The sequence below is a fragment of the Colossoma macropomum genome, unplaced genomic scaffold (assembly GCF_904425465.1).
Source record: "Colossoma macropomum unplaced genomic scaffold, Colossoma_macropomum, whole genome shotgun sequence".
NCBI lineage: Eukaryota > Metazoa > Chordata > Actinopteri > Characiformes > Serrasalmidae > Colossoma > Colossoma macropomum.
The window spans coordinates 31,557,607-31,629,695 of NW_023494791.1; the positions used below are offsets into that span (position 1 = coordinate 31,557,607).

At 39.6% G+C, this 72,089-nt stretch overlaps 2 protein-coding genes and 1 long non-coding RNA gene across 4 annotated transcripts; 2 read left to right on the forward strand and 1 right to left on the reverse strand.

Annotated features, from left to right (window-relative positions):
* Positions 1-2,855: 2,855 nt before the first annotated feature.
* ccdc149b (coiled-coil domain containing 149b) lies at positions 2,856-20,596 on the reverse strand. Of its 2 annotated transcripts, XM_036574853.1 has the most exons (13): positions 20,055-20,596; positions 18,028-18,189; positions 17,641-17,679; positions 17,362-17,469; positions 16,493-16,609; positions 15,492-15,664; positions 14,108-14,180; positions 13,690-13,774; positions 12,976-13,123; positions 9,056-9,132; positions 6,259-6,291; positions 5,900-5,980; positions 2,856-5,138 (listed from the first exon to the last, which is right to left on the reverse strand). In XM_036574853.1, exons 1-13 carry the CDS (start codon positions 20,103-20,105, stop codon positions 4,540-4,542), a joined length of 1,746 nt encoding a protein of 581 aa, XP_036430746.1. In that variant the 5' UTR covers positions 20,106-20,596; the 3' UTR covers positions 2,856-4,539. The 2 variants fall into 2 exon arrangements, with proteins under 2 accessions (XP_036430746.1, XP_036430747.1); XM_036574854.1 differs by lacking the exon at positions 6,259-6,291.
* LOC118810800 lies at positions 20,408-36,314 on the forward strand. The gene is made up of 5 exons (XR_005007446.1): positions 20,408-20,453; positions 20,607-20,714; positions 28,170-28,203; positions 28,475-28,600; positions 35,089-36,314. It is a non-coding gene; the product is annotated as an uncharacterized LOC118810800 (long non-coding RNA).
* Positions 36,315-44,413: 8,099 nt separating this feature from the next.
* lgi2b (leucine-rich repeat LGI family, member 2b) lies at positions 44,414-59,396 on the forward strand. The gene is made up of 8 exons (XM_036574855.1): positions 44,414-44,678; positions 45,030-45,101; positions 45,979-46,050; positions 54,625-54,696; positions 56,520-56,591; positions 56,787-56,956; positions 57,301-57,465; positions 58,314-59,396. The coding sequence occupies exons 1-8, from the start codon at positions 44,503-44,505 to the stop codon at positions 59,129-59,131; spliced, it is 1,617 nt and encodes a 538-aa protein (XP_036430748.1). The 5' UTR covers positions 44,414-44,502; the 3' UTR covers positions 59,132-59,396.
* Positions 59,397-72,089: the final 12,693 nt, after the last annotated feature.

Below are 72,089 nucleotides of genomic sequence, written 5' to 3' on the forward strand. Positions count from 1 at the left end.
GACAGTTTGTGTCTATGGGCATTTATGGCTTAGCAAAGTCACATTGCCAGAAAGGAAAGCACACAGCAAGCAATTTCATTTTAAATTTTCAAATAGATGACATTGCCAATACTAGTGTAGATTGATTCATATAGGACATTGCAAAAAAATGAATGTATGAAAGATGGAAGATAGAAGGACGATTAGGAAAGAAAGTGAAGAGTAGGGATCCACATCTTTTCCTTGCTGTTGGAATGCAGAGTTTGCTTGGCAACCTTGATCATACATGCATTTTGAAAAAAGTGGATCTGACCAGTTTGCTCAGCCAGCATTTCACTTTTTTTTTTAACAGTTTCATAACAGCGGCAGTTTTTATCACAGTCTTTTACATTTTCACGTTTTATTACTTTTATGAACGTTTATTTATAAGTGACGGAACATATTTGAATTCAGTGATTCATTAAAAATCTTCCACATTTCCACACAAATAGTTCCATTGGTATTCTCGTTTTCTGATTTGCTGTGTGGGTTAGAGATGATTGTAATAGCTTGGACGTTCTAACAGAACTTTATTCTGCATTCGCACAAGGCTTTGTAAACAATGCCTAACGAAGGTTGACTAGTTGAGCTTTACTTAGATGTGTATTTGTCAAAACTGTTTATATGATTCGAACTTTCTTATACAAAACACGCAACCACACTTCGCACCTCAGCTTATATTTTTATTATTTAACAATCCATATTATTCTTTGTGCAGTGTGTTGTCTTCAGTTCTGTCTACACTTGCTGTGTACATAGAGGTAAATATATGATGATTCTTATTATTAATATTAGTGTTATTATTGTCCTCCTTGTTATTATTTGAATGCATATTCTTTTTGGTATGGAAAGCTTTCCCTCCCCCCATTTCAAACTTCTTGTAAATATTTGTGTATAATATATGCATATATATAAGTATTACAGCAGGAAAAAAGAATCACATAACACATTGTATATACAATGCTTTGTTTTGTGTTTTTTTTAAGTGGTCTGACATGATAATAAAGTTTCATTTGTTTTTCTGTAGTTTTATTCCAGTAACATTGGTGGAAATTGTATACCAATCATATCCACTAGAAGGCACTTTTTAAAAAGTGGGACAAAGTCTTACCAATAGGCTGTGCAACTCATTCATGTTTAACTTTTAATTTACAATAATAAGGAAACAATGCCACAGAATTTATTCTGCTTGGTATAGTAACATCTTGGAAGAATATCTAATAGTGCTTATTTATTTTATGTATTACATGTATTTTTATACACCTATTCACAATCAAGTTTGGATTTTATTGGTCTGTGTTTACTACACATTTTCTATAAAAACATTAGGCATATATACATATGCATGTATACATTATATGGACCAAAGTGTTGGGACACATACACATTACACCTACAGCTTTTATGACATCCCATTCTAAATCCATAGGCATTAATATAGAGTTGGTCCCCACTTTGAACCTATAACAACTTCCATTCTACTGGGAAGTGTTCTACAAGATTTTTGAGTGTGTCTGTGGGAATTTTTGCCCCTTCATCCAGAAGTACATTTGTAAGGTCAGACACCTATGCTGGATGAGAGGGCCTGGCCTGCAATCTTCGTTCTAGTTCATACCAAAGGTGTTTGATGGGGTTGATGTCAGGGCTCTGTGCAGGCCAGTCAAGTTCTTCCACACCAAACTCACCCAACCATGTCTTTATGGATCTTTGTGCACTGGGGCACAGTCATGCTGGAAGACACCTATTGCTGGTGAAGTGTTTCTTTTTACCATAAATTAGTGTAATGCTTTCCAATAGGTCGAACAGCTTGGTCCCTTATTTACTGAAGTACAATGGCCAGTAGTTTCAGGGCAAGAATGTACAACCACATTTCCAAAAAAGTTGGGACGCTGTGCAAAATGTAAATAAAACAAAATGCAATGGCGTGAAGATAATTTAAACTCTATATTTCATTGAAAATAGTAAAAAGACAACATATCAAAAGTTGAAACTGGGAGATTTTATTGTTTATTGAAAAATATTTGCCCATTTTGAATTTGATGCCAACAACACGTTTCAAAAAAGATGGGCCAGGGGCAACAAAAGGCTGGTAAAGTTGTGTAATGCTAAAAAAAACACCTGGTGGTTGATTGACAACAGGTCAGTAATATGATTGGGTACAAAAAAGCATCCCGGAGAGTCTTTCAGAAGTAAAGATGGGAAGGGATTCACCACTCTGTGAAAGACTGCACAGGCAAATAGTGCAATAATTTAAGAATAATGTTTCTCAACATAAAATAGTAAAGAACTTTTGCTTTTCATCATCTATGGTACACAATAACATTAAAAGATTAACAGACTCCAGAGAAATCTCTGTATGCAGTGGACAGGGCCAAAAACCAGTATTGGCTGTGCATTATGGAGGTGCATTAGTGCACATGGCATGGGTGACTTACACATCTGTGAAGGGACCATTAATGCTGAACGATAATATATAGCATTGCTCCATATTATAAGAGTCTGGGTGCTAAACTGGCCTGCCTGCAGTCCAGACCTGTCACCCACCGAAAACATTTGCCACATTATGAAATGAAACATACAACAAATGAGCCCCTGAACTGTTGAGCAGCTGAAATCCTATATCAAACAAGAATGGGAAAACATTTCACTTTCAAAACTACAGCAATTGAACTCCTCAGTTCCCAAATGCTTACAGAGTATTGTTAAAAGAAGAGGTGATGAAACACAGTGGTAAACATGCCCCCCGTCCCAACTTTTTTGGAACGTGTTGTTAGCATCAAATTAAAAAAAAACTATAACATTTCTCAGTTTCAACATTTGATGTCCTTGTAGTATTTTCCTTTAAAAATAGGGTTTACATTATTTGCATATCATTGCATTCTATTTTTAATTTACATTTTGCACAGCATCCCAACTTTTGTGGAAATGGGGTTGTACAATAACCTTGTAACACCAAACAACGGTTATATTCACAGTCTCAGGCAAATGATCGAACAAGACAAACAAAAACAGACTTGCTGTGCTTGACTACTCACATGGCAAAACATGAACAGAAGACACATAGCTTATTGAAATGAAAAAGGTAAAGAAAATATAGAGTTGAGTTTAAGAGCCATTATGTCTGACTTTCAAATTGTAATAATTTTTTAAATTTCTCTTTTTAACACATTCATTAAATCTGTTGTGTTTATTGCTGGAATCATCATGGTTTCATGCCTAATTTATGTTTATCTGCAATCAGCCTGTCTAGCATAGTGATTTATTCTTAAGGTTGTTTGATATTCAGCATAACACTAATCTTCCTAACATTTGAGCCTTGTTAAAGGGCCTGCACACCCCTTTTCAACATCATGTTTAAAAGGTCTGACATTACACACTAAAGTAGTTGCACATTGTTTTAAATTTTGACTTTTTTCTTAAGTCTATGGTTGGTTTAATTTGAAAAGATTTTTAAGATTTTTAAGCCCAAACTTAAATCTTTAAAGACTGATCGACCTGTCAGAGTTGTGCTGCTATCAGAACAGGTCCAGTATAATACTGTTCCTTTGTCCCAGTTGCTTTATTTACTAATCTTACATTCCAGTTTGTTCTTATTAGCTAGCTAGCTCTCAATCCAGTATTCAGATGTTTTCAAAATTTTCCGGCTGTGAGCAGCTCGTCCCTTTCCACTTTTAATTGCATTGTGGGATAATAATGTCTATCAACACCATAAGCCCTGTCTCAACTGGCACACTTGCAGTCTTGTGGGCCTCAATTGCGCATGCTTGTGAGGACCAACAGCAGTAGGGTGTCCCATTTCTAATTTCAGTGGTTGCAAGGACTGCATTAATACAGACTTAGCAGTGGCATCTTACACGAAATTCATAGAGACCAGTGCAGGGGTTTGTTAACTGCTATCTGACAAGCGTGATGGAGAAAAACATACTCAGATGTAAATTGAAATGTATTTGTTTATAAATTCAAATTGTCACTGAGCTGCATTACGCTTGTAACTTAATCTATTTGGGTATGGCACATAAGAGCCTGCACAAGTCTGTCCCAAGCACACTGGTATAATAACGGACAGCGATTATTCCCCATTTGGAAAGTTCTTGTAAGATGTCTCACATCTTACTAAACTTCACTGAAACTCAAACTCCCCTGACCAGCACCACTTATGTGATATAAATGGTGAAAAAAGTTGACTATTATAAACCACAGAGCACAAAAAAAAATGGTTTTCCCTATGTCGTGATAATGGTTTCATGCTAAGGCTAATGAATATGACTTCTGAAAAGTGGTACAGCACTTTTTTCTCTCTTTAAGTTCAGCTGGCTCAGTGAGAGCTGCAATTTCTCTCCCACTTTCTCTTAATCTGAAAATGGACAACGTGCAAGAATTCAAGGATTTTTTAGGTAAAAATGCTAATATTAAAAAGGTGCTATTAATGAACACAAGCTACTAGGAGCTCATAGACATGATTACAAATGAGATTATGCTAGGCGGTCTTCGCTAGTTTTCAGTCACTGTTATTCCTTTATTTTATAGTTCAGGGTTCACTGCCTGATCTGGAGCCTGTGTGTATGGAAGATTTATGTTTTGGTCTGTTTCTTCCTTTGCACAGAGTGTGCTCTCTATATATTCTGCTGCTGTGGGCTCAGACAGTATTGTGCAATCCACACCATCCTCATCCTGCGATTCTGAAGCCATCATTTTAGTGCTCTCTGACTGACCCTGAATATCATGCTGCTCAAAATGCAAGACTTCAGCATCTTCCTCTGCTGGACCTTCAAAAACAACTTGAGCATTTTTTGAGTTCCTATCACCATGGGTTGCCAGATCTTGGTCGTTGTCTAGTGAATGCGGCTTGTAATTGTCTGATGCTCTCTCCATAGCGCAAATTGTCTTCTCTGAGTAAAAGCAGGCAGAGTAGCCGTGCTCACTGCTTAGGTCATCGCTGGGGCATGTACTTGATGTTGTTTCTGTTTGGAAACTGGATCCTGCTGCGTTTGTGTTTTTAGAGAAAGCTGCACTGTGACGCTCTGGGTGTGGGAACATTTTAGAAGATTCAGAATGGCCTGGGTCTGCACATAAAGCTGTGTCTTCTGTCACCTCCTCTCCGGCCACAACCTCCTCGTCTCCTGTCACATCACAGAAAACAGTCTTAACACGGCAGAGAAGATTTTAAACTAAGTCAATCACTTTAGTTTGAAAAATTCAAACATTCAATAACCAGCAAATCGTGTCCAAATACATGTGACTTCAGCAGTCTTCAAGCTGGATCAGTTTTACCAGAGGTATTTCTGAAATCTGTACAGGACTGTGACTGACTAACTGGTTTGAGATAAAGTACCTATGTAATTACCCACATTTCCCACAGATAGCCCAGATTAACAGGTCATAGCCCGATTGTTCAAGCCAGCATTTACACCACAAGATACTCAATAACAACACAAGGCTGTGACTTTAGCAAGATTTATTATTTCAACAGCGTGAGGGGGACTGGAACAGTACTTCTATTAATGAGGGAGCTCTGGGTTTAGCCAATTACAGAACGCCGTTCACGCCACAACTACTCTTGTCAGACCTTAAATACTATATACAATGCAGATTTATACTGGATTAAAATCACTCCACAATTATTACTGTCAGACTGTAAAAAGTACACACTGCAGATTTTTACTGAATTAAAATTCTTTCACAATGAATACTGTCAGACTTCTACACATACAGCAGATTCATAATGAATTAAAATCACAGATCTCGGTGATCACTTAAATTTTAGAACCTCCCCAGGTAAAGCTAATCCAACTCTAAAAGGGCTTGTCTTGCTTGAAAATGAAGTTTGAGACTGTGGACAAAGTCACCTCAGTAGTTATTAGTAAATTATCTGATGACTCACCCATAGATGCCTGCCTTAGTGGTGCTAGATGTTCCATGGAGGACTGGACGGGCTGCTGATCAATTATCATATCCTTTCCTCCTATCAATTAATCACAATACAACTGCTAACCACACATGTGAGTAAATTTTACTGGTGTATGACAAATGAAGGCATAAGAAGATAAATTCGATTTAAAAACCATGCTTTAGAAATGCATGCAGAGTAACTCTGTTTAACAACATGCAAGGTTAAGAAAAGGTGTGGTGGAAAGTGTGATTCAAAAAAGTATAGGAAAATGTACAAGAGAAAAAATAGCAAAGCATAAATCAGAGAAAAAGAAGAAAAAGAAATTTTAAGCAGTAGATAAAGAACCATACTCCCTAATCCCACAGATACGTTGTAGGTAATCCCTAGGTTTCATTCAATTTCATTTAGACAGAAAAAGAGACAGAAAAGAAACAAGTGAAAAAAAATGCAATTGTTAATTTCAACCAAGACGTTTTGTAAAATCTAATAGACAGAGTAACAGACAGAATATTAATAAATGGTAAATATCATCATCATCATCATCATCATCATCATCATCATCTTTAGCCACTTAATCCAATGGGATCACGGTAGCAGTTGGGACCGCAGAGAATCCCAGACGACCCTGTCCCCCGCAACTTCCTCTAGCTCATTCTGGGGGACCCCGAGCCACTCCCAGACCAAATTGGAGATATAATTCCTCCAGTGGATCCTAGGACAGCCCCAGGGTCTTGTCCCAGTAGGTCATGCCTGGTAAACTCCCAATGGGAGGCATCCAGGGGGCATCCTGATAAGATGCCTGAACCACTTCAACTGGCTCCTCTCAATGTGGAGGGGTTGTGGCTCCTCCCGGATGACCGAGCTCCTCACCCTGTCAAGTAGAGTGTAGCCCATCACCCTGCAAAGAAAGCTAATTTCTGCCGCTTGTATATGCGATCTCATTCTATCGGTCACTACCCACAGCTCATGACTCGGGATGTAGACCGACCGGTAAAAACAGAGAGCTTTGCCTTACGGCTCAGCTGCGTCTTCAATACCACAATCAGGTAACAGTGACCGCATTACTGCTGCCACCTGTCCCAGCATGCAGCCAACCTCACGATCCCTCTTCCCATCACTCAGGCTTGGGGGTGCTGATCCGCATACCAACTGCTTCACATTCAGCTGCAAACTGCACCAGTGAGTGCTAGAGACATCCATGCAATTTGGCCAAAAGGACATCATCATTCACAAATAGCAGAGAAGCTACCCTCCGGCCTCCAAACATAACGCCCTCATGGAGTCCAACATTCACACTTAACGAGAGATGGAATGGCCCGAAGTAGTGGCCCCAGCGCCCCATACTCCCAGAGGACCTCCCACAGGATATCTCGGGGGAACGCTGTCGTAAGCCTTTACCAAGTCCATGAAACACATGTAGACTGGGTTGGCAAATTCCCATGCCCCTTAACAATCTGCATGAGGGTGAAAAGCTTGTCCATTGTTCCACGGCTGGGAAGGAATCCACACTGCTCCTCCTCAATCTGCCAGTCCGAGGGTACTGTTTCCAAGGTCCACGCAACATTGCAGAGGCGTGTCTGGCACAACAGCCCCACAACATCCAGAGCCTTAAGTATTTCCAGACGAATCTCATCCACCCCCGGTGCCTTGCCACTGAGGAGTTTGCCAACTGACATCCACCAGGGAAATGGAGTCTGACACGCCAGAAGTTGTTCCTCAAGGTGCACCTTCCACTGACCGACAATAGCTTCATTTAAAGTCAGAGTTTCTTCACCCCCGAAGCCACACTGACCACTCCAGAGTTGCCAGATAGTTGTCCAGAACCTCCTTGAAGCCAACCGAAAGTCTTTTTCCATTGCTTCACTGAACTCCTCCCATGCTCTGAATTTTGCTTCAGCCACCGATCCAACTTTCCACCAGATGGTGATCGGTTGACAGCTCAGCACCTCTCTTCACCCGCGTGTCTAGAACACATGGTCCCAAGTCAGATGAAAAGACAACAAAGTCGATCACTGACCTTTGACCCAAGGAGCACTGGTACCATGTACACTCATGAATATCCTTGTATTTGAACTTGCCGCTTGTTATGGACAATCCATGCCTAGCACAGAAGTCCAATAACAATTCACTATTTGAGTTTAGTTTGTGCAGGCCATTCTGTCCAGTCATCCCCCTCCAGGTCTCCCAGTCATTGCCAACATGAGTATTGAAGTCTCCCAGCAAGACTATGGAGTCTGTAGGTGGGGCCCTTTCCGGAACCCTCACTCCAAGAAGGCTGAATACTCCGAACTGTTGTTTGGTGCATAAGCACACACACAACAATCAGAGTTTTCCTTCCTGCGATTTTAACTCAAAGTGGACCCTCTCATCCACTGGGACAAACTCCAACTGTACAGCAGCCAGCCAGGGACTCGTGAGTATTCCCACACTCTCCCAGCGCCTCTCATTCTGTGCAACTCCTGAGTAGGAAAGGGACCAACCCTTATCAAGGAGTTTTGTTCCAGAGCTGACACTGCGGGTGGAGATGAGCCCGACTATATTTAATCGATACCTCTTAACCTCCCGCACAAGCTCCGGCTCTTTTCCCAACAGTGAGGTTACATTCCATGTACCAAGAGCCAGTTTCCGCCACAGGGGTCCACGCTGCCAAGGACCTCTCTGCCATCTCCCACCGCCTATATGGCACTGCATTGGTTCCCCATGCTGGACCTTGCAGTTGGTGGTCCCACATGGTCCAATGGTAAATAATAATAGCAAAAAGCCATAATTCAGCCATAATTGTAAACATATATTCCATTTAAATTCCTAATTCCATAGTCCAATACCATGCGTAATATATCAAATTTCCCAGATATTTCATAATCGAACAGTATGAAATAAGTCCTGATCTTATTAAGATAGAGCAGTAAAAGTGCTTAATATTTCAGTGGCTTTCTGTTCCACTCCTGAGATATTCATTTACAGCACATTTTAGGGTTTTCTGCTCCAAGATACCATTGCATTAAACTCAGGCAATTATCAAGCCCTTTAGGAGCTGTGTCAGGTGTTTTAGAGATAATACAAAAACATGCAGTGCATGGCATCCATTAAGAATCAGTGTAACGAAACTGAGTAAAATTCTCATAAATGTGGCAAAGTTGTGTTTACCAGGCAGACTCCATAGCCCAGAATCTTCCAGAGTTTTTAGCTTACCCTCCAGCTCTGCTACTCTGTTACCTAGAATCCTGTTTCAACAGAAACATGAATATAGAAATAAGATAGAACAGAAGAAAGACTGTGTTATGGTGATAACAACAGCTGCAATTAGATTGCAGTAGATGATCATAATCAGATTTTATGTATGATGTCACACAACCTCATTTGTTTTACTGTTTTTAATCACAATTTTGCAAAGTAAAGCAAATAAACCCTAAACATTTGTAGCATGCTTTGCTGTTTTAATTCATAAACTGATCAGAATTTTTTGAGCAAAGTGAAATCTGCATCGGCAGGCAGCAGGATGTTTAGAAAGGCCAATAGTAAATGAATGGCTGAGTGCTAAAGACACGTCTCCCAACCCCCAGCTGCTCCCCCCGTTTTGGAAACCGGGTGCAGAAGTGGGAAAAGGGGGGTGGCCCATTAGGGACAAAACTATAGGACCCTAGATCTGGAGACCTTTTGACTAACAGTTTAAGTGCAACTTTATGGAACCTCATGCCACCCTTTTAAACATCCCAAAGAGACCTTTGGACATCACATACATTTTGGATACAAATAAATTATGACTTTTGAAAACTCCTTTCTCTCTCACACACACTCATCTCATCTCCCCCACAAAGAGAGACACCTCTAGCCTAAACAGGTAAGGCCAAGATGGCCCATTAACCAGCCCTGGTTGAGGCCTAATGGCCTCTCACAAGGCTCTTAGCAGAGATGTTCAAAAATTCCTATGCATCCTAAATACCTTAGGACTTTGAAAGAGGCTAAACTTTAAACTATGAAACCCCAGTCTTAAATGTTAAATCAAATGCATTTCCTTTATCAAACTGTGAAGAACACCTCTGTTACTGTTAACATGTTGTATTGTAAGACAGGAATCAATTCATCCCTGCCAAAGTGGAATTAATACTAAACTCTCTACACTTAGTAATTATTTTAATTCTTGAATTGTAACCGTTTCATTAATCTAGGTTATTGTATTGATCTTTGATCACTTGTAACTGTGTTCATTTAATTCATTTTATTATTTTTTCCATTTTCTTTTAAGTGAGAAACATGCAATCCATGTTTCTTAATCAGTATAATCTGCTTTTCTTGCAAGTCTTCTTGTAGTTTTATTAGAAGTAGAATTATAAAGTTTGTAGCTTGTGTGACAATGTATACTTTAATCAGAGTTTCTGCCAACATATCTACAGAAATATTGATAATGCACTCACTTATTTTACTCTGAGTTATTATGTAGCCATTCATTTAGGCATTGTTTAGCAATGGTAGTTATACCAGTACTTATAACTTCAAAACTGTCTTTTAACAATTTAATTATTTTTTCTAAGTAGTTAATTTATTTTTATATGACTAGCATGGTTAAGGATTTAACTAACTGTATGTAACCATAGTATGAAATACGTTTAGATATCATGATCAGTAAGTTATTTGTAATGGTCACTATGGAAACAGTAATGTTTTATATATGAAATTGTATGCTTATAAGTTTCTTTTACTTAAATGTAACCACACCTAGAATCTCCAAAGGATTATGTGACACTTGAGCAGCATTAAAAGAAATTGCATATTCATTATATGCAACCTAACAAACCAACCAAAACCTTCTCCCCGCCTTAGCTCCGCCTCTCAAAGTTCTTTCCTTAAAACCAGCAAGGAAGAGAAGAAACAATTAAGAGAAGGAACAAGAACAGTCAGAAGGACAGTGCTGGCCCTGAAGGCGGTGAGACAGCAAACATGTAACCTTAAAGAAACTACAAGTAAAGAAGCCCGCTCTCCTCTTCTCCTCTTTAAGAGCTGCATCTAGCTGCGTTAGTTTTTCAAGCTTCGTTAATCCATTTTGAAAGTCTAATTGACAACGATAGGGCGCTGCGAACATAGTTGAAGGACAGAAATAGAAGAAAAATCAGTGCTGACTGAAATCCACATCAAGAGCCTGCTCCAGCCGCTGCCTGCCTCCATCGCCAAGCAGAAGACCTGCGTTCCTCACCGGAGAGGCCGCCACACGTTGCAGGAAGCCTGCCTCACCAGTGTGGTCCGGTCCAATGCGTCGGCCAAGGGCTCGCACCTTCAGCGGCCTCACCCTTTGACCTGCAGACCCTTCCCAGCCCATGTGAGCAGCGGCTTCTCTTCCTCAACGCGGCACGCGCATCACCACAGCTCTGAGGCGTCCAGCGTCTTTGCTCTTTGACCTGCGGACCCTTCTCCAGCCCATGCCAGAAGCGCCCTTTCTTTCTCAACGTAGCACATGCGTCACAACGGCTCTGAGGCATCCAGGTAATAGATTCACCCACACGGCAACTTTTTGTGATTCAGTCACTGTGATTTCGCTTTTCCTTGATTCAAACTTTTTTTACGCTAGCGTTAGCATTGTTTTGCTCGCTGCTCAAAGGCCACGTAATTTAGAGAATCAGCTAATTTCAGTACGTTTGTTTGGTAAATTCAATACCCCTGGTTTCTTTTCATAACTAGCAATCCAATATTTAGTGCAATATACCTTTGTAATCCATTATTTTGTGCTTATATACCTGTATTAATAAATAAACCTTTATCAAGTCATCTCTGTGATGGTGTGCATATGAAAAACATCAATTCGATTCTTTTCCCTGGACCATGGGCAAGCTCTCACTTGAATTTAATTAAAATATCCGTGTCTTATGGTAAGTGAGAAATTAGCTGCTTTAGAGGCCTTGTCCCCACTACACATTGTTTCTAATGTGTGTATTTTTTTCTGTATACCTGACAGTTAATCAGAACTACTGGCAGTGTGTCGTTTTAGTTAACATTGCTGTGGTCAAATAATAGACAAATAGAAGCACAATTCATGGCTACATTTCAAAAAGCAACATCTCAACAAGAAGATTTGTAAGGGGTACTGTGGGGTTTTCCAAAACAATCACTGCAATTAATCTCATAGTTAAAACTGATGATAGCTAATGGAGATGAGTAAATCACTAGGAGTAGAAAAATAGGTATTGGTAGCAGGCAGAGATTCACAGAAAACGCTAGAAAAAAAGAATAATAATAATAATGTGGGACAGTAGGGTGTTTGAACAGTTTGAGCATGATGGTGTACTTTTAGATGCTCATCTTTAGGTGAAGTGCTTCTACTAAAAATAGCTCATTTTCAAGCTTAGAAGTTTTTAAAGACGAAATATCATTGTTGCCCGACACTATCAGCCGAAGTGGTATTGTGCCATCTCTAATTGCTAGACTGAATCTAGGATAAAACACTGTTTTCACTAGGCCCACCCAATTTCAAATCAGTATCAGAAAATCAAAATGAAAATTGCAAACACTGCAAAATATCTGATACATTCCTCACTCTATTCCAAGCATCATTTACATTTAGAAGCTACTGTCAATGATCAAAACTTGGTATCTGGTTGCATTCTGCCTATTTCTGTATTGTTTATTATTCAGTTGCAAGTTTTTATAAGCTTACTATTTTGCTTAAGCACATGCTACTTTGTAATCTTTTGTTTTAAAATAAAATGTATCTGAGCCGAACTAGTGTGTGGTATGTTTGTGATTGGAGCTCTATAAAATTAAGACATTTTAAAACATAAAATATTAGAAATCAAAGCAAGACTTCACCTAAAAATAAAAAAAAATGTATCAAATGTGTAAATGTCGAATGTGTTGTTTTACATTATAATGAACACATCTCTAATGTAAGGAAAATATATATATATATATATATATATATATATATATATATATATATATATATATATATATATATATATATATATATATACACACACACACACCACAGCAGTGATACCAGTCAGTCAGTTTTTACCTCCTCAAACAGAATTTTCATATTGATTGAGCCATAATTTTAAGCTATATCAGTAACTCACTTGTTGGTTTGCCTTTGGTGCTGAATGACCATGTTCTTTTCGTGGATGGTCTCAAGCAGAGCAGTAGCCAGCGACTTCAGGTCACTTATAGACTGTGGAGTGACCGGGAGGCTACAGCCATTTTCCTCGGACAACAGCAGCTCTTGCACTGGTTGACAACATAAATATACAAACATATTTTTTAAAAAAAAAAAAGCCTTCTGCCCAATGACCGCTAGGATAGGCTCCAGAGTTGACTCTATAAGTTCTGGAATTAAACAGACCTGCTTGTGACACATTATAAAGCACAAAATACGAAAATGAAAGCCCTGTACTTTTATGCAACCAAAGAACTGCAATAAAATGCTGCTTCAAATCTGGATCAACTGGTGTCTTCAATGCCCATTTATATTTACATAAAAGTTAATAAGGTAAAATATCAAATCCTATTTTTTACTGTTTCCAATTTAACACAGGTAAAACAGAATTTACTAATCAATGCGTTGTGCTTTTATTAGCATTTCACATAGTTTTTTGGAATTGAAGATCGGAAAATATAAATGTAAAAACAACATTAAGGACACTGATTAGCAGAAAAACATGAGGTACATTAGCAGCAGTCATAAAATATGTTTAAAGCTGCGATGTGTTAATTAACTGAATAAAAGCAAAATTGCTGTACAGGTGAAATGACTGTTCACTACTCACTACTGATGAAAGTGTCTGGTTCGATACCTTGCTTGGCTGAAAGTACTCCTGTTAAAGCACTACTGTTGGCCTTGCCATAAACTCTACAGTTCTTCTTACTCTCCAAAGCACTCTGCAAAGAAATCAATTGGATATATGCATAACAAATGTGTTATATTTGTAAAATGGTCCATTAGCTAATCAGCTAGGTAAAGCAAAAATCTGTTCCCTGGTTTATGACCACCATTAATGTGTGTAGGGATGCTTATTTAGCTCAAGCTGAATAAATAAACAGCCAGTCAGCTTAATGTTATTCAGTCATGCTCAGGGAGATGTCCTTGCACTGATCTTCTCTAAGCCAGTAAAAGTGACAAATCTTATTTACAATTTTAAATTTGATAAAAATGACACGGAAAGTGCTGTACATCTGTTTGTTTTCATTTCCAGCCTTCTGTTAAACACTCACCTTATACTTCATTAAATTAGTTTTGAGAAGGTTGACTTCTTCCTGAATTTGCACAAACCGTTCATGGAGGTATCTACAAAACAATGAGAATATGCACAAAAACAAAAATTCAAATGGAATTTTGAAATTTTAACCAAATTGAATTTGGAATTTTTAATCTGTTTATTCATCACAGTTAAATGCTATTGTCAGGCACCCATTTCACTGCAATGTTGACTAGATCTGTTGCAGCTCACTGGGTAGCAACTCAACCTATTTATTTCACAGTCAACGAAAATCTCCAAATATGTATGTACTCTTAGAAGCACGGAGTTATTAGTCATTGTCATTCTGTAATACTATTTTAAATGTAAATGTTATAAAAATATTTAATAACATAGTTACATTAGATAAGCAATTAATTTACATTTGAATTACACTTTGTATGAATAAATTTCTGACTTCTTTCCAATAGTTTCAATGTCAAACACTGACAAAAACATCGCAAAAATATTACAAATGTTTTTTTTCTTTTAACAAAAAAAGAAATAAGACTATGAACAACAATAAATTTTAATCTGTATAACCATTGAATAACCATTTCAAACTACAACATACTTATGTTAGCTTTCCATTCAGACTGCAGGCAAATCAGATAAGTTTCCTAAATTATTTTAGACTGAGTGACCAGATTTTGTTACAAGCGATCAAATCTGACTGTTTTGGTCACATTGTAGTCTTCTTTTCTTGCATATCCACATTTGTTGGCATAGTAATGACACAAATGTAAGTACACTGGCTAGGAAGGGTAGGCAAAACTTTGCGATCAGGTCACTGCTACCTGAAAGGTAGGACACTCTGTTAGGACTGCACAATAAATTGTTCCTTAATTATTATTGCAATATTAACTTTTGCAATATCACAGAAAGCTGTGAACAAATGATTTTTTTTTGTCAAAATTATGCCAGCTAATCTTAAACATCACATTATTGTGTGTTTTTCCACTCAGACCAGCGCGACACACACTAACACACCACCACCATATCAGTGTTACTGCAGTGCTGAGAATGATCCACCACCCAAATAGTACCTGCTCTGTAAGGGTCCATGGGTGTCCTGACCACTGAAGAACAGGGTAAAAGGGGGCTAACAAAGTATGCAGAGAAACAGATGGACTACAGTCTGAAATTGTAGAAATACAAGTGCACCTATATAGTAAGTGGAGCTGATAAAATGGACAATGAGCGTAGAAACAAGGAGGTGGTCATAATGTTATGCCTGATCAGTGTATATGTTGTGAGGCAAACTGCAAATACAACATGTAGCAATATAATTGCAAAGTGGTATACTCTACCAGGTTATCAACAGAAAAATCCAATAGTAACACTACAATACCACCACTAACCTGTTTTCCAAGCACAGAGCATCCACATCCAAGATCCGGTTGTCATGGCAGCCCAGGACATGGTTGATCTCAAGGTTGAGGCGCTGAGCTTTCTCCTGGTACACGTTCCTCTCTGCTCGGACGTCCTGCAGCTCATCCGCTGCCGCTTTCAGGCTATTTTCCAGCTCCTCATTCTAAAAAAAACCCAAAACAAAACTGTTTTTGTAGTTTGAACTCAGTACTGTATTTGCAATGTACACTGTATGTCCAAAAGTGTCCAAACAGCCCTTATAACTTGACAATTTAGCTACTTAAGGGGGTGTACCCATTTTTGACACAGCTGCGTATGACCCTAAGATCACACCAAGCATCAGCAAGAGGGATATATGAGTCTAAGATCACCATGACCAAGCATCAGCTAGAGGGGCATAAAGTCCCCCAGCATTGGCATGTGGAGCAGTGGAACTGCATTCTCTTTAATGATGGAGCACCATCCAATACCTTTAGGATGATCTGGAGTGGCATTCCAGAACTAATTGTCCAACAAAAGTACCTAACCTCTCCAAAGCTCTTGTGGGTAAATGCAATCAACACATAATGCGGAAACAGTTAGATAATTGGAAAATTGTAGAACTTTAAAGTTTACTGATATGGTTAAGTAGTCCTGATAATATGGGCAATGAGTATAGATACAAGATGTATGTTACCTAGTAAAGTGGCAAATAAATGCACAATTTATAACCTTAAAAACCCAAAGGGACTTAATTCACACAATTTAATGTGTTTAGGCTCATACAGCCTGACTTGCAAGAAACATATTATGCAATTCTAGCAAAGAATGCTAAGGGGATTTTGCCTGGAGAAGGTGTGTTAATTTGTAATTTACAAATTTGGTCATTTTTCTGATTGATCTAGTTTTGTCTTAGTTTTTCCTCACAATATTTGTGAACTACCCTGTTGCTATTCGACTGGTTTTTTCACCCATGTTATTGTTTGTGCACTAGGTTGTGTTTGGGACCTACCTGCTCTCGTGCTCTCTCCAACTGATGGACCAGATCCTCTCTCTCATGTGCTGGAAAATAGCGAACGCCCACCTCTTCATCACCAAGGCGCTGTTTTGCAATGGTCATTCTGAGCAGCTGCAAGGTTGAGATAGGTCTGGGCACTTATTTTAAAACATCCCAAGAGATTTAAAAAGTAAAAAAAAAAATAATAATTCATTGGCTCCTGAATGCCATTTCAAATTTCGTACTCGAGACACTTAGCTAGCTTTGGTTATAGTGAGCCTGCTTGGTGGCTGATATAGAAGATAGGTGGAAAACTGAAATAGTATTCAACCATACAATTATTTAATAATAATTTATTTGTGTATTTGTACAATTGTGCTTATTTATTTTAGAACATACACTGCTTTAATAGTTTGTGAAACTGTAGGATATTCTGATCATCTTTTAAACATTTCTGTAGTAATTTTACGATTCTGCTGTTTAAGCCTCTATAGAAGAAGGGCTGCGCGATACGCAGGACAAAATGCAATATGTAAAGATACAATATATTGCTATATTGGTAGATAATGCAATTGTGATGTGACTTTATACACTATATTAACTACATTAAAAACAACAAATAAAAAGTGGCCTGCTATAATTGGACCAACATAATTCACCATTGGTCTTTTTGTTCATCAAAACACCCACAGAAACTCATCTGAAACACTGGAGATGCACAATTATGGTGATTTATCAAAGGGCTTTTTTGCACACTGTGGCCTTCTACAATATCAGTAGAGCAAAGGCCAATATCACAGTTACATCTGATAAATGATATATATTGTGCAGCAATGAATAGAAGTGTGTGTGACCAGACATATTTCATATCATTAACTTTTTACCTTGTTGTCACCCTGGACCTCCGCTAACCTCTGGTTGAGCTCTTTCACCTCATCACTCAGCTTCCTGTTCTTCTCCTGAGCATCTCTCAGCAATTGAGCTAGATTCACCTAGTAAGCATTCAAACGCAGCATCAACTCAGTAACAAATTCAGAGACGCTATGAATGGCATTGTTGTTCTTTGAAACAAGCCAAGCTAACACAATAAGTTAAAATCCATTAAAACATGCTCTTGAATTAAAATGTTCATAAAGCATGAGTCAAAAAAGCAGGATACGAACTTGGTTCCTTTTTTCTGGTGGAAGAGTCAGGTCACCATCCTGGAACCAGAATAACATTCTGAATGAGAGCATCAGTACTTTAAGATGATAAGGTACATTTTTTTTGCATTTATCTACAGTATTTTAGTGCACACTGGTAGTAAATGTAGTCTATTCAAATGTGTACATCATTTCCATGTGAATAAAACACATTACAAAAGCAATGTATACACTGAACTCAGGAAATTCAATACATCATTTTTTTCAGGGCATAAATGTGAATGATGTGAATGAAGGGTTCATGAGACGCATTTTATTTTGTGCTCTTATTGTTTGAAATTTGTATACTAATGAATATGTTTTAGAAACATAGAACAGAATAGAATAGAATAGAATAGAAACACTCACTATGAGTTCTCTGTATTTCTTCTTCAGTCCCTGGTGGCGCTCTCTTAGCTGATTGGCCATCAGTTTGAACTGGTCACGCTCCTGCTGGCAGGTGTCCAGCTCTTTGGACAGGATCAGCAAGGCCTCCTTCTTACTCTCCAATTTTCGCTTACATACCAGGAACTGAACACAGGAAGGAAATACTCATGTTTCTTTTTTTTTTTTTCATTACAATTATCAGCAGGCCCCACCAGGATACTCCCAGCAGAACAAGAAAATGAGCAACAACTAACCAAACTTTCGCTGGAAGGGTTTTGCTACTTTATGTCCATTACATGAAACTAACTGATCCCAATACAATGTATGTCATGCATTCATTGGCTCTTACTTCAGTAGACAGGAACTATGGTGGGTGGTTTGAACATTCTGTACTTAAAAGATCAGTGTGGTAATACTACATGAAACAATACACATTCAGTGAATAAATAAAACAATCACTTTCCCAAAGCAGTGCAAGCAGTGGCAGTGTTGTTATTATTGATGTTTTAAGATAATCACCTAAGATAGTTTGTCAATTTACATTACATACCAAAAAACAAAGGTGCCAAAAATTGTTCTTTGGAGTGATGCCACACAAAAAAAATACTGCTTCATCAAAATTTCTTTTCAGTGAATTCGCAAAAGAGATGTGTGAGAACCATTTTATGAAAAATCTGTGCCAGTGTCAAGAACCTTCACATAAATGTTTCTCGTAGAGCCATCCAAGAACCATTAAGGAAACCATTATATGCACTCATTCAGAAACCAGTTAGAAACTCTATTGTTCACAAAAATGTAAGAAGAGGCTTGATGGTAAAGTTGAAGAGCAGGATAACTGTAATCAGTCACTCTTTACAGAACTAATTCTCTGAGTGTTTTCTTTTTCTTTGCTGAGTTGAACAGTTGCCCGTCCTGTGCGGTCTGATGCTGTTGCTTCATCTGCCGTGATCGGGTGCCCACTGCTCGCCACCCCTCTGGACTGGTTTGACCACCATGGAGCTTCTCGCTGTACAACACTGTGCAAACTTCACCTGCATTAACTGACCCTTTCTGATGATAATGCTGCTGCTGCTGCACAAACTCAGTCTATTTAATTATAACCATTGCTTCACCTGTTTTTACCCTTTTCTGTATTTTAATATTTTATACTAATGCTGTGTCGACCAGAGGAGGATGGGTTCCCCTTTTGAGTCTTGGTTCCTCTTAAGGTTTCTTCCTCTTGCTCTTAGGAAGTTTTTCCTTATCACTGTCACCATTGGCTTGCTCATAGGGTCTTGGACCTGGATTTTTCTGTAAAGCTGCTTTGTGGCAATACTTGTTGTAAATAGCACTATAAAAATAAACTTTGACTTGACTTCACTTGATAATCCTGATTAGTGGTCATCAACTCCTCTCCTAGAGATTCACGTTCCAACACTATTTAGTCTGATCTGCTCCACCTGATTCAACCAGTCTCCTCAGAAGACAATCAATTGGAACAGGTGTGACAGACCTGGGTTGGAACTGAACTTAACAGGTAGATGGCTAGATCCCCAGAATAAGGCTTGCTCACAATGATCTCGATGCTTCTCGTTCATGCACAATGCCCTGAAAAAAAGAGAGAATGACGCCTACTAATGGGATATCCCAAGATCTCCCCATCAGTCCCTCACGCGCAGCTGAGAAAGATTTATGTAATCCTCTTTATGAAATAAGACAACGTCGTGTTCTTCCACAAAATATGTGCAATAACAGTTTCCCCGCATGCGTGCCTTTACGATCTTTGATGTGATTCATCAGTCACCATTTTGAACATAGGCATAAGCAGCTAGTTTAGTTATTAAAGTTGTAGCTATAAGCTTTGCACACGTAGCGTAAAACAACAGTTTCATTTCTGTACTGATCATATCTACCGATCAGACTGAAAAAAAAAAAAAATCAGCATCTTCATGAAAGTCATTAAACAGTTAGCAAAAGCAGCCTGGTCGGGAGCTTAGCTGGCCATAACGTTCCTGTATAGCGTCACTCACCTCATTCACCAGGCCCTGCCAGTCGCTCTCGCTTCTCCTGGATGGATTCATGTTGGTGTCTCGATTAAATAAATCATTTACAAACAGAAAAGACTCGTAATGACAGAAGCACCTTCATCTACACTGTCGATGCAGGTGGCACATTTTTCAACACCAAAAGCGTTATGGATGTTTATTGCCACTCGTATTCCGCAAAGTCCCGCCCTCCTGGGTGGTAGGGTCGCTGCTCCTACGCTGAGATTGACATGGTGTGCCCCACCTCCTACAATTGGATTGGCTGATAGATAATACACTGTGTAGGGGATTGGCTAGAATCATTACAACTACTATGCAAGTGGCCAGCGGTGGGGGGGCTACTAGTCAGTCCTATGAAAGTGGAAGCAGTTTGACGTAATACGGGTGACGACATTTTCTTTTCGAAGGAAAGTTCATTAATATTTATTGAGTTCCGCACAGAACGCCGTCTGATTGGCTCCAAACACAACGTCGTCTTGGCCAGAGCCGTATAGAGAGAGAGTTGCGCCAACTCCATTCACTCCAATGGACCTACAGCAATGGCGGATCGTGGAGCCTCTCAATCGTTCCCGGAAGTTGGCAGCAAATACTAGCAGCGCGGCCGAGTTGCAGCAGAATAGACCGGTTGTGATGCACTTTAAAAGGGTAAGACATTTAAAGAATCAGCTTGTATATAATAAGCACACCTGAATTAAGTTAACATGTATATTAAAGTATGTCAGTGGATTATCCCCGATTACATTAGTAGATTTAAGAAACATTAACAGATAACAGATTAGGCTAGGGTACTGAGTAAAATTAGGAACCCATAATGTTAACCATAAACAGCCTAATAATTGTAAAATGCCTGCTCTTAATGCCGTTTCATCCACCGTTGTTGAATCTTAGAAAAGGCTTCTAAACATGATTTTTCACGGAGTGGGTGGGAGTTAAATATAACATTGGGGCACGAGCTTGTAGAGTGGAGGTGGAGGAGATAAAATGAGAATATCGTTATCCATTTTGGAGTACGAACTAATGTAAATTACACAGTAAAAAGAAAGAGCTATTTTCGTGATACGTCACTGCTGATGTGGATTTAGAGCGCATATTGGAGACTTTAAAGAGTAAACAAATACAAGACTTATGGATTGAGTGTTTGCAGGCTTTGTGATTCTGTTGACTGTTGTCTGTACATTATGGTGCAGTTTAGTTGATTTTGGATTAATGGCAAGAACCACGGGGGGATTCAACTCAGCCTAGAGTCTCCCTACAATAAGACAGTACCCCCACCCTGCACACTGAGTCTCAACTCCCTGGGCTTGCGGTTCTTTACCTGTTCCTTATTTTTAATAAACAAAACATTAAGCTTCCCAGTGGTGTGGCTTTTGTTTGTGAAATGTATGCAATGTCACGTTGTTGTTGTTGTAATCTTTTGTGATGGTAAGTAATTTAGTAATTGCTCCTGCTGACTTGAGCCAGCAGTTTTTTCTTCTCTCTGTGTCAATGGAGAAACCAAACATTTTCACTCCTTTCTCCAAGCGATTGAAGCATCTCCATGCCGCAGAGCAAACCATGCTGGGGACTATATGCAAGGACAACATGGAGAAAAGGGCACAGACAAACTGCCTGCCAGGCTATTCATGTTTGAGTTCATTATAGCTGTATTTAATGAATCCATCGCAGTAAATATGTGCATAGTAAAAAGACAAGATATATAAAATATGTTTATATGTGTACAAATATAAATAGATGTGTTTTATGTCCTGTCTGGATGTGATGTATTTTAATGTACGCATTTTAATACAGATTTTTTCATATGCAAGCCAAACAAATTTCTTTCATATAGTTTACAGTAGTCTTCAAGTCATTAAAATGATCTAGGCCTTGGGATTACTGAAACAACTATTAATTAAAAGATGTATTTATGTTAATTATATTTATTTATGTTGAAAATTAATCTGATCACAATTTTGAAACATTCCTTCCCTTCCCCTCCCTCTAAGTATATCAATAAACATTAGGATATGACTGATCTTAACTACCATACAAGTTTAAGAACATAATATCTATAATCCTGAAAAGTCAAAGCAATGAAACAACCAAAACACACTTTGAAACCATATTCACATTAACGTAACATGTCAAAAAGGCAGGTAACGATAGCTGTTTAATCCTCAAATAGTAGCGAATTTGACTTTTTAATATATCATATTGTTGTAACTACACACACACACACTTTGGTTTTCTATATGAATATTGTAAATCAGTGCATTTATTGACTTTAAAGTACCAAAAGACGCAGTTCTGTCGCTCGGTGTTTATGGGTTTAAATTGCCCGCAAAGAGCTTCCTGGAACTATCTGAAGTCTACGTGAATCACGAGACCATCAAACATTTTGAACTTCCGTTGACGCTACTCTCTCTATACGGCTCTGGTCTTGGCCTAGTGGCTCTGCTGTATGGCAAGCGAAGAGGATCAGAATTCACCTTAAACCAAACGCGTTTTACATATATATGTAAAATACGGCGTTTTAGACGTTTTTACGATGTAAAATACGCCACAAAAACATCAAAACCGCATTTTTCGGAATTTAAATTTTAGCTTAAAACGGCGTTCTTTACAGCTTTAAATGCAACAAAACGCAGTAAATTACGCCGCTTTTATGTCGCCTTGACGGCATTAATAAAAGCGCCGTTTTATATTAAGGTAACGAGCTCCACCTGCTGGTTATGACAGCCAATACATGTGAATTTTCTTTGTCCAGTCACGGATGAGAAAGGTCGGACCACGCCAATTCACAACAGATCTCATAGACTATAAATCACCCAAAAGAGAGAGTCCATGTCTGCAGCCAGATGCTTCTCGAGAAATCAGTCGTCACATTAATTTATTTTTGGGATTCATCAATTTGTATTAATTTGTTGGATAATTTTTTTTATCTTTCATTAATGTAATAACGTGCCCTATTTATTTTAAATGTAATAATAACATACCATATATAATAATATAGAATAATCTCTCCACTGGTGCAGAGCTGTTGCGGCTCCACAGCAGAACTAGATTTTTTAGGTAAAATAACATAATCCTCCTTTGCTGTAAAATCGTTATAACACACAGTTCTAACAGTTTTCACAATAAATGGTCTTAAACGCTGGAGTTAATGTATAACTGCTATTTCACCACCCTTTAACACTGAAGACTAACATGCAGACTGCTGGTCACACAGCAATGTAGATAACGAAAAGGCAAAGAGAAAGATTTAAGATGAACATCGAAAATTTGGAGATGAATGGACTTAATTGCATTTATAAGCGCTCAGCTGGTTTTCTCATACATTTAATCTGCAACAACTCGCAAAGCTGAAGTCGCTTCTTATTTTCCTGCTTCTCATTCGAATTCTCCGGTTCCACCTTAAATGGCGCAGCAGCACAATCTGGCGCCTCAGGCACCATTTAAGGTGGAACAGGACAATTCGAACGAGAAGCAGGAGAATGAGAAGCGACTTTAGCCTCATAAAAAGTCAAACATTGAGAGACATTTTACAAGAAACTCGCAGAGAAGTTTCCTGAGATGTGAGAAAAGCTGCTACAGCTGAGCTAAAGCTTAAAGCAGAGAAAAGCAAGTGTGAGTTTTCGTTTATTTTAATTTTTAGCCCACACTAGGACATCAGCACACACTGAGACATACTTACAGCCAAGATGGTAAAACGGATATAAAATGTTGTGTCCCCCAAGGTGGTTTCATTTTTGTTACAATGACAAAATGGCTCTTCTTAACATTTGGGTTGCGACCCTTGAGTCAAGCCTATTAGTAAGGGGTGATCAGCGCACGGGGCGAGTGCATGCCCGTTTGCTTGAACTGTCTGTGGCTTAGTCATTACTGCACAGTCGCCACCAGCCCAGTTAACAACCGCGTTCTATGGTCCAGATTTTGCACGGATTGTCTGAAGTTTGTAGCGAAATTGTACATTTCATAAAACTGTAGCAGCTACAGCTATTAGCTACAAAAATTTGTAGTTAACTACAAAAAGTAGCGCGCTACTTAGCTACTCCCCCATCCCTGTGGGTGTGTATATATATATAAATAAAGTGTGCTGTTTACATGACCATTTGAGTAATAATATAACTGCAAAAATCCGATTAAGATCAGTTTAAGTGCATGTAAACACACTGTAAAAGCTAGAACTAGATTTAACTGGTCAACCAGCGTGATGACCAGCTTACCAGCTGGAGCTGCCCTGAATTGGTCAACCAGTTTAGTAACCAGCTTACTAGCTAGGGCTGGATATGACTGGTCAACCAGCTCAGCAACCAGCTTGCCAACTGGTAGATGGTCAAACTGGTCAACCAGGTCTCAAAACATAGCTTGAACTGGTAAGCTGGTCACCAGCTTGTGCTGGTCAAGCTGGATTTTCCAGTAGGGAAAGCATGTTGATTTAGCTAGCAACTTTGTGAATGCTCCAAAGAAAATAATGAACAATGAATTTTGCATGTTACAGACATAATATGTAAATTACACACAAAAAGTATTACATTTTTACCATAGCAATTTTATGTTAGCCAATAGCAGGGGTGCTCAATACGCGATCTACCCAGTAGTAGTTGGTAGATCGCGCCTCATTCAAACAGGCTATCAAATTTAAGCACTTTCTTTATGCTTCTGGCGGCGGGCGGGTCAAAGTGATTGACTGAGCTGAAATGTCTCTTTAAATTACTGCTTGTTACCATAGCTACACCTCAGCTTGCCTAAAGCTGTGAGTTTGCCTCTAGCAATCCAGAAAGTTTTCATTTATCGATGTTCAGTTTGTGTAGTGCCATTTTTGCGTTTTCTTTTTATAACCTACACTGACTCTTTAAGACACTGAGTGCGATACTGAGCACAAAGAAACCGAAAACTTACCTCTTCCATGCAGAGCAAGAAGAGGGCTATATTTTCACAATGTCAAACTCCACATGCATCTGCTTGATTTGCCACGTAGCCATCGCATTGGTGCAAATAATCAGAATAATGTTAGAGTGATTTTTTAGCCATTTGTCCTGTAATGCTGAATATCAATATAGGCTACTGAAGTGCATAACCAAAGTTTAAAAGCTTTTTTAAAAGGATGATGCTTTTTTTAAAGTTAGATCACAATGACCTGTCCACTGGAAAAAGCAGATCTCTAGCCACAAAAGTATGGGCACCCCTGGCGTATAGCATGTGTGCTGCATACATGAACAGCTCAAGAGCTACGTTCACATTACAAGCCTCATTGCTCAAATCCGATTTTTTGCTCAAATCCAATCTCTCTGACACGATGGTTAGGTAAGTGACTCAAATCTGTCATTAATGTAAACGAACCGGCGTCCTGAAATGACCCGCATGCGCACATCATACTCAGTAATGTCACGTGCATCATCAGCAAACAGACTAACGGTCAGAACGAGCCTTCGCAGACTCTCTGAACAGCTCTCAGCTGTTCATTATTAGAGCGAGACGAAGGCGAAAAAGGTGAGCTGTGTTGCTCTTCCACCGTTTACAGGCTTTAACTTTTGTTCGGCGCTGCTGCCATGGTAACGCTGCATGATGGCGCACGCGCAGTGGAAAAAAGGCACATGAATTCCGATCTGAGCATTCACATTAAGGTCGCATGGCCACGAATCAGATACGCATCTGATCTAGGACCACATATGAAAGTGACTCAGGTCGAATCAGATTTGCATGTCCACACAGCCCTGAAAACATCAGATCTGAGTCACATTAGGGCAAAAAATCGGATTTGTGCTACTTCAGCCTGGTAATGTGAACGTAGCCAAGTCAAAGTCACTCTGGTACTCAGGGCAGTAGTTTCAGAGAGCGAGCAGTCAAGTCTATGGCCGAGCCACAACTGTTCTAAAGTCAGCAGAGAACCTTCACCACTCACTGTGTAGTTTCATCGTTTTTTCCACATTGAATGTCATAAAAACTTTAGAAACCTCAGAGGACATTGGTGTCCTAATGCTAGTCACGGACATAACTGAAGCAATTGCTAAGCAGTGATTGAAGTGTTTAGAAAATAACATGAAGCTTGGCAGATTTTAATTGACCATAATACAGTGACAGCGCTCACAAAAACAAATCAAATTTCATTATCCTAAAAACGCGACATGATATCTGTCTCCATTTAATTGGGTAAGCCTGTGATACTGTGGCTGAATCCCTGAGTAGACTGTATTATCATAATTGCGCTGTTTCTACGTTTGATTTCATGAATGGAGGAAAATAAAACACGCTTGTAAAACTACCGAGGTCCGGACCTCGTGTCCTCATAAGTAGTTACCACCATGGCTCTGGGGACCCCCTGTCTGGCAAAATTTCAAGAATTGCCTGCCGGAGTCCGAGAAATACTGATCTAGGATCTGTTTCTGTCTGTATGGTTTTAGTAAATAAGAGAACTGATTCCAAGTCAGCAGTCCTACTCTAAAAAGCTTTGTGAACACAGGCCTAGATCCAGATCATGAACAGACTATGAAGCCAGTCATGACTGCTGAGTTTTTGAAACCATCCCAGATAGCATGAAGACTCGGCCCGAGCTCGGCTGATCTGTGGCAGCATCGGCTGAGACTCGTCATCGGGCAGCTTGAATTGGGCCGAGTGTGGTTGACGCTCAGCAACCGAAGAGCTCGTAGGCTCGGGCCAGTTGCGGGTTACATTCGGCAGTTGGCAATAGGAGCTTGGGCCGATTCCCATATCTGCTGATACGGCCCAATTGAGTATTTATAGGATTGGGCCGAGTGCACGTTACACTCGGTGTCTGGAGAGTCGGCAAAAGGAGCTTGGGCCGATTACCATATGTGCTGATACGGCCCAATTGAATATGTATAGGTTCGGGCGGAGTGCACGTTACAATCGGCGTCTGGAGAGTCGGCAAAATGAGCTCGGGCCTATTCCCATACGTGCTCATCTGGCCCAAACATGCACTATAGGTTCGCCGATTATGGATTAATCTCAAATGGCTTCCTGGTGCCTGCATAGTGCACTATGTAGGTCTTGAAATAACGGCTCCTGAAACCAAACAGTGCATAATATGTCTTGAAAGGGCCAGTTGGGATTCAGGCAGGTGTGCACATTTCCCTACTGGACATATAGTGCACTACTTAGTTGAAGAAGTCAAAATTGCTTAACTGATACAGTGCAATATACAGGGAGTAAGGAGCCATTTGAGATTCAGCCTGTCTGCAATCGCAGTAATAAGTCCTCACCAAATTATTAAGAAACAATTACTGCAATGTTGTATTTTATTCTAATAAAATTTGAAGAAAACAATAAGGATTTCTGTTTGAAAAAGGTTATTTAATCACTGCTTATACAAAAAATAGCACTGATGATGTGTCATTGGCGTGAAAACGCAGATAAGACCCCACCTTCATTGGAATTCCCCCTTTCAGCAGAGGCTGCTTCATAATTTTCAGTAAGTTTAATTATGGTTATGTCATAAGTTAATGACTTTAGATTACTGTGAACAGTTTCTAATAGGGATCTAATATTAGCAAAAATTAATTAAAAGCTTCGTATTAAAAGGTTAACTTAGTAAGTCCTTTGAATAGCATATAACTTAGTTGTGTTAGCTAACGCTAGTTGGCATTATCCACACATATTGCAGCACGATTTCTGTAAATACCTAGTTTTAAAGGTTTCTAATTTATTTATAAGGGTTATCACATCGAGATTCGCTAGCCATCGTTACCATAATGGCATAAAAATGCAGAAATCCTTTTTTTATATTTCCAGGCATTTTACAGTGAAGTTAATGTTAGCTAGCTAGGTACCTAGCTACTTAAGCTAGCTAAAAGCAACAGTTATACCTTACGATACGATATAGTTCATTAGCTAGCTACTTAAGCCTTCCTTCTATTAAATATTTGTTAATGTTCATTAATATTTTGTTATTGACAGGTTAATTCCTTTAACACAAATTGTATAGCTAATTAGCTGTTAGCTGTTCCTAGTCAGCTAGAAAATGATAAGACTAATAACTCCACGCATCACAGGGCAAGTCACTTTAATTGTCTTGGGTAACAAAAAAAACTACTTAATCTAGTGGTTTGTAAAATGTTGAAAAAGAACTGCTAGACATTTGAATACTTTCTGTGTTCACAGATGATGAACTAGCCTGAAAACGCAGTGGGGTAAGGTGAGCCATGTATTGTGTGTGTGTGTGTGTGTATTATTTATCTATAGGGCAATAGGACTATGCGTAAAAGACAATCATCGCCATGTTGGAAATATAACCGACAGAACTAGAGGGGACTAGCTGACTGGTAATTCTCTCTGCTACGTTCTGTAATGCTAGCTTTACATACCACATATCTCTTCCCTGTTTATTTTACTTTACCTTAAGTTTAGCTTGAGTGCATGAACCGAAAATAAATGCCGACATGCTTTAGAACTTATACTTGCTTCAGTGTGACTTGATGCAGTAAAAGAGCAGGCGAAAGTGACTGGCCATTACCCTAAAGAAGCTAGCACCAGCCCAGGAGAGAAAGATCCTCTTATCTTCGTTTTCACCCGGGAAACAGGTTCAAAAAAAGGTAACAAGTAATATTAAATAATATATACACATAATGTTTTATTCACTGTTACTGTTGAAACATTAAGTTATAGAGCTGAGAACAGTCTGGTTCTGGAAACAAAAATCCCATTCATAATCACCATAGGGAATTAGATTTTTATCAAGCCAATGTAGACTTGTGAGCTACGAGATTGTGAGATGATGGTATGCTCCAATTAAAGCCACAAATCAGTCCGGTTTCAGCTTCTTTTCCGAAAAATTGCGTTTTATTCCCTTATTTCTCGTAAACAAATACATCCCACTTAGCAAAATTTATCTGGCCCACTTGTGGGCCACATCCTTGGTTGAGTTCTGGCCAAATTCTGGCTGGGTCCCCAGCCCAGATCTGGCCCATATACTGTAAAACGAGAAGAACTAATGGATGCAGCCCAGATGAGTCCCACACGCTATAAAATTAGTATAACTAATGGATGTGGCCCAGCTCTGGCCCATATACTGTAAAGTGAGTAGAACTAACAGATGTGGCCCAGATCTGGACCACATACTGTAAAGTAAGTAGAACCAAGGGATCTGGCCCAGCTCTGGCCCATGTACTGTAATGTGTGCAAGTTTAATGGCTGTGGTCCAGACCTGGCCCACACACTGTAAATTGACCATATTTAAAAGGTGTGGGCCAGATCTGGCTCATATATGGCACACAGTTATGGCTGACTACCTACCTTTGTCCCCAGCCCAGAAGTGGCCCTGCAGGATGCCACACTCATTTATTGCAGAACATGCAAAATATTATTAATATTTCTTTCTAATAATTGATAAGTGTTGACAAAAGCCATTTCAGAAAGAAAACTCCATGTTGATTTTGGTTAAATAAATAAAAACAGAAAGCTTCACCTTTGTGACAGGTCATTATCTGCAGTCTTTGTGTGTACATCTTCAAGGACATATACTGCTGGTCGTTCCGCAGACCATCTGCCTTTTGTCAAAGAATATAATATTTTCCACATTCATAAATACATTTCTCACAATATTTCTGCATTAATTTTAAACAGTGGTGGATGAAAAATTCTTGAGCCAAGTGGAGAGGCCACTGAAACAGAGGCTAAATCTTATATCTTCCTTGGAGCACTGTTTCAGTGGGTTTAGAATGTAATTTCTCAGACATTTTATTTTAGATCAACGATGACAAAAATGTCTGAAAAATTATACTTTATAATGTCTGTGGGATGAAAACAGCTGTGTATGTCCCTAAAACATAGGTGTCAACCCATTCAGTATGTCTTTATAAAATACATACATTCCTGAGATCAAGCCAACTGTGTATGTCTCACTGTTTTGCAATTTAACTTGATCAACAGCTACTTTTTCTGATTCTGTATGCAATAATTACTAAAGTTTTTTTTAGTACATAAATACAAAACTGGATAATCTGCTGTATCACTAATGATTTTAAATGCATGATTTTATTCTATATTATGTTAAACATGGGATTCATTCTGGGATTTGCATTGGATCCCAGTTCAGTAAGAGGTCGGTTTAGAAATTGGCTCCATCATGAGCTTACGTGTGTATATTATGATCATTTTGCTTCGTTTTGCATACATTAATTTTTACCAGTGCAGAATCCCTTAAACAAAACAAAAAGCAAAAACATTTAGAATGTATTCAGACTGTTTATTGTGTATCACAATTATAAACATTTTCAAAGTAGAAAAAATACTGATGCACAGAAGCAAACACACAAAGGCTAGTGAATACACAAGATAAAACAAGCAATGTATGATTTTTGTTAATTACATAACCTGTAGTAACATAATAAATAATCTAAGTTTGAAGTGATTTGTTGTTCAAAAATGTATTTAAAATACTACATAATGACAGTTATTCAGTGACCTTAATAATAATAATAATAATAATAATAGTATAATAAATTATAATAAAAGTATAATAAAGTATAATAAAAATATAATAAAGTATAATAAAAATACTTGTTCTAATGTAAAAACTTCCTAAAATTCTACATCGGTTAAAACCTGTCCACTTCCTGATGCCTGAGGAAAGAGGAAAAGCATTCAGCTATCATTTACTTCTTTAACTGACTTCCAGATAACAGTTTTTTGTGTTACACTGTACAACAAATCCCTTTACCTGACAATCTGGAGCAACACCACAATCAGCATTTCCAACAGTCTGCTCTGCAGACTGAATGAGCTCTGTCACTTTAGCTTGGGTTAAAGCTCCAAGCTAACCCGCTAACCGCGAGCTAATGATAGTTAACTACTCTGAACATTTAGCTAAAAGGAATAAGTTAACATTATTCACAACGAATTAGCAACGAAGGATGATGTAACTAAACCTTGAACTGATTGACCATTTCCTTAATCTAGCTAGCCTGTGCTTTTCAAGTGTTACCTATAGTTATAACTTTTCATTTTCCATACTGGAACAATAATTCAAAATAGTTCTCGCTGAACTAAACTTACACATTATAAATCATGTTAATGTATGTACATGTGATTTTTTTTTTAAGTATATTACTTACCCTCTTGTTCTTTGTCTTCTTGAAGAGAATTTGTCTTCTCTTCAGCTGCTGGCTTGTCCATTTGAAAATGATGAACTTGGGCGGGAAAATTTGTTAAATGAGGGTTTTAACCCTTACAGCGAGTGTCAGCTGTTTTCTTTAACTTCAGTAATGGGCCACTTATGACATGCCAGACTTGGGCCAAAAGCACTGAGACGCAAATCAACGAGCATTGCTCTGTCACAGCATTAAGGTGCGGCCCTCTTCCTTTATCCACACTGTTGGGCCACAACATTTATGCCAGAATTGGCCCTTAAAATTAGATATGAGTTAAAACCATACACAGCTGTTCAGCATCTGGCCCAATTCTTGCCTGCATGCCTAATATCCACCCTGAAGTCAAACAACACTTGCGTATATAAGCCAGAATCTGCCCAGAATGGTCTGCTATTGCAGTGGACCACTTATGACATGCCAGACTTGGGCCAAAAGTACTGAGGTGTAAATCAACCGAGCACGAATCTGCCACAACTTAATTGTGCTGTGGCCCTTTTCCATCAACCACATTGTTGGGCCACAACACACATACCAGAATTGGCCCTTAAACGTAAATATGAGTCAAAACCTTACACAGCTGTCCAGCATCTGGCCCAGTTGTGGCCCACATGCCTTATATCTATCCGGAACTCAACCAACACTCACGGATATAAGCCAGAATCGGCCCAGAACTGTCTGCTATCTGGAATTACCCATACGTCCTAAAGAGAGCTCCACCAATCAGAGACATCGCTGTTACCATGGCGATTTAAACAGCGTGGTTTAGCGCCAGAAAAGCAGGAAGCACAGCGGCGTCTGTCAGCGATCAGCAGCAGCGCGGTTTGACTGTCGGATATGATGAGTTTTTTAGGGATACAGAGGAGAAGAGAGCTCAGACTGAAAATCAGAGTCCGGCTGTGTAGTGGAGTGTAGTTTGTGTGAGGGGGCAGGTGGTCGGTTCTGTCAGAGTTAGGAAGACAGCGCATACAGGGCTGTGGAGGGACAAACATTATGAACTCCACACAGATCAACAAAAATCCCCTTTACTCCACACATTAACGCAACATCAAACTTTCTCCACCCTTCAGGCTCCCTTTCAGTGATTATATTACCCTGGTCCTGGAGCCTCCCCTGCTCCCTTCATGTTTTCCCTACTCTCTACACTCCTAATCCTAACTAGTCATTTCATTAACAAAACTTTGCTTTGTTGAAGTGGGTGAGTTAGAGCAGGGAAAACATTCAAATGTGCAGAGCAGTGGTTCTCCAGGGGATTGTTGAATATCACAGCATATGGTATTTTGCCCGGATGTGAGCCAAACACGTGGGCCGATCTAATAAATACTGGTATGCGGCATTTGGGCCAGAATGGGGCCTAGATTCAAACTGAGCCTGGGCCGATGAGATTCATGCTTGGTATGCGGCATTTGGGCCAGAAGTGGCCCGACTGATTTTTTGCTATCTGGGATGCAAGGATTAGTCTCAAGGAGTTAAGAACCACTGATCTCACCACCTTCAAACTAGAAATGACTTGTTAATTAGCAGATTGGTTGAACAAATGTGTCTGAGGACGTCAAAATATGTAGGGCAGGGGTACTGACATACTGACAGCTAATTACTGACATAACTGAACACTGCCATGTTCGGACATTTATTCAGCACCCATAAGAGGGTATAATTAGCATTATGTTGCTGAATGGTTGTGAGGAAACACTTGAAAATTCCAAATGTTTTGTTAGTGTGAAATATAGGCCTGTTACAAATGTTATATCACCTAATCACTATTATTTAGGCTGTCTGCACTTGGTTTTTACTTAAGTTTTTTAAGTCGACAACAGTTGTTAATACTGTTATTAGTTTTCACAATCATATGTTGCAACAAATAGAAAGTGAATTGGGTGTGTTTGCATCCATTGGATTGAGGCAAATAGTAAATAAATTTAAGCTGAAAATGCTGTAAATTGTTGAAACACCTCATGTCTTCACAAAAACAAAAGTTCTGAGTTCTGATTGGTGCTGAAATACGGCAGCGGTCAGTTTGTTTGTTTATTTGAGCTTCAGCTGTGTCTGTTTTCAACTGGGACCTACTAAGTATTGACAGCTTAGAAGTAAGATTGCTAATACGCAATAGCCACCTCCTTTAATAACTGAACACAATTTAAAAAAAGTTAATTACAATGATTTAGATGCCAGTTAATGATCAGCTAAAACTGAATTATTTGTTCAGACCTAGTAAAAGAATCTACAAAATGCTCTCTCCCCATTTACTCTTGTTCATTTGTCAGTTTATTTTCTATATTATAGAAAACATTACAATCTGTGTTTGTTGAAGAATGTTGGGTTGGTGTGCCCTCATTTTTGTTTTTCTGTCTCTCTCCCATTCTGTGAGCTGTCCTGCCCATGCTGTCCACTTGTTTTGTTGACCAGGCTAGTCCTTACCACCATGGTGTCACCTGCATGAACCACTGATGCTCCTGCTGTGTTTAAAAACAAAGGCTTCACCTGCATGCTCACTCACTCAACCTTCTAAGGAGCTGGATGGCATGGAGACTTTATTAGTCAATCGTCATCTGCTTTATTCTGTCTGGTTTGGTGACTGATTTATCCTCAGTATACTCTGACTAAAACAGTTTCATCCTCGGAAATAACAATCATGGACTTAATCATCATTCTCACTCTTTGTAGATGACCTTTGTAATGCCCTCACATTACTCACTGGTCTCCCGATTAATTTTAATACTCCTATTTAATGGTTAAGCGTGCCTTGTCAGCCTTTGCTAATTTATTACAAATTACTGTATGTTCAAGCCTTTCCTTAAATTAGCTCGGAATTCAGATTGTTTTTTCCCTTCTGCTCTCATGGTTTATTCCTCATAAACCAAGAGACATTTTAATTTTAGTCATATTAGTTAATATGCCATCTTGTGGTTGATCAGAACAATTATCCAGGTTCCAGTTCCAGTCCATGATTACATGGTTTATCTTTTCAGTGCCATCTTGAGGTAGAATGATCGATAACCTTACAAACGTTTACGTTTGTACCACCTTATTAATGCGCAGTTACCACAGTAATGTTCCAGCAAGAAGCCTCAGTGAAACCAACAACATTTGGAATCTGAACTTTATAGTTGGGGGCACATATCTACTACATGAGTGAAGATGGCGCTGCCAGCAGCAGCCTCAGCACAGCATTCTCTAGTACTTTCTTTGTTATTTGTTTATTTTGGTTTTGCATCTGAATTTACGTGACCAAATCGTAAGGCAAATTGTACGCTCTTTGTATTTTTTATAAAAATGGGAAGACAGTTCAGTTCAGCTTCTTTTATTATAAGGGTTTAAAATTACATTACCCATCTATTTGACTGGAAAGAAGACAGTTACAGTTCTCATATGACACCCACAATTTGAATGTAGCTTATGAAATATGAAAGTTATGAAGAATATGACGAAGTGCGTTTTGGAACAACCAGTGGTCCCAAGGAAAAGATTAATGTGTGTTTGGTTACTCAAACCCAATTAGTTACACCAGGGATGAACTGCTTAACATAAGACAGTTCACTCACTTTTTCTCGGGTTTTCATGAACCCAGGAAGTTTTTTGGTCATCCCTGTAAAACACAGTTACATAATGACAACGTCATTGTGACAACCTACTGTTGTGGTGTCCACAATGTTGTCTGCTAGGTGCTCTCCTTGTTGTCATAACATTGATATGTAATTCCTCAGAAAGTTCTGACAATGTTATCTGACAATATTGTAGGAGGTTGTGACAACAATGATGAGACAGCAAAAGTAATCTGTGCTATGTTGTCTGTACGTTGTCACAATCTCCTAGGATCCTTAATAATTTTAATCAGTATTACAGTTTTTGATAATATAAATGTAGTTCAGTGGTGCACAGAAATAGATCTGTGTGTTATTAGGTGATTCAGTTTATGGCATACACCTAACCCCCAGGCCCCGATGACAGCCGCGAGGGCGGGGACTGAACTCCGAGTGTGGACGAAGCCCGGCCGGGATGGTGGGGAGAGAACCGTGAGTGAGAGCGTGAAGCCCAAAAACTGCTGAGGGACGCGAATGACGGCGGGAGGAGGACATCAGCCGCCAGAGAGGGGGCGACGATGATGACAGCCACGAGAGGCACAAAGGCGGGATGCGAATCCTGAACTCCGCTGCCTGGGCCCCGTCCCCTGTTCCGCAGCGAGGCTGCTTCACTCCATCCCTGCCACACACACAATAATGTCATCCTTCTCGATCCAGGCGGCTGAACTGCCAGATGGCGCGGTGACGGGGAGGCGGAGCATTGAGCTCTCTTCCTTCTCCGCTCAGGTGCTCAAGCTGCTCTTAATGAGAACCAGCTGATACTGATCTGGCTGCAGCATGAGCGCCTTTTAAAAAAAAAGAGCAGAGAGGGAACAGAGAGAGGGAGAGGGAACTAGAGCTTGCCTTTCTGCGCTCACTCAAAAAAATCATTTATGGCCATTATAAACATTAAGCAAATATTTTACATAAAACTTATTTAAAAAACAGAAAATATACTTTACTTATTGATATTCATTAGAAGCAGCCCAATTTGGATAAATCCAAAACTGATTTAATTGAATTCTATAAGACCTATTAGATTTTTCCACTAAATCTTATTAGGAGGCAGTGTGCACGTGCAATAGTAACAGGAAACGCATCATCAATTAGGAAATTGCTTCAGCTGGCATGGTGGACATGCAATGGCCTTTTTATTTTTTATTTTTACAATCTCTTGCCATCCTTTGATATACAGTGCAACTGCAATGAAACAGTGATGCACTTTAACTTAGTTTGTGTTTTAATGTTTTTGACCATATATTAATGTTTCATTTTGCTTATTTTGAGAGATACTCTAGACAACAGATGAATCAGATGTACAGTGAGTTTTACAGTGTGGCTGCTTGGCTGCTATTAAATGTGTATTTCATGCTTTTGTTTGTTGTTTTCATGTTGGTGGAATTCATATGTTTGGTTCTGTCCTGTAAGATTTTTTTTTTTATTCTCATTGTTAACATGCACTGTAAAAAAGGTCATAATTTTACAGAAAATAACTCTAAATTTTTACAGTAATTTTCAGTTTTTTTTTAAATTGTATACAAAAATTATGGACAATATCTGTAAATTAACAGACCAAATATTATTTTAAGAATTATGCCAATAATGACAAATTACATTTATTTCTTATTTTTTACAGAGAAATTACTGTATTATTTATACAGTATTTTTCTGCTTTTTAAAATTACATGCAAATTTCTGTATAAATACACAAATGATCTGTAATTAAATATGTAGCACATTATATAAAGATTTATGTCCATACTAACAATTTGATGTTTTTTCTTTGTACTTTTAAGGTAAACATAATCTTATTGTTGTATAATGCATAGTCTTTTTTAAAGAGTACAAAGCTACACTGCTCTCAAAGTTGCAACTTTCATGCATGTTTGGGGCTCTGGCCACACCCAGTCAGTGATGTCACCATGAGTTTAAGCACATATATGCCAATGAATCTGACAAAAGTAAAATGAGTAAAAGGCAAAGTCTGGAAAACAAGGCATTGCAATAGTCCAGGCAGGAAGTAGTAGAAGCAAGAATGATGAGCTTTAAGCCCTTTAGAGCAGCGACAGCCTTAAAAGTTTCAACCTCAAGAGAGCAGTGAAGCAGAAACTTTTTGCCATATGTGATTTAATGTGTCCTGGCCGTGGAACAATGGACCAGCTTTTCACCCTCTCACGGATTGTTGAGGGGGCATGGGAGTTTGCCAACCCAGTCTACATGTGTTTTGTGGATTTGGAGAAGGCTTACGACCGTGTTCCCCGAGATATCTTGTGGGAGGTCCTCCGGGAGTGTGGGGTGCCGGGGTTACTACTCCGGGCCATTCAATCTCTGTAGGCCCGGAGTGAGAGCTGTGTTCGTATACTCAGCATTAAGTCGGACTCTTTCAGTGTTAGCGTTGGACTCCGCCAGGGTTGTGCCCTGTCTCCACTCCTGTTTGTGATATTCATGGACAGGGTGTCAAGGCGTAGCCGGGGTCAGGAGGGCATTATGTGTGGAGGCCAGAGGGTGGCGTCTTTGCTATTTGCAGATGATGTTCTTTTGGCTGGATCACATGGATGCCTCCAGCGCGCACTGGAGCGGTTTGCAGCTGAGTGTGAAGCAGTTGGTATGCGGATCAGCACTTCCAAGTCTGAGTCCATGGTCTTAGCCCGGAAAAGGAAGATATGCCCACTCCAGGTAAGGGGAAAGGACTTGCCCCAGGTGGAGGAGTTTAAGTATCTCGTGGTCTTGTTCACGAGTGATGGGAAGAAGGATCGTGAGATCGACCGCAGGCTGGGACAAGCGGCAGCAGTAATGCAGTGGTGAAGAGTCTCTGTTTACCAATCGGTCTACATCCCGACCCTCGCCTATGGTCATGAGCTGTGGGTAATGACCGAAAGAATGAGATCGCGAATACAAGCGGCGGAAATGAGCTTTCTTCGCAGGGTGGCGGGCTACACTCTATTTGATAGGGTGAGGAGCTCAGCCATCCGGGAGGAGCTCGGAGTAGAGCCGCTACTCCTCCACGTTGAGAGGAGGCAGCTGAGGTGGTTTGGGCATCCGATCCGGATGCCCCCTGGATGCCTCCTGGTGGGGGTGTACCAGGCACGGCCTACCGGAATAAGACCCCGGGGTCGTCCTAGGACCCGCTGGAGGGATTATATCTCCAAGTTGGCCTGGGAGCGGCTTGGGGTCCCCGGGAATGAGCTGGAGGAAGTTGCGGGGGACAGGGTTATCTGGGATTCTCTGCTCTCCCAACTGCTACCGCGACCCTATCTGGACTAAGCGGTTAACGATGATGATGATGATGATGATGATGATTTAATGTGAACTTATTATCAGTTCCTCCTTGTTGATGAGTAAAACGTGATTACCAGTGAGCACATTGCTGAAAAAACAATGAACACTGCACAACAAAAGGCTAAGAGTGGGTTAATATTCATCATCATCATCGTTAACCGCTTAGTCCAGATAGGGTCGCGGTAGCAGTTGGGAGAGCAGAGAATCCCAGGTGACCCTGTCCCCCCTCCCATGCCTCCTCAACAATCCGTGAGAGGGTGAAAAGCTGGTCCATTGTTCCACGGCCGGGACGGAATCCGCATTGTTCCTCCTCAATCTGAGGTTCAACTATCGGCCGAAGTCTCCTTTCCAGCACCTTGGCATAGACTTTCCCAGGGAGGCTGAGCAGTGTGATACCCCGATAGTTGGCACACACCCTCCGGTCCCCTTTCTTGAAAATAGGGACCACCACCCCGGTCTGCCAGTCCAAGGGTACTGTTCCCGAGGTCCATGCACTATTGCAGAGGCGTGTCAGCCACGACAGCCCCACAATATCCAGAGCCTTAAGCATCTCCGGACGAATCTCATCCACCCCCGGTGCCTTGCCACTGAAGAGCTTGCCAACTACCTCAGTGACCTCCACCAGGGAAATGGAGCTTGACACGCCAGAGGCCTCTGGCCCTGACTCCCGTGAGGGAGGCATGTCACCCGGATTAAGGAGTTCCTCAAAGTGCTCTTTCCACCGACCGACAATATCCTCATTTGAAGTCAGAGTTTCTCCACCCCTGCTGAATACAGCCTGGGCGCAGTCACCCCGACCACTCCTGAGTCACCGGACAGTTGTCCAGAACCTCCTCGAGGCCGACCGAAAGTCTTTTTCCATGGCCTCACCAAACTCCTCCCACGCCCTGGATTTTGCTTCTGCCACCTTTTTTGCTGTCGGTACCTATCTGCTGAGTCGGGAGTCCTCCGGGCCATCCAGTCCCTAAAGGCCTCTTTCTTCAGCTTGACGGCCTCCCTCACCACCGGTGTCCACCAGGTGGTTCTTGGGTTACCGCCCTGACAGGCACCCACAAGCTTTTGGCCACAGCCATGCCTGGCAGCTTCCACAATGGAGGTTTTGAACAGGGTCCATTCAGACTCCATGTCTCCTACCTCCTGCCGGACATGAGAGAGCTCTCCCGGAGGTGGGAGTTTAAATCATTCCGAACAGGGGCCTCCGGCAGTCATTCCCAGCACACCCTCGCTATTCGCTTGGGCCTACCGGGTCTGACCATTAGTCTTCCCTGCCATCTGATCCAACTCACCACCAGGTGGTGATCAGTCGACAGCTCAGCACCCCTCTTCACCCGAGTGTCCAGAACATACGGTCCCGAGTAGATGAAACGACAACAAAGTCGATCATTGACCTTTCAGCCAAGGAGCTCTGGTACCACGTACACTTATGAACATCCTTGGGTTGGAACTTGGTGTTCGTTATGGACCATCCATGCCTAGCACACAAGTCCAATACCAATTCACCATTCGGGTTTAGATTGGGCAGGCCGTTCTTCCCAATCACGCCTCTCCAGGTCTCCCAGTCATTGCCAACATGAGCATTGAAGTCTCCCAGTAAGACTATGGAGTCTGTAGTTGGGACCCTTTCCAGAACCCCGCCCACTTGCTCCAAGAAGGCCGATTACTCCGACCTGTTGTTTGGTGCATAAGCACACACAACAGTCAGAGTTTTCCTCTCTGCGATTTTAATACGCATTGAGGCGACCCTCTCGTCCACCGGGACAAACTCCAACTGTACTGCTGCCAGCCGGGGACTCGTGAGTATCCCCACACCCGCCCGGCGCCTCTCACCTTGTGCAACCCCGGAGTAGGAGAGGGACCAACCCCTATCCAGGAGTTTGGTTCCAGAGCCGATACTGTGGGTGGAGGTGAGCCCAACTATATCTAGTTGGTACCTCTCAACCTCCCGCACAAGCTCCGGCTCCTTCCCCCCCAGTGAGGTTACGTTCCACGTACCAAGAGCCAGTTTCTGCCGCAGGGGCCTAGGCCACCAAGGGCCCCCCTGCAATCTCCCACTGCCTGTACGGCACTGCACCACTCCCCCATGCTGGACCTTGTGGGTGGTGGGCCCACATGGTCCCCCCACGTTGCCTCTTCGGGCTGAGCCCGGCCGGGTTACGTGGGCTGCCCGGCCACCAGGCGCTCGCCGAGGGACGCTACCCCCAGGCCTGGCTCCAGGGGTAGGTCCCGGTGACCCTCTCCCGGGCAGGGTACACGATGTTTTGCGTCCGTTTTTCATGGAGGTTTTTGGATCGAGTTAGTCTGGGTCTTCACTCCAGACCTGTTCGCCCTGGGAGACCCTACCAGGAGCATGTTGCTCCCGACGACTTAGCTCTGAAGATCCCTAGACCACACAAGCCCTTCCGCCACGACAAGGCCCCGATCCAGGAATGATTAATATTCATATATTCTAATATTTCTTAAAAGATCATTTATATTAATTGTGTTACATTAAACTGGAATAGGCCTTTATTTACTGTTCAACAAATTGAAAATGACAATACTATGATTTCCACATTCTGGAAATTGCAAGTCAAAAACATTATTGATACTTTTGCTATTTTGCTAAATTGAAGTTAAGTCAATTTTAATTTCTATAGTGCTTTAAACACAACAAAGTTGATCCACAGTTTTTACAGAGAAAACGGTGACCAGAGAAGAGAAAAAGACACATCCTTACACACTCAAACTCACCACATTCAAAAACACGCTCATATGGCATACATCCAGCTTAAAGTGTTTTTATGTTATCTAATCAGAATGTAAATGTGCTATGTACATAGAAATCAGATGGTCATATTAATGAGTTGAGGAGGCAAGTTACACTGAGTGAGGCAAGTGCCTACAGTGAGGCAAGTCACACTGAGGTGTACACTACACTGAGACACTGAAACTACATAAAGCAGTACATAGAGAAAAAGGTTTGAGAAATTGGAATGTATCCCAGCATGCAAAGGGTGGAAAGCAGGGATGTAGTGCGTCACAGAGCTAACACACACACACACATTGAAATCTATGGGCAATTTAGAATCCTCAGTTCATCAAATGTGAATGTCTTTGTACTATGAAAATCAGAGTCCCTGGAAGAAATACAAGGAGAACATGCAAGCAACATCCAGAAGGTACCTGGTCTAAAGCTAAACACAGGTCCTTCTTGGAGGTAACAATGCTAACCACTGAACTATTAAGTCACAGCAGGCACTAATACATGTGCCATTCAAGTACCACATTATTACAGTGTTGAAATAAATGATAAGACATGCATTATCACACTGCACAAATGCTGTTAAATTGACCTTGCTGGTCAGACAGCAAGGCCAACCAGGGTTTGTGGCGGAACATAACTCTATCTTAGGGCCAGTCTATGTACTGTCTTGGCTCCTATCAATGACTAAAATACACTAAAGACAGTCACTAAGTGAGAAGGGTGGCCAATGACCTGACCACTGCAGTCCACATCTTGGACCTGGCCGGCCCAGAGCCAGGCAGAACAGTAAAGACAAGTGGAGGAGGAAGTGGCTTTGCAACTGACTTACTCCTCCCTGCACTTAAATAAAGATCTGAAGACAAATATTGTAATTTGCATGGAACTGTGGCAATGTTGGCACAAAAGTGTTGCTGCAGAGGCTTAAGCCTAAACTAAACAACTGTGTAACACTGCAACACAGTAAGGGTAAAATATCAGTGTCATGTGTGCACAGTTGGCATTTTAGCATAAGAGTGATTCTAAAGAAAAGTTCAAGAATTTGTTAAAATGCACGAGGGCCATTCTACTGTACTGTACTGTCTCCATGATGTCAAACCATCTATTAGCTTTTTATATAGGCGTACATACAGTATTTCATTTTGCTCTGTGGTTTATAGCAGTGGTGGCTGTAGGATTGTAGGCTTGCTGTCTGTTCCTTATTTTAGTTCTTCTGCAGGGAATGGCAGTGATTTTTTTTATGTTTGATCACAGTAATTTAGGAAAAATCGGTAGAATAAGCATTTTTATCTGCAGAACTTTTTGTGCTATCACTTTAATGAAGGTGTTTGATCATAATGATTTAGGAAAAATCTGTAAAATAACAGTTTTTATCTGTAGAACCTTTTGTGCTATCTTTTTATTGAAGGTGTTGGATCATAATATTTTAGTATAAATCTGTAGATTAACAGTTTTTACCTGCAGAACCTTTCGTGCAATCACTTTATTGAAGGTTTTTGATCATAATATTTCAGTAAAAATCTGTGAAATAACAGCTTTTTTCTGCAAAACCTTTATTGAAAATTTCCATAAAATTATTGTTTTTGTTCTTTTTTTGAATTAGGATACTTTACTTTAATTTTACGTTTTTTTGTTTGGCTGCCAGTGATTTCACCATTTTTGTAAGATATTTTTTGTACACTGTGGGTAATTGCATGTACACACATTCTTGAACATACACACTAACACTATCATGTAAACAGTCAGACGTACTAATGCACACACTCCCACACCCACATTATCTCCGTAAATACTGTAAATGTTCAAAAGCTTTTCTCAACATACTCAAAATGCATGCAGGTCATAATTTATGTCAGACAGACTACTGAATGCAGTTTATTGCACAGTATGACTCATATGAACCATAAACATGAATAAAACTTTACCACATGGCTGATCGCTACAGATCAGCATGTTAAACAGCAGTGTTTGAAGACATACTGTGTTTTAAAACCACACTTGAGTAATCTGGTAGACTCTGGTATATTAAGACATGGATGTGTTTTGAGTGGGTTTAGAGATGTTTTTGGACATGTATTAGTGGAGATGGTGGGAAATGGGTGACAATTGAACTCTGGTGTTTGTTAGCAATATTAATATAGCAGCTCTAGTTATAAACTAAAGAAGCAAAATTTGGACTCCAAACATGTCTCGACTGATCAGTTAAATATGGGGTAAATTAGATTTTTGCTGAACTATTCCTACACTAAACTGAATGGTGAAGTTGTTTTCTATCATATTCCAGTTGGAAAGAGCCCCTGTTTGGAATGTTGCTTTCTTGTTTTACACCTTTATGCGTAAAGGTCGTTGTTCACTTTTTCATCTAAGGAAATAAAAGTGAGATGTTGTCTCAAAAGTGGTGTTTGTTGTTATAACTATAATTTACCAATTGAAACACAAAATACTTTTTACATAATCTTAACTTGAAAACTTATGTAAAGACATCCTATTAACTTAAATAAGTTGTAGCTAATAATTGGGACATGTGAACCAAAATTGTTAATAAGTCATCTGTCTCTTAAACTAAGTTGAAACAACACACACTGTATAGTAGAGAGGAATCCAAAGCAAAACTAGACATAAAGTTATGAGTTAAAACAAATACTAGTTATAATTTGATTTTACCTGAAACTTTATGGCAGCTTTTGAACTTTTTAAGTTGAAGCTGATGATATTTTTACAGTGCAGTGCCCTATGATCGCTGTAAAATTTGGGCTGAAGTCCCATAAACCTAGCCTAGAGACGCCCCTGACCGTCTTTTTTTCTAGCTTGATTTGTTCCGTTAAAAATACACTTAAACAGACAAAATGCTTCAGAACACAGTGTCCTTCAGCCTTCCAGAGTCGCAGTCCGCGCTGCTTCTGTTTTCTAGTGTTATTCTACATAATAAAATATGGTGTTTATTTTTTCATTTTGCAAAAGAAAGAAAATGTTCATCAATAAAGAGCCTGCTATAAACAGCACGACCTTGAACATTGAGCTACATTTTCTGAATATTATCAAAAACTGTAATACTGATTAAAATTAAACGAACAGGTATCGGATTACTTTTGCTGTCTCGTCCTCGTTGCCACGACGTTGTCACAACCTCCTACAATGTAGTCAGATGACGTCACAACTTTCTGAGAAAATACATTTCAGCGTTGTGACAACATAAAGAGCACCAAGCGGGCAACGTTGTGCTGCGCTATTTTAAGAAGTTCTTACCCAGCAAACACGGTTACATTGTGACAACCTATTGTCACTTCAGGCATTTTAACCTGTAGGCTACATCATTTACACACGAAGATATATCACACCAACACGGTTAGTCTTTCAGTTAACAAAGCTTTGTCTTGATGTGATATATATATATATACATATATATATATATATATATATATATATATATATATATATATACATATATATATATATATATATATATATATATATATATATATATATATATATATATATATATATCATTCAGTAAAAAAATACGTGTATACTTTAAAGTCAGTAAATTCAATGCATCGCTTTTTTGTAGTGTATCTAAATCGGACTGATCTGATTTTGTGATACAGCCTAGGCGTTTCGTCTAGGCTCTGAAGTCTCGAAAATGACTGCAATGGTCCTGCTGAGGTCAGTCAGTCCTCTGCGCAAAGCTTCAACACTACTGTTGGAGGAAGGGGAGGAGGAAGAGCTGCTGGATCATCCTCATAAAAAGACACAGCAGCCGTTTGAACGACATGTCTCCAGTCAGATATTTCATCTTATTAACTTTTCTAATTTCGTGTCACTTTCGATCATCGCGAGCTAAACGGATATTCAAATGTCCTTCAGGCTGCACTTGCGCAACTGACTCCATTATCTGCATTGGATCATCTTTGATCCCCAGGACCATTCCAAGTGACGTCAACTCTCTGTGAGTGTCTCCTTTCGTACATCAGAGTGCACCGAAAAACTGATGCTTTGAATTTGTAATTTGCATATGTCAGTCAGTTGCAAATAATAAAATGTGGTAAATCAACGCCTCTGCTCTCAGCTAATTCTTTTGGCAAAAAGGCGTTTTCATCATGTTCAACCGTCTGACACGTTGCATCATGTAAATTCGAAGCAGTTTAGCGATGTTTTAATTGCTCGGCATTTTCAGAGACTCAAAATGATGTGTAAGCACTTCACTTTCGAGGCATAGCTTTATATGTCAACTTCTATACACGAAGTGTAAGAATCCTGTGGGTACTTAATTAGGCCTAATAAAAGATTGTTTTTCCAGGAGTATTGTCAATGGCAGTTTCCCAGAAATAAAGCAAGCAATGTTCTCCCTCATGCCATCGCTGCAGTTACTGTAAGTGAGAACTCAGATGCATTACATCATGTTTTCCTCTTAGACAGATTACAGACAGGACGCAGTCTTCACTTTCGTTCCTGCTGCTGTATGCAGCGTGCATTATTTTTGGTCTTAAAGGGAGATTTCACCACGTTTTTTTTTAACTTTCTATGTAATTAAATGGTCATTTAGAATGATTTGATGTAAAATGGTTGTGTAGGGAAGCGTCAGCTCAGATTTCTTCACAGTGGTGGTGATAAGAACTAGTGGTCACGATGTCTACAACACAAAAAATAGCCGTTTTATTTATTACTCAAAATGACTAGTGAACCTACACGTGTCTTGTTGGTAATGGTAAAATATACGCAAATCTGGAAAACAAAAATTCTTTGAGGGCTACTTTGCCTTAGCACATCCTGCATGTACCTCTCCACCAAGTATGAATTTGATAAAAAATACACTTTAGGCCAAAATCTTATCTCAAAAATATCATAAGGTGATGTTTCAGGAATCATGCATGGTATTCATAACCATTTTATCTAATAACTTTCTATGAGGGAGCTTTTAGAGGCAGTTGTCTGGTTCCTATCACCACCATTGTGAACAATTCTGACTCTCTAGAATGGAGCATTTGACATAAAACCACTCTGAATGACTTTGTTTACATCTTCAACAGTTAATTATGCAGAAATTTTAATTTCCCTTTAGTAGGAAGGCCAAACATAAATGCACAACAAATTCAACATAATGATACTGTATTACATAACAGTCTATAAATGTATGCTGATAAAGAAGAAGCCATTTGGCAATGTATAAAAGCTGATTAGCAAAAGAACTGTAATGTCTGGATTTTTTCACAAATATCTGACTAAAGCAATGTTTTGTCATCTTCCAGACTCCTTAATGCAAACTCCCTCACCAGCATAAGGGAAGATGCATTCTCAGGCCTTCCTCACCTTGAGTATTTGTAAGTGTGTGGTGACACGACCTTCAATTATTTAAGATGAACAAATCTGTTTAATAGTTATGAATGCTAACTCACAGGTATGGCCAGTCTAAATGTATGGAAAAAATATGTAGTACTGAGTCCAAGGCAAACGTTTACAATTACCCTTGAGACCTACAAATAAAATGTCCACTAAGTACTAATTTGTTATTTCAGCCGTCAGCTGAGCTGAATATGTACAGTACAATAAATTAGCCTAAGGCAGCCGTGAAAATTATTTAAAACTGTTTATTTTGGCAAGCAATGTTTTTTTTTTTTGCCAGTAAAACACTATATAACATACAAATCACAAAAAAATTAAGCAGATTTTTGTGTTTTGCAAAGTTACTAACATCTTGGTTAGTAGAATACAGTTTGCATTTTCAGAAATAAGGTACTAAATTGTCACTGGGGCGGTACCTCAAAGGGTACATCTTCAGTACTTTACGTTAGGGAACATAATTTTACCATAATCCATTGCAGTTACATTTTTTTAAAGATGTACAGACTCTACACACCCTCTCTCGTCTCCAGCCTTTTTATTGTTCTGTTGTTAAACATTAGGATATGAAAAAGTACTTTTCCCTGAGAAAAACCTATTTAAGGTGCACAGCTGGACCTTAAAACCATCATTGTACCTTTGAGGGAACACTTACATTGTTTGTACCTTGATGAACAAAAATTTACCTGGACTTACCTGGACAGTACCTTTATTTCTGATAGGGTGTCTTCTCTGTGCACTCCAGTTATCGCATGGATTTGACCTGATTTAATTTAATGAAGGATTAACTAAGCAAACTAGGTATTTGATGGTAATGGTAAATACAAGATTTAGAAATGTTTGGTATTTTTTGAACAGATAAGTGCTTACAGCCTAAATAGATAGACTTTCACAGTTCAAAACTGGACATCAGGTAAAGTGGGACAAATAAGATGCATGCAGCATGACTGTTGGTTGTAGGAAGCCAATCATCAATTATTACAAGAGTGCTAATCAATAAGCATTTGTTTTCATTAGCCTGATGTCATCAGTTTGGCCATGGTTACTGTTCAAAATCTGCCTGATTGAGTGGACTAACAATTTAGAACACTTTTCTTGTAAAGAAGGATGCATAAAGAGGAGAAATCAAAAAGAAAAACTTTATGCTGTGTTTTGTAAAAGATCAATATTTAGACAATGAAAAAATATATTGTTAATTTTTGTACTTGAAGTGTTAGGCAAAGTGTGACAGTATTTTTAGGTTTAAGCCATTTTGATCTACTATAATCCTTTACTATCGCACTTTTAACCTCTAATCTGTTATAAAAACCATGGAATGCATTATGTTTATCAGTTTAATAACAAGATGTTTTAAGATACATATTTTTGTTATATGGGTACTGTATTGATAAATATTATGTTGAATAATGTTGCCTACCAAAAGGTCTGAGGGAAAAGACAGCAGGGAATAAGGAAAACAAGCAGAAGATTGAAACTCAACTAGCACATAGTGCATAAAAGTTGCCAACGCTCTGCTTATTCAGTAGCTGCAAACCTTCTCTGGCATTCACATCAGCACATAAACTGATTACTGGGAACTTCATGGCATGGGCCTCTGGTGCAGTGGAAACGTATTCCGTCGAGTGATGAATCACGCTTTTTTATCTGTCAGTCTGATGGACGAGTCTGGGTTTGGCAAATGCCAGGAGAACGTAACCTGTCTGATTGCATTGTGCTAACTGTAAATTTTGTTGGAGGAGGGATAATGTTATGGGGTTGTTTTTCAGGGGTTGGCCTAGGCCCATTAGTTCCAGTCAAGGGGGAATCGTGATGTTTCAGCATACATTTTGGACAACTGTATGCTTCCAACCTTGAGGGAACAGTTTGAGGAAGGCCCTTTTCTGTTTCAGCACGACTGTGCCCCAGTGCACAAAGCAAGGTCCATAAAGTCATGGTTGGGCAGGTTTGGTGTGGGAGAACTTGACTGGCCCACACAGAGCCCTGACCCCAACCCCATCAAACACCTTTAAGATGAACTAGAACAGAGATTGTGAGCCAGGCCCTCTTGTCCAACATCAGTGTATCACCTCACAAATGCTCCTCTGGATGATGGGGCAAAAATTTCCACAGACACTCCAAAATATTAATGTGTATGGATTTAGACTGAGATGTCATAAAAGCTCCTGTTGGTGTAATGTGTAGGTGTCCCAATACTTTTGTCCATATAGTGTATATAGAAAGCAAGAGTCAGGGAAGAGGCCTCAGCTTCAGTTCCTTGTAAGGGCTTGGGATGTACTAAAGTCTACCCTTCAAGGGTGAATGAAGGGGCATATAAATGGTTCTGGGCATTCATCTGGATGAAAAAAAAAATAAAATTCATTCATTTATTTTCTAAGCCACTTAACCTCCTGGGTTGCGGGGTGGGGGGGGGTGCTGGAGGCTATCCAAGTGGTCATTGGGCAGAGGGCAGGAAACACCCAGGACAGGGCAGACACACTTATACACATATACACACCCAGGGGCAATTTAGTATCTCAAAATCACCTGACTTTCTGTCTTTGGACTGTGGAAGGAAACCCACGCAGACATGGGGGGAACATGCAAACTCCACATAGAAAGGACCATGGTCGCCCGGCCGGGGAATCAAACACATTTACATTTAGAATGCTTGTAACAACAAGTATATACATTCATGTAAAAGGCATGTACACTCCATGAAAAAAGTTGACTTTTTCAGCATATTTGAAGATACTAATACAGAGTCTTAATTTAAACAGTGTTGATAGATAAAGGTGATATAATTTAAAAAGTCACATGTAGAATTGACATGTCAAAATGAAATCAGGTGTACCCAATTAAGTGCTAATGATTAGAGCACCATAAGAGAATATCTTGGAAGAACTTCTTAGAACGTCTTATTTAAACCTCAGATATCTGGTCTAGTTTGTTCTCTTGGAGTGTGTGGTATCACCATGCCTAGATCAAAAGTTTTAGATGCCTATGAGTCTGGGAAGGGGTTTAAGAATATCCAATATATTGGAAAATCCAACCTTCGGGAGGTCATCTACAGGAGGAGAACATTTAATACTACTGACGACCGTCGGTCTGGCCGCCCCAGCAAATTTAACGCAAGAGCAGGCCGTAAGATGCTAAAAAGTCTTTAAGATCCCCAAAATTTCATCAAAGGATCTGCAGGAAGCTCTTACCACTGTTAATATAAAGGTGCATGCATTTATTTGATATACATGTGCCAGGAAGATGCCTTTGCTGTATAAAAAGAACATCCGGGCAAGACTAAAGTTTGCTAATGAATATCTAGGCAAGGACCAGGACTTCTGGAACAATGTGCTATGGACAGACAAGCTAGCTAAAGTATAACAAACCATGTTTGGTGAAACCCAAAGAAATCATTTGTGATGGTTTCAGACAAATAGTTTCAAGTTTATTTGTCATTTGCCCAACATGTCAGGATATTCATGAACTGAAATGCTTGTGGTGAGCCTGAGGTTATCACTCTACAGCAGGGCAGCATTATATACATGCTGAAAACACTGCAGACAAAACAAAGTAAAAATACAAAAAATAAATGCTAGAACTAAAATGTAATAAGTATATAAACTAAAATACTAAAACTGAAATATAAGAATAGACAAAAATACATAAAATATACAGAGATAGGAGGGACCTATGTAAGAAAAACTCTGCTACGTACAGATATATTAAACAAAGGATAATCTGAGAATAATATATATACATTTAAAGTGACTTAGTGTTATTGTTTGTAGCAGTGATATGAAGTAATAAATAATACTACCAAAGTGACAGAGTGAAGTGGTAATGGGGGGACCCACAGCTTCACAGCTTGTTCAAAAGCCTGACAACCTGTGGGTAGAAACTGTTCATTAGAAAACTCGACAAGGTAAAATAATATAATTAACGTTCTGCACATCATACATACGATGCAATTTTGTTGATTTAAATATGTATCTCAAAAAGATAATATAGCCCTACCCTATTCAATGCGACGGCTGAGCCTGTTTCTGCAAGCACATCATAGCAATTCGTGGTTCAATATCAGACATAGCTAGTCGTAAATCGTCCTCCACTGTCAATAAACGTGAGCGATACTTGCTTTTGATGTAGGTGAGTGCAGAAAACGTTGCTTCACAGAGCCAAGTAGAGGCAAAAGGCAAAAGTACATCAATTGCTAGGTTCGCCAGTTCAGGATACTCTGAACCCTTGACTGATAGCCAAAACTCTGGCAGCGAGGTTGAATCAAAGACTGCCTTCAATGATCGGTCACTTGAAAGGTCCAGAAGAACATCCTGCTGGTCTGACGACAACTGGCACTCGGCATTTTTGATGAAGGGATTACGAACCCAGTCGTGCTGATCCTGTTTTTGATGCTTGGGAAAATATTTCCTGAAGTGATCAGAAAGGGCCTGGAGATGGAGAGCGATTTCCTTTTTCGTACCATCCCAGTTAAGCTCATTTTCAGTTATGAATTCCTCCAAGGTTGGGAACATGTCCACATTTTCACCCTTAACCTGGCCTCTCCATCATTCCAGTTTTCTCATGAACCCTTCAATTTTGTCAGACAATGTTAGCAAATTAGAATTTAGGCCCTGAAGTGATCAATTAAGGGTAATAAGTTTGTCGAAAATGTCCGACAGGTACGTAAGATCTGTGAGCCACTTCGAATTGCTCAAATATTCCTTGTAGGAAGATGCAAAATCAAGAAGGAAAATCCGTAGTTCATCTCGTAATGAAAATATCTGTTGAAGAACTTTTCTTCTGGAGAGCCATCTCACCTCCGTGTGCAGGAGTAATGATTCATGTTCTGACCCCATTTCTTTGCACAACAGGGCAAACAGTCTTGACTTCACTGGACGAGTTTTGATATGATTAACAATCTGCGTTGCTGCCTGTAGCACACTGCTAAACTCTGAGGGGAGAGCTTTTGCTGCAAGGGCCTCTCTGTGAATCATACAGTGAGTGAAATGAACATGGGGAGCTACATCACGAACCATTGCCATTAGTCCTTTGTTTTTCCCCATCATGGCACCTGCTCCATCTGTGCACACACCAACACAACTGTCCCAGCACAGACCCATTCCGTCCAGTTCGCTATTGAGTTTTTCAAAGCTAGATCTCCCTGTGCATGTTCCCTTGATGTGGATGGCTCATCGGCATCAATGGAGTCAGGATGGATGGCCTCACTTGTGGATTCCTCGGCAGAAACAATGCAGTCATTGTTTTTGCCACTCGCTTCAACCGATTTATCTTTACTGTTAGCCGTATTTAATTTTGCTAGCCACTGGTTCATTTTTCAGACTGTGAGCTGGATAACACTAGATGAGTAGCGTGCGTAATCAGCGAGACTAATCAGACTAATCCCTCTAGTGGTTGAAAAATGAATTGCGATGGACTGAAAGGACAGGTTCACCACAGTATTATATTTTTCTCTTAAGTGTTCGATATCAAAAATCTCGTAATCTCGCGCCCTCTTGGACAGGTACCCTGGCGGGGGGCATGCCCCACAGGTTGAAAACCCCAGCCTTAAGGGCCTTATGGTCGCAGACGGTGCAGCTGTCGTACCAGACAGTGATGCAGCCCGTGAGGACGCTCTCCATTGTGCATCTGTAGAAGTTGGTGAGGATGTGCGGAGGCAGTCCAAGCTTCCTGAGTCTGTATAGGAAGAAGAGACGCTGACAGGCAGATCTCACAATTGTGTTGGTGTGGAGGGACCAGGTGAGGTCGTCAGTATACACCGAGGAACTTAACACTGCTGACTCTCTCCACTTCAGCTTTATTGAAGTACGGGGAGAGTGACCACCGCTCGACAGCTTCCTGTAGTCCACGATCATCTCCTTAGTTTTCCTGATGTTGAGACAGAGATTGCTGTCATGGCACCACTGTGACAGAGCACTAACCTCATCCATGTAGACTGTTTTGTCTCCATCTATGAAGAGGCCTAGGGTGGTAGCGTCCTCAACAAACTTGAAGATGACGTTAGATGCGTGTTTGGGTCCATAGTCATGTGTATTCAGGGAGTACAAGAGGGGGCTACGTACACATCCCTGAGGAGTCAGCGTGGAAGAGAAGCCGTTCCCTATTTTCACCACCTGGGATCTGCTCGTCAGGAAGTCTAGTATCCAGATCCAGAGATGACAGTTCAAGCACAAATCTATGAGCTTAGGGATGAGTTTGGCAGGGATGATTGTGTTGAATGCTGATATGAAATCTGTAAACAACATTCTCAGTGTGTATTGTTAGTGCAATGGCGTCATCTGTAGGTATGTTGGAGCGGTATGCAAATTGGTGAGGGTCCATGGTGGCTGGAAGTGTTGAACAGATGTGAGTTTTGACCAGCTGCTCACTTCATAACTTGAAGCACTTCATAAATGTTGATGTCAGTGCAACAGGGCAGTAGTCATTCAGACGGGTGATAGCCGCTTTCTTGGGTACTGGAACAATTATGGATTCCTTAAAGCATATGGGAATCACTGACAGTCTTTAGGGAGATCTTAAAGATGTCAGTAAAAACCTCAGCCAGCTGGTTGGCACATGCTCTAAGTACACAACTGTGGACGCCGTCAGGACCAGGTGCCTTGCGTGTGTTAACTGCCCTGACCACCTGAGACAGGGAAATGGTTAAAGTGCAGCTCTCTTCATCTGCTAGGAGTTTTCAGTAGGGGAGGTGTTATTTGCCTCAAAACTAGTATAATGTGCATTTAATTCATATTTAGCTCATCTGCAAGTGGGGAGGATGAGCCCCTATCACAGATCAAACCTCCTTTGAAGTGACAATGTGGAGCCGAGGTAGTTAGATTCCACTCTGTCCCTGTAGATCCTTTTGGCCAGCCTGATGGTCCTCTGAAGGTCATATCTGGCCTTCTTGTAGCTAGCCAGGTTAGGCAGCAGCCCAAACTCTTAGTTTGGCTCGAACCCTAGAATTGATCCAGGGTTTCTGATTGGGAAATGTTCTGACATTGCTTTTTGTTACAATGTCATGAGTGCATTTATTGATGTAGCTTGTCATGGAGTCAGTGTATTCGTTGATGTTGGTGCCAGGTTCTCTTTCATACCACAGAGTGAGGAGAATGTGAGATCATCTGTAAAACAGTTAAAGCTGAAAAAGTGAACAGGAAAATGATCCCGAACATACAAGCAAATTCATCAAGGGATGTCTCAAAATGACGAAATTGGAGGGTTTGAAATGGCCCAGTCATAGCCCAGATCTGAATATCACTGAATTGCCATGGGAGATTTGAAACATGCAAGAAACCCCTCAAACATTGCACAGTTAAAAGAATTCTGCAAGGAGGAATTGGCAAATTTTCTCCCAGTAGATGTTAGAAACTGGTAGACTATAGAAAACACTTACAAAGTTACCGCAGAAGGGGGCAGTACTAGTTACTGAAGCTAGGGATGTACTTACTTTCTCAACAAACAAAAATGACATCTCAGTTCATTTTTTTTTAATAAATGATGGCAAATATCTGTTGTTTTTTATCTATTATACAACATTTACCTATACGTACTGTTTAACTGAAGATTAAATACTGATATTTAAATCCACATATGTCCAAAAAAGACAAATATTTCATGGTGTGTACTTACTTCTTAAAAAGACCATAGCATTTATAAGTGTCCCCTTTGCATCTACCAAAAAGTGTCTTACTTTTGCATAGTTTACCATACACCAATCAGGCATAACATTATGACCACCTCCTTGTTTCTATGCTCACTGTCCATTTTATCAGCTAAACTTACTATATAGGTGCACTTTGAGGTTCTACAATTACAGACTGTAGTCCATCTGTTTCTATGCATACTTTATTAACCCCCTTTCACCCTGTTCTTCAAAGGTCAGGACCCCCACAGAACCACCACAGAGCAGGTATTATTTGAGTGATAGATCATTCTCAGCACTATGGTGACACTGACATGGTGATGTGTTAGTGTGTGTTGTGCTGGTATGAGTGGATCAGACGCAGCAGTGCTGCTGGAGTTTTTAAACACCTCAGTGTCACTGCTGGACTGAAAATAGTCCACTAACCAAAAATATCCAGTCAACAACGTCCTGTGGGCAGCGTCCTGTGACCACCAATGAAGGACTAGAGGATGATTAGCACATACTGTACAGCAAGAGATGAGCCATTGCCTTTGGCTTTACATCTACAGGGTGGACAAACAATGCAGGTGCGTCTAATAGAGTGGACAGTGAGTGGACACAGTGTTTAAAAACTCCAGGAGCACTGCTGCGTCTGATCCACTTGTACAAATGCACACTCCACGTCAGTATCATTGCAGTGCTGAGAATGACCCACCACCAAAATAATACCTGCGCTGTGCTGGTCCAGTGGGGGTCCTGACCATTGAAGAACAGGGTAAAAGGGGCCCAACAAAGTATGCAGAGCAACAGATGGACAACAGTCACAAAGTGCACTGTTAAGTGGAGCTGATAAAATGGACAATGAGTGTAGAAACAAGGATCATAATGTTATGGCCGAGCAGTGTATATACTGCAAGTTTCTCTAATATTTGCTGACCTAATGTTTATATACTCTCAGGTTTATTGAGGGGAACAAGATAGAAGAGATCAACAAATATGCCTTCAGAGGACTCCGTGATGTTACACATCTGTAAGTTACTTATAAGGTTCATACTGCTAGAAAAAAAATCGACTTGCATTGTGTTTTTAAATGGAAATCATTGGCCAAACAGCATTTCAGAAAGAGTTGACAATCTCTGGCAATTTTAAAGAAACAGATAGCTTATGAAAAAAAATAAAATAAAAATTAAACTTCTGACTTCTTGTCACCAACACAAACAGCTGGCGAAATGCATGGCTACAGACACTGAAGGGAATGTATGGTAATAAACCATTTGAAATAGCAGCAAATACATGGCATGTTCTTCAAATGCTGAAGCTACATAGCTTCAGCAGTATATCTGTAACAAGACTCATACAAGTAAATAAAATACAAGTAAATAAAAAAAATAAAATTTGGTGAAAAGTATGATCATGCAAAAGTACTGCGGAGATGGTGGTGGAGATTTATAGCATTCTTAACTGTTTTGTTGATTTTGTTTTGATTAACCATATTGGTATTTTGTGTTTAAAATTATAATATAATAATATAATAATATAAGTAATAGAAGTCACCAGGTAAGACCATTAATCACTAATTATCAGCTCTTTAGTGGTAGGATTTTTGCCATATCAGTAAACCTGCAAAGACCTCAATTGGCCAATAATATTGGTCACTCGATATATAAATTGACACCTACACTCTTAAAAGAGATGGTTCTTTAAGGGTTCTTTAGTAAAGAAAATGGTTGTATACAACACTCAAAGAACCCTTTGCACCATGAAAGCGTTCTTCAGATTGATGGACAATGTGCTGTAGATCGATCTATACAGAACCTTTTTTTTTAAGGTTTCTATATAAAACTGTAGCATGCCAAATGCCACCTCGAGCACAAGAAGGCACTGGAGGCAGGGTTGAAGGTTGCAGCTGCCATTTTAACTTCATTCTCAAACAAATAAAAACAATTCCAAATGGAAACTGGTCACTTTTCAGTGGCTTCAAACCTAGACTTTTCAGTCGTTTTTTAACAGACAAGCTTTTCAGCTCCTCAGTCTTTTCTGCTGCTTCTCATCCTTCTCCTCCTCTCTGTTCCCTCTCTGCTCTTTTTAAAGAGGGGTCCGGGGTGAAAAGTATGCTAATGTAAAAGTACTGTCATTTAAAAGTACTAACCATTTATTTTACACCACTATTTAAGTATAAGCTACTTAAGGCTATGTGCCGTGCACCCGACCCCAGATAGCCACTTTCTCCCATCACCCAACTTAAGCTGGGGCTTCCTCAGAGTGGGGATGGGAGGGTAAAAAAGGGGAACTCCGAGTGCTCTCTGAGCAGGGAGGGGAGGAGGGAGGAAGGCTCCGGTCCTCCTTGGAGCTGGGACTGGAGGTGTGGGTGTGAGAGGGGGGCTCCTGGCCCAGTGCACACTGAGTGTTGCTGCTCCTGACCATCCGACAGTTCACCTGGGGGACAGGCGCATGGCACAGGAACCAAAAAGGGTTCTTCTGTCGTTACAATGTTGAGCTTGTTACAGTAGAAGAACTCTTTTTTTAGCGCTATATAGTACCCTTTTCAAAAAAGGTTCTATGTAGGACCATCTACAGCACATTCTCCTTCAATTTGAAGAACACTTTTACCGTGCAAAGAAGCTTTTAATCATGCAAAGGGTTCTTTGAATGTTTATGGTTCTACTTTTTTTTTACTAAAGAACCCTTGAAGAACCCTCTGTTTTAAGTGTGTACCTCACATTGGTATTGCTTATGTTTATCTTGTTGAACCCACACATACAGCTACAATGTCATTTGAATTGTGAAAGCTAATATAGGTTCTATATTTTTGTCTTGACAAGCAATTTTTTTTTGTCTCATGCCTTTTTGCAGGTCCTTGGCAAACAACAACATGAAAAACCTTCCCAAAGGCCTGTTTTCTGATTTGCACTCTTTGATAGAACTGTGAGTACTTCGCCTGCACCTGTGGCCATGCATTAAAGGACAGGTTGAGATTAAAAGCTAATTTATTCTTCTGCAAGTGAATTACTTGCAAATGTTGATAAAAGAGTATTTTACCAGTGTCATTGTTATCAAAGCTGTACTTTAGCTGTTGTGTTGGTGTCATTTAATTTTGTAATTCTTTGTGTGCAATACTAGAGACTTACGAGGGAACCTGTTTCAGTGTGACTGCCAAGCCATGTGGCTAATGCTGTGGCTGAAAAGGTCAAATGCCACAGTCTCAGATGTCTACTGTGCTGGACCAGTGGACATGAAAGGTGTTCTGCTGAAGGACGTCCCTGCGAAACACACAACGTGTGTCTCTATTGGTAAGTAGATCTATAAGTAGGAAATACTCTTCAAAAGTATCTAGTTGGAGCAATGAAGCTCCCCAAATACCTCACAATATATAATAAGTCAGTTCAAACCGTGGATGTGTTGGAGTGTTGTTTGTGATCCAGAAATAATCATCCGACATCATGGTTGACCTCACTAATGTTCTTGTGGCTGAATGGAACCAAATTCCAGCAGCAGGGCCCCAACATCTGGTGGAAAGCTTTCATAGAAGAGTAGATGCTGTATTTCGACAGAAGGGGGACAAAGAAAAATGGAAAGAGCAGGTATCTAGATATTTCTGGTTATTTAGTTTGTTTGTACTTTGTTCATTGCACAGATTTTATTCCTCACCAAACCATCAACACCCAGTCCATGTCAGCAGACATCTTCTCCTATAAAGAAGACATCTATGTTGCTATGGCAGTCCCAAACTCAGACAGCTGCATAATCATGGAGTGGGATCACGTCGAAACCAAATTCAGGCCTTTTGATAGCATTACAGGTTTGATATGAGTTTTTCCACAAATTGTTTAATATCACCTAACAAAACCTCATAGCTCTGAAATGTAAATTTTATAGCAGAAGGAAAGTAGTGCACTACATATGAATTTAAATACTGGCTCCTGCATCCCAACAGTGAATAATACAGCTAAAATTAGTCATTTTGAATTTAGCCACATCCATACTCAACAAATAGTGCACTATTTGGCTGTGGAAGCTAGAATTTCAAAAGTTTCATAGCACACTATTTAGGGAATATGGAGCCATTTGAAATTCAGCCTGGGTTTAATGCTACTCAAGGCAAATCTGACTGAAACATGGATATTTGAAGCATGTAAGTCATTCAAGTGACATTTTTAGGCTTTTATATTGGCATTTTACAGTAAATCTTGAATATTGTAAGCCTGATATTAATGATGGAATCGTTTAGCATGTTTGCTGTCTTTTAGCCTGTTAACTAGCTGACCAGCCTACTTGTGGTTAATAAAATAAGCCATCAGCCCATCAGTTTAAATAAAAAATGTGTTCATACTTCATCAGTACACTCAGTGGTCCATGCAAACAGCGTTAGAGTAAAAGACTATTCCATTAACAGCACAATGGTTTTTAGTGTCGTGGTAATAGAGAATTCAGTTGTTCTGATGCGATCATGGGTGTGCGTATATCATGAATTTTACAACAGCTTCGAACGTGGCTCAGCCAGTCAGATTTTAGGACTAGAACTATAAATTTTATAAAAATGAATTTATGAGGTTTTGATATGACAATAATGATATTTATCATAGAGCAGTTATTTATTAATGGAACTGAATGTAAATTAAATTTTAATATGTTCTGCTCTTGTTCCAGGACGATCCATCATTGGTTGCAGGTCTGTGCTGATCGGCGAGCAGGCATTCATTATTGTCACTCAACTCTTTGATGGTTCCCACATTTACAAATTTGATCAAGAGCAGAATAAGTTCACCAAGTTCCAAACAGTCGAAATGCTAAATGTCTCCAAGCCGAACGATATTGAAGTCTTTAAAATTGGGGATGAGTGGTTCTTACTGATTGTTGATAGTTCCAAAGCAGGCATGTCCACTCTGTTCAAGTGGAATGACACTGGATTCTTCCCACACCAGTTCCTTCATGAGTGGTTCCGTGACACTGATGTTGAATTTGTTGATTTGGACGGCAAGTCTATTCTTATTCTAGTGAGTCGTTCCCAAGTCCCTGTCATCTACCACTGGAACAAAAGCACCCAGATGTTTGTCCGCTTTGATGAGATACCAAACATGGACGACATGGTCAGTGTGAAGGCCTTTAGAATCAATAATGTCCTCTACTTGGCACTGGCCTGTTACATTGGAGATTCAAAAGTCCTGAAGTGGACAGGCAGGCATTTTGAGGAAGTGCAGGGCCTTCCCTCACGTGGGGCCATGGTCCTTCAGCCTTTCAGCTTCAAAAACCATAACTATCTAATTCTGAGCAGTGACTACTCCTTCTCTGAAATCTACAGGTGGGACGAGGAGAAGCTGATTTTTGTCAAGTTCAGGGAAGTGTATGTTCAGTGGCCACGTTCTTTTACGCCACTGTCAACAGGTCAGCGTGATTTCTTTCTCGCCACCAGCTTCAAGGGAAAAACAAAGGTTTTTGAACATGTTTTAGTTGATTACAGTCGATGAAACTGTAGTCTGAAAGTATGTGACATCAGAACACCAAATCAGTCTTTCCTCACTGAATATGAATATCTATGCATTTAGCCCTGTCTTGGCCTAAATATTAACCAGTGCAATGTTATTTTAACAACACGGTTGTCTGGCCTTTCATTTTCATTTCGCTTGGAAGAGTCATAACATGGTGCATGTTTCTTATTTACAATTATGCAAATATTTTTACATTTATACAGCATTTTTTATTATACTACAAATAACTCATTCAGGCTGTTTCACTCAGTGAGTGTTTTGGTGTCCCAAAAGCAAAGCAATGCTAAGATCTTAAAGATGTTCAAAACAATACCATTTATGAAAACTACACTTTTGGGAAATCAAGCCTTCGCTACAAGGTCAGACCAATCTTCAACAAGGTCTCATTCAGATCATTCATCTGAGTATAAGACAGTGTTTATCATCTTAAGCCATGGATTTCCAGAACTGCATATCACAATAATGGTGACAAAATGAAAATTAAAATATAATTTACTTCATATGCATGTGCACTCTATAATAATGATTTTGAAATTGCATTATCAAAGAGAACACCAACCTAGAAAGATGACAAAATTCAAATATAAAAAGCAAACAGCACCTCTCCTCTTTGCAATCACATATTGCAAATACTTGCCTACTGCACTCATTCTGTGGCAAAATGCTTTTGAAAATGCATTTGACCCGATTTAATTTTGCCAATTGTCCCATCAGGGCAGGGACAATGTCTATTCTCCATCTTTTTTCAACTGTGATATTATTCTTGCCTACTGCACTCATTCTGTGGCAAAATGCTTTTGAAAATGCATTTGACCCGATTGAATTTTGCCAATTGTCCCATCAGGGCAGGGACAATAGCGCGCTCAGTGGAAAGGCTATGTAGACCGTAGTCTTACGTTAGAAGATGGGGTCATAGAGAGCAATATATCCACATGTGATGATTACTGTGCTTTATCCATGAACCACGAAGAATTTTAATTTGGGTCGAAGTGTTAGCCGACTGTAGGCTTCAGATACAGATGATTCCAGCATTGAGGGCTGTCTTCTAACAACTTATTTTAATGAATCTACCTGCTCTGTTACACCTTATCCGTTCCGCTATACCGTGTCGGTACCCTGTCATATTTCAGCTAGGCCATCTCTAATGTTTTGCTTTCCTTTTTAAAAATTAATATTAGAAAACTTGCTGGTACACACGTGACATAGTGAGCAGGTTTATGCTGGCCGGCTGGTGAAATCAGCAGATGGGGGGAATGTAGTGTTAGCTAGCGGAAACATTGACTTTTAGCAAGCTTAATTCCACAAGCCTTCCACAATTCACGTACCGTATTTGCAGGAGAGGTGATGGCATCAACTACAGTCTGTATGATGGGCTTCCTACTTGGTTTCCTCCATTTGTAAAACCAAGCTGAAAATATAGCCGCAAGCCGCAATCTGTGGGGTCTAAGCACCAGGAAGACATCGAGGAGTAAAGTAGTGGCCTCTGGTCATAGAATGCAGCAGATCTTTAAGAAAGATCTTCTTTTTCTATGATTAAGACCACTAGGTGATACATCTGCTACAATCTATGCAACTCATTTTAACATCCATGACAGGGATTCGAACCCACGACCCTAGAGTTTAGAGACTCTCATGGTGAGCCACAAGACATTCGTGGCACAACTGCAGTTTTTGAAACAATTTATTGAAAGGAAGCAACAAGGAACCACGCACCATTTTAGGACAAAGTAGTGGCATAAACAAATTTCATGTCTCTAGACATAGAAGGCAGCAAATCTTTGGATTTTTAAGAAAGACCCTTCATTAAGATTAAGATAATTAAGTGTGTGTTCACGACAACTGCTACAGCACCATCCAACACCAGTACAGGAAATGAAATCCACTACCTTAATCTTCAAAAGCAGATGTTTTCATGGTGAGCTACAAGAGGCCCACAGCAGACCTATTGAGAGAATTTATCGGTCTAGAGCAATAAGGAACCTAGCACGGTCTTGGGAATTAGTTTCCACCTTGCAGTTACTGTGACTATTGAGTAGTGTAACTTCAAATGAAATCATAATACACTGTCAGTTTGTCATTTTGTATATTTGTGTCAAATTTGGTTATATTCAGACAATTATTGGTGTATTTTTAGCCTTTTATGGCAGAATAAGCCAATTCACACCAAATTATTCAAATCTTCAGCCACACTGTGCTTAAGTCATGACATTTTCAATGATTGTTTTAAGAAAGATTTAATTTGATTTAAACTCAAGAATTAGTAAGAAATGTCTATTCTCCATCTTTTTTCAACTGTGATATTACTGAAAGTTTTTTAAGACTTGTATTTGCACAATTGTTAGGCTTAGTGAAAAACATAACATTCAGAAATGCTCTTTGCTTAAAGACATACAGTAAAGCTTTCCATGTATATGTCAACAATGACGTGCAGTTACTGATTTGGCTCCCTCTGGTGGCCAGAGAAAAATCTGAATAAAATTTGCTAAAATCAAATGATAGGATTTCCTGTACAGTACAATCTACACATTATGCAAAGTGTTAATGTGTCATTAAGATGCATAATTTAAACAATAATCATGTCTTTATTTTAATCTTAGACAGGAATAATTACATTTTAGATTGTTGGCAGTACATTGAGCATTGTAAGAGCCAATTTAAGCCAATTCAAACCAAATGTCATATGTTTCCTCAACTGATAATTTTCAATGTATATAGCAATTTTAGTCACAATCGGAGCATAAGTGACAGATTTGTGGTCCCTTGTTTCCGAATAGGCTGGACCGCACTGATTGATCCATAACTTGCAATAATATTGTGCTTAAAAGGCAAGATTTTTTAAATAATTATTGATCTTGAGACTTTGACGCTTGTTTTGAGACCAAGTTTGAGACAATGCAAAAACATTTCAGCAAGCAGTATGAAAACACCAGTTTTCAAACTCTGATTATTTACAGAAAAACAATAAAGTTTTTTAAAAGACTTGTATTTGCAAAATTGTCAGGCACAGTGGAAAGCAAAAAGTACAGAAATTGTCTTGACCCAAAGACATACAGTAAAGCTTTCCACTAATAGTATATTTTTTATTAATTAGTTGAACATTGACATTTGCAGTTACTGATTTGGCTCCCTCTGGTGGGCAGATAAATATAAAACACCTCTTGCTCTAATTAAAATTTGCTGAAATCAAATTATATGATTTCCTATACAGTTAAGCAACCTACACATATTTGCAAAGTGTTAATGTGTCATTAAGATGCATAATTTGAAACAATAGTCATGTCTATATTTTAATCTTAGACAGGAATAATTACATTTTAGATTGTTGACAGTACATTGAGCATTGTAAGAGCCAACTTTAGCCAATTCAAGCCAAATCTCATAGGTTTCCTCAGCTGATTATTTGCAGTGTATATATCATTTTTGGTCACAATCAGAGCATAAGTGACAGATTTGTGGTCCCTTGTTTCCGAATAGGCTGGACCGCACTGATTGATCCATAACTTGCAATAAAATTGTGCTTAAAAGCCAAGGTTTTTAAAATAATTGTTGATCTTGAGACTTTGACGGTTGTTTAGAGACCAAGTTTGAGACGTTGCAAAAACGTTTCAGCAAGCAGTATGAAAACATCAGTTTTCAAACTCTGATGATTTACAGAAAAACAATAGAGTTTTTTAAAAGACTTGTATAAGCAAAATTGCTTGGCTCAGTGGAATACATGAAATTCAGAAAGTTCCTTTGCCGCAAGATAGATTATATTATAGAAGACTATGAGCATAAGTATGTTTGAAGTCATAATTTGCATTTAATGCTGATTTGCATTTAATCTCTGCTGGGCAGAAAAGATATTACCCTTATTAATTATGTGGCCATCCTGGCTTTAACTCAAATTTCCACATTTCCTGTGCAATTTTGGAACATATATATAATTGCAATGTTTTAGATGTTAATGAGATGTGTAATTTGAAACCATTATCTTTTCTTTATTTCATTCATAGAATAATATAATGACATTTTAATAATTACACACTAGATTAAGTATTGTAGGGGCTTGTGACAGTCAATTTAAATGAAACTTTGCATCTTTCCTCAGAAAGTAGTAGTGTACAACTTGACCAAGATTTATCACAATCACCTAAATACTAAAGAATCTATAGCCCCTTAAGTCAGAAAAGGCCAGGCCAAACAAATTCATTGGTGTTTCATGGCTGTTCTTTGCAATAAAGTCAAGGCTTTTTTGATAATTATTTACCTACGGACTCCACAGATTGTTTTAAGACCAAAATTGAAACAATTGTCTTAAAATCCACAAACTAGTTTGAAAAGCTCAATTTTCAAACATTGATCAATCAAAGAAAAACTTTACTGAATTTTAAAAGACTTGTATTGGATAAAATGTCATGCTCAGTGTAAGCAATGATATGAATTGATTTATTTTGATATATGATAAAATTTATAGTACTTATTCTCGTTTATACTCTATAGCGCCACCTCATGGCCAATTGAGGTCAAACTTTATATGCTATTAGAGATTGCCTATGTGGACACATAATTTTTGTAATGATTGGCCAATGCTAACCCCTTCAAATGCCTGTTGAAATCTTATTGGCCAATGGCGGCCATATTTGTCAAATGATTCAGTTGTCTTTAATAGATCTTGTAAATATTAGGCCATGGATACAGCATGCAAAGTTTCATCTGTTTTGAGAAACAGATTTTTGGCTGGTATAGCGCCCCTATTGAGGAATCAGCATCAACCTTGGTGGGCTTCCACAGAATCATGTGGGGTACAGGACTGATAAGTTTGATGTGAATTGGCCAAAGCATTCTCGATCTGTAGCCATTTATGTGAATTAAGCCAAACCCAGAGGGGCTTAATTGGCACGTGCCAGCCATACTGTTTATAAATATTCTTAACCTCCAGACTCCCCTGAACATTTTGAGACCAATATTGTGTTGATATCTTGAAAAACCTCAGACTAGTAGAAAAATGTAGATGTCACATATTTTGTCACTGTTTCACCAATCTTTGTATAAATGAAATACACTGCGTGCTTGAAACCTAATAAGAAAAATCCTCACAATTCCAATAGGGTTCTACACACTGCGTGCTTGAACCCTAATAACAACAATAACAATAAGAAGAAGAAAAATCCTCACAATTCCAATAGGGTTCTATGCACTGTGTGCTTGAACCCTAAAAATCCTCACAATTCCAATAGGATTCAATGCATTGCATGCTTGAACCCTAATAATAAGAAGAAAAATCTTGACAATTCCAATAGGGTTCTACGCACTGCATACTTGAACCCTAATAATAATAATAATAAGAAGAAGAAAAATTCTCACAATTCCAATAGGGTTCTATGCACTGCATGCTTGAACCCTAAAAATCTTGACAATTCCAATAGGGTTCAATGCATTGCATGCTTGAACCCTAATAAGAAGATAAGAAGAAGAAAGAAATAATAATAAGAAGAAAAAATCCTAGCAAAAGCAATAGGGTTCCATGCACCTAAAGGTGCTTGGACCCCTAAAAATCCTAGCAAAAGCAATAGGGTTCCATGCACCTAATGTTGCTTGGACCCCTAAAAAGAAAAACTCTAACAAGAAGAAGAAGAAAACGAAAAACAATGGATTGCATGCTTGAACCCTAATAATAAGAAAAATCTTGACAATTTCAATAGGATTCAGTGCATTGCATGCTTGAACCCTAAAAATCCTAGCCAAAGGAATAGGGTTCCATGCACCTAAAGGTGCTTGGACTCCTAATTAGAGAGTGCAAACGCTTATAAGGTAAATTACATTTTAATTATCATTTTGACACCATTATTGTACAATCATGAATTAGGCATGAATTTGCAGTTCTGGATTTTAATTTAAATAAAACTACTCATGAAACATCTAAATCTTTGTATAAATGAAATGTCAATACTAGTGTACCAAATGACCAATGAAAATGGTTAAACTGAATTAGAATTTTCATTTTTAGTCCAAAATTGCATATATGAGTGGGAAATTTAAATTCAAACAAAAGAATAGGTTGTCATTTTAGATACTACATTTTCATTTGAATTTTACTGTTAGTTACTGATATGCTTCCACAGTAACTTAGTAATTAAGCTGATTTAATGCTATGCAAGTAGATTTAGAGATGATGACCAAAGATAGCCTACGATAGAACTCTACCAATATATCCAGTATACAATATGACATGTGCCTGTTCCCCGGGCCCCGATGACCCCGGCGAGAACGGCGGGAAGAGAACAGCGAGTGAGAAAAGGACAGAAACATAGCCAACTTAGGCTTTGAGTGTTTGGTTTGTTTTGTGTTTGTTTGGTGTAGAAATTAAAGTTAATGGCTGCGTCAAACCTGAACCTTGCCTCCAGCATCCATTCTGAGCCCGGGGTAGCACAAATCGAATGCATTTATTTGCATTTTCTTTATGGCTTTGTTTGTTTGTTTATTGACAGTTGATTTTGCTATATGTATGTATTAAGAACCAAATAAACACACAGTTACTTGCTTGGTGCCAATTGTTTGGGATTCAACAATGATTTACTAATTTGTTTTTAATTACAGTAATGTAATTATTGACTGAAATAAAGATGTATGGTAATTCACAGCACTTACATATTTCTTATGGACTACAGTAAAAACTAATATCAATGCACAAAATCCTAGAGTAAAAGGGGCCATTTTCCTCAGTCCTAATGAGATACTGCTGGACATTGTGGGACTGCTTGGGTTGGCAAAGCTTATTTCATCAGCTTGTCAGCTGCTGACTTGATGCCAGATTACTTTCAGACTTTATGAGCAAGATATGAGACAGCACAAACCTCAAAATACTCATTGAAAAAAAAAGTCAATTTAAAACCATACCATACTGTTACTCAGGGATGGGGGAGTAGCTAAGTAGCGCGCTACTTTTTGTAGTTAACTACATTTTTTGTAGCTAAGAGCTGTAGCTGCTACAGTTTTATGAAATGTAGCTAATAGCTGTAGCACCTACAATTTTTTGTATAGCTATAGCGATAATTTGTGCTACTATTTCGCTACAGGCTTCAGGCAATCCGCGCAAAATCTGATCACCCCTTACTAGTAGGCTTAGCTCAGGGGTCGGCAACCGAAATGTTAAGAAGAGCCATTTTGTCCTTTCAACAAAAATGAAACCACCTTGGGAGGCACAACATTTTATGTCTGTTTTACTATCTTGGCTGTAAATATGTCTTAGTGTGTGTTAATGTGCTAGTACAGGCTAAAAATTAAATAAATGAAAACTCAGACTTAGCTTGCTCTGCTTTAACCTTTAGCTCAGCTGTAGCAGCTTTTTTGCATCTCAGGAAACTTTTCCGCGAGTTTCTTGTAAAATGTCTCTCAATGTTTGACTTTTTATGAGGCTGAAGTTGCTTCTCATTCTCCTGCTTCTCGTTCAAATTGTCCCATTCCACCTTAAATGGCGCAGCAGTACAATCTGGCGCCTCAGGCACCATTTAAGGTGGAACGGGACAATTCAAATGAGAAGCTAGACAATGAGAAGCTGACTTCAGCTTCGCAAGTTGTTGCAGATTAAACGTATTAAGCAAAGCTGAGTCCTTATAAATGCAAATAAGTCCATTCATCTCCAAATTATCGATGTTCGTCTTAAATCTCTCTCTTTGCCTTTTCGTTATCTACATTGCCGTGTTTCCAGCAGTCTGCGCGCTGATCTTCAGCGTTAAAAGTTGGTGAATTAGCAGTTATGCATTAACTCCAGTGTTTAAGGCCATTTATTGTGAAAACTGTGTTAGAACTGTGTGTTATAATGATTTTACAGCAAAGGAGGATTATGTTATCTTACCTAAAAATGTGGTTCTGCTGTGGAGCCACAACAGCTCTGCAGCAGTGGAGGGATTATTCAGCTGCGCAGGCCTGATTCTCACTCCAAACAGAACCAGGGTCACTGATAAGGATTTTGAGGCTAAAGTGTTGCTGAAGTTTAACAAAGGCCTCTGAATGTCATGTCTGTATATCTTGCTGAAATGTTTAAATTGGAGCAGTTTTATTTCAACAGTTGACAGTGCTTTGCACAAAGTTGTTTGGTTCGTATCTGTTTTTTAATTTTTTTATTTTTTTTATTTTTTTGATTTTTTTGATTTTTTTTGTAAGGAAAATACTGGAGTGATTGACTTTGCCTTTAGTCTTAATTTTTGGTGGATATCACACCTTTGGTTGTGTAAGTTTCATTGTTGGTTACACTTAAACTTACTTTTTGGTGATCTTTTTGTATATTTGCAGCTTTTCAATTGCATGTTTCTTTCTGGCACATGACAAAATGCAGTGTTTTATTCACACTTTCACTTGGGCTTGTTTGGTGTGCCAGGTGGAGATTCACAAACATTCTGACAATCGTGCTTTGAAAGTAGCTAAAAAGTAGTGCACTACTTTTCAAAAAGTAGCTAAATTCAAATCAGATTTCAAATCAGATTTATTGTCACATCACAAGAGTACAGGGACACAGGTGAGTGAAAAACTTGAATTAAATTATAGCTAGCTACAAATTTTGGGAAAGTAGCTACAAGGTAGCTAACTACTAATTTTTCAGTAGCTATCCCAACCCTGCTGTTACTGTAACACACAGTTCTCTTTCATCATCTATTATTTAAGATCCACATATGGGAGGGAGGGAGGGACATCTTTACCTGACCTCTGAGAAGCATCCAATTGCACCAAGTCTGGCTTGACAGACAGGAGCATGTGTCCAATGCTGAGGGAGGCCCCACCCCCTCTCAGGACCTAGTTGCACGACCTTTCCTCAGTTAACACTCACTTCTCATGACCTCATTTTACTGCTCATAGCTTGACGCTATTTCTTCTTGGCTTTCATTTAACTGTCTGCAAGAGAACACATCCCTTAGGATCAGCCTGCACTTGTGTGTGGCGCATAAGCTGTTTTGCCTGCTTGCTATCCACACTTGCCAGCTTACCTTTTCTCACCTGTCAATCTGTGCTATTGAGCTAGTTTCTGTGGGTCTCTCTAAACCTAGCACACTCATGTCCTCAGAGATCCAGCAGTCGCAACCCTGATTGGCCACCTGCAGTCCTCCTATTGGAGCCAGGGACTCCATCCCTTCTGCGTTGCATGAATGGGGCTAAAACACACTGAGGATGGTACTTCTCAACTAGAAAGCTGCAGCCATTGCCTCTCTTTGGCTAAAAAGCCCCTCTGCTAGAGGCTTAAAGTACCCCGAGTAGCACAACTCTGATGGGGAAAATGATGATAATGCAGCGGCTCTGGATGGCCCCCAAAGCTTTGCCTTGCTCAGTTGGGCTGACGAAGCTGACTCTAATGTGTTCAGGGACATTCTCCCCGGTCCTCTCTCTCATGAGTATGCCTGGCTCTGGGAAGGACAATGACATGATGAATGTGTTCGAGGACCCTGTTCCTCCCACTCAGGCTCTACCAGCCACTGGACCAGCAGTTTTGCCATATACCGTTCTCCTCAAAGTGTGTAAGCAGGCTGCCATCACAAGAATGTGTGGAATGAGTCTGGTAAAATGCACTATTTACACTGAGCATTTCTGTGATGTACGATAGCATATGGCCAGTAAGTACTTTATAGATATAAAGAAGCCAATTTGTCTCCTGATGCACAGACAGAAATGGGTGTTGTATGGGTCACCAGTAATGAATCTTAAAGCAGAGTAGTATACAGAGTCTAGATTGCTGTCTATTGGACAGATATTTTCTAAACCAGTTGGTAGCTATGTGGTCAAAACCAATATTTTGTAGACTTTTTAAAAGTAGGGAATGTTCAACTGTATCAAAGTCTTTAGAAAGTTAAATAAAAATGACTGCGTATTGTTTCTGTCTATCGATGGCACTGAAAAGATTGTCTAAGATGAGAGTAGCAGCAGAGATTGTGCTAAACCTTTCTCTAAAACCAGATTGGTAGATAGACAAGACTGAATTTCTATGAAGAAATGTCTTGAGTTAATCATTCACTAAAGGTTCTAAGATTTGGGCTAAGCATAACAATTTTGAGATGGGTCTATAGTTGTTGAGGTCTGAGACATCACCTCCTTTATGAAGAGGAATTACATGTGCTATTTTTCAGATACTGAGAATTCTACTCCATAAAATTAATAAATTAATAATGTATGTAATGTGTTCTATAATAATCAGAGTGGCAAGCCTCAGAAAGAAGGGGTCCAAGCTATCCTGTTGATGGTGTTGAGGGCTTTGGCTACTAAAGCAAGGAGAGAAAGGATGAATTGTAAAGAGACCATGGTTTACAGTGGGGGTGATTCTATTTCATTGAGAGGCGCTTTCATATTAGAATAATCAAATAAATGTCCAGCAGCTGTAAAGTAAGTATTAAATACATGGCAGATTTCTCTGTGATCAGTAAGCTGTTGATCATGAATGACAACATGGGTTGAAATATGCATTGATTTGTTTTTGAGCAAATTAACTGTCTTCCAGAATTTGAAATAGTTTGAAGCTGAATTTGTAAATATCTCAAGGTAACATTCAGCTTTAGCTTTTCTGATGCAGGAAGTACATTTATTCCTTAGCTGCCTGAAAGTAAGTCACTGGTCTCTGTCACCATTTCTTCTTGCAAGGGCCCATTCTTTATTTCTTGCATTGAGCGAGAAATTGAGGGATTTGATCTATCTTTGATTCTAACATTGTTATAAGGGGCATGCTTGTTTATCACCGCCAGAAAAGTTTTGCAAAAAAGTTCTAGCGCTAAATCAATATCTGGGGTTTCAGAAGTGTAGTGGATGTCACTGAGTGCCAAATCGTTTGATAAGTCTTGCTCATTCAAATGTTTAAGATTTCTTCTAACCACCATCCAAGAGCCTGACTATGCTTGTGTTTCTAATGCATCTTTCTGATGATACTGATGGTGCTGCTGCTGCACAGACTCAAACTATTTAATTATAACTTAATAATTTAATTCACCTGTTTTTCCCTGTTTCTATATTTTAAAATTTTATATAAATGTTGTTTGCTTTCCGGTGTCGACCAGACCAACCACCATGGGCTTGCTCATGGGGACTTGGACTCGGATTTTTCTGTAAAGCTGCTTTTTGACAACACCTGTTGTAAAAAGCGCTTTATAAATAAAGTTTGACTTGACTTGACTATTTCCTTCAAGTGATCGGATGCATTAGTTAACCAATTCAGATTAAAATCACTTAGGATCAGCATTTCTGAGTTGATGTATGTATTTCAAAGTTCAGCTAAATCATTTACACCATGAGAGGGTGCGGAAGGGGGTCTATAGATCCCAGCTACCACAAAGCTGTTATTGTGTCCTTTAAGGCTAAAAGCTCAAACCATTTTTCTTTAGATAATGTATTTTACTTATAATGTATTTGTAGAACTTTTACTTGAATAACAGATTTAATGTATATAGGGACTCCACCACCCCATGCTTTACTATCAGCTCTATGCAGATTATAACCTGGTAGGGCTACTTCTGAGTTGGACACAGACTATTTTAACCAGGATTCAGTCAAAACTACAATGTCTAGATCAGCTTGTGAGGTTAAGGTTATCCTCCACTTAATCTCCAACAGTGAGAAGAGATGAATTGCAGGGGCCCCCGTGGAACAAGGCCAGGCTTTTTTGGCCTGTCCTAACCCTCATGCAGCAATGCTGCAATGACAAAAATAATTACAATGAAGCATTTAAGCTATGCCTGCCCAGGAAAGCAAGCAGCACCACATAAACTGCCCACCATGCAGTCCACATAGACCTACTACAGGCCATGTCCAGCAGGGTCAGGCAGGCTTAAGTCATGCAACAAGCCCCCAAGCCAGCAGCCTAGCCCCTCACCCAAGCCATGGGGAAAAATGTCATTTGCCACGACTACAGCTAAAAAAACTCTTCTCCCACTCCCCTGTCACACCAAGAGAAAGAGGCCTGCCTAATGCATGTGGTCTCGGGGGGGGGGGTCAAGTCTGGGTTCTTGAGCTGCAAGCCCATTGGACACATGAGTTTTCCTCCCTCCAAGTGAAAAAGAGAAAACTCTCACCTGGTGGGAACAGCACTGTTTCCTGTGCTTCCCAAAAAATGCCTCCCCTCCCAGTATTCCACTGCATATGCTACTATGCTACGGACAGTGTTGAAAATTGCACAAGCAATGTCACCACACAGCTTGCACAACACCATTTACACATTCCCAATAAAGGCTACAGCCAAAATACACCGATCAGGCATAACATTATGACCACCTCCTTGTTTCTACGCTCATTGTCTATTGTATCAGCTCCACTTACTATATAGGTGCACTTTGTAGTTCTACAATTACAAACTGTAGTCCATGTAGTCCACTGTAGTCTCTGCATACTTTGTTAGACACCTTTTACCCTGTTGTTCAGTGGTCAGGACCCCCATGGACCCTCACAAAGCAGGTACTATTTGGGTGGTGGATTGTTCTCAGCACTGCAGTAACACTGATGTGGTGGTGGTGTGTTAGTGTGTGTTGCGCTGGTCTGAGTGGATCAGACACAGCAGCGCTGCTGGAGTTTTTAAACACCTCATTGTCACTGCTGGACGAAGAATAGTCCACCAACCAAAAATATCCAGCCAACAGCGTCCTGTGGGCAGCGTCGTGTGACCACTGATGAAGGACTAGAGGATGACCAACACAAACTGTGCAGCAACAGATGAGCTATCGTCTCTGACTTCTACTTGCATCTACAAGGTGGACTGACAAGGTAGGAGTGTCTAATAGAGTGGACAGTGAGTGGACACAGTGTTTGAAAACTCCAGCAGCACTGCTGTGTCTGCCAGTTTGCAAGTTTCAGCAGAATCATCTTCTCTCGTACCAATGACAGTTCAACCCAATTTCTAGAGGAGGAAATTTCTTCTCAGAAAGGTGAGTGATTCAGTTGGTGCACTGCAGCTCTGCGCTACTGGAACAACACAAGTTTTATTCCCACAGAA

Bases quoted from the DNA above. Each gene is read 5' to 3' on its own strand.
- ccdc149b (XM_036574853.1), bottom strand. From the start codon at position 20,105: ATGAATCCATCCAGGAGAAGCGAGAGCGACTGGCAGGGCCTGGTGAAT. The intron at 18,190-20,054 runs GTGAGTGACGCT...TCCTGTGTTCAG, and splicing joins GGCAGGGCCTGGTGAATGAG to TTCCTGGTATGTAAGCGAAA. The intron at 5,981-6,258 runs GTATGGTTCTTT...ATTAATTGATAG, and splicing joins CGTATCTGTGGGATTAGGGA to GAGGAAAGGATATGATAATT.
- lgi2b (XM_036574855.1), top strand. From the start codon at position 44,503: ATGTCTCCAGTCAGATATTTCATCTTATTAACTTTTCTAATTTCGTGT. The intron at 45,102-45,978 runs GTAAGTGAGAAC...GTCATCTTCCAG, and splicing joins ATGCCATCGCTGCAGTTACT to ACTCCTTAATGCAAACTCCC. The intron at 57,466-58,313 runs GTTTGATATGAG...CTCTTGTTCCAG, and splicing joins GCCTTTTGATAGCATTACAG to GACGATCCATCATTGGTTGC.